The following is a 72,089-nucleotide window of genomic DNA, read 5'->3' as shown; positions in this document are numbered from 1 at the left end:
ACTCCCCCCCCCCCTCCCCTGCCACCTGCTATTTTGTGGGACACAGAGTGTTTCAGCTGCCCAGTGATCTATCCTTCACCATATCCCTGGGCTAGCTGAACAGAGACCCTGGGGTTGTGACGTTGACATCATGGAGCAGGAATGTACTGGCTTCTCTCTGGATTCCAGTGTTGCTACTCCCTCCACCACTACTGCACCATTGTCCTTGGAGTTGCCTGTCAACCAGGTGGTCCAGACTGCAGAAGCCCATGCTGAGTTGATGCATTCTAAAGCAAGATCACCACAGCCCACAACCTCTCAAGGACATCCCAGAAGGACATCTGAACTGCCCTTTTCAGGTTCTCAGCAGCCATCAGCCTTACCTATTCAAGGAATACCAGGATGAATAGTTTAATTTTTGTAAGTCATGCTGGCTTTGTCATATTTGTGTAGTTTTTGATGTATATAAACAGCGATTATGGTTAATTGGGTGGTGGTGGAATCAGTGGTCTTTTTTGTAAAGTTCTTTTTTTATTGTGATCTTCTTGGAGAAGGGGTTGAAAGGATTGAGTGCAGCTGATGAACTGCCTGGTGTATCCTATGTCATGAAAGATGCATCATGTGACAACAGTGTGCCAGAGTCTGATGGTGGAGACAGCTCTCAAAAGCACTCTTCAATTAGATGGCAGCAAGCATCCCTCCCAGGTGTGGCTTGTCTACCTGGAAGCCTCTAGTGCTCTCCCTGATCCCCCATGTCTTCTTCCACCTCCTCAACTTTCTCCTCCTCCCCCTGTGGCTCTTCCCTCTGGCACAAGGGCTGGTGGTAATGGCTGGTCTCTCACAATCACCAGATGGTGTAACATGCAGAAAATTACCACAAATGTGAAAACCTTCTTGGCCGAACACAGCAGGGCATCTCCTGACTGGTCAAGGCTTCTGAATCTCTGCTTGAAGACGCCAATGGTTTCCTCGATGATTTTTCTGGTGGTTGAGTGGCTCTCATTGTATGAGTGCTCAGCTGGTATCTGGGGATTTCTTACAGGAGTCATGAGATATGGCATCAGAGAGTATCCCTGTTACCTAGTACCCATCCATACACATTGCATTGGAGTTCAAAGATTGGTGGGACTGATGACTGTCTCATTATAAATGCATCGTGGCAGCTCCCTGGTTAGCAGGTCTTCACCTGGATAATGCACTGCTGGTGGTCCCAGACAAGCTGCACAAAGAAGTAATGAAATTCCTTCCTTTTCCATATTTACTCTGAGTTTAAATGAGAGACTCGCATGGCCACATATGTATAGTCAATGGCCCCTATGGAACTGTGGGGAATCATGCAATCCTGTCAAATCTGAAAGTTGTCTGCCTCTGGTCTTTTCTGGCAATAAGGGAATGAGTCATTCATCAGCGTGTATAGAACTGCAGTTAACTCCCTTATGCAGAAGTGCACCAAGGATTGTAAGGTGTGATTTATATATCCTGTGGTAACCTAGAAGATTCTAGTAGTATAACAGTTAAGTACTACTGTGACTTTGACTGTCACAATGCAGTCATTGCTGTGCTGTGACATCTGAGTCTTCATTCTACAAATCCACAGATCTCTGTAATGATCTCCTTGGTAAAGCACAGTCTCCTCATGCATTGGTCTTGGGCCATGTGAATGTAGGAATATTTCTCTCTGAAGACCCAGGTGGGTAGGATCTCCTGCTTAGAGTCCTCTTCACCCTCCTGTCCCTCTCTCATGGAGCAGCTCGTGTTGCGCTGCCTAACCTTATCTCCTCCAATTCATCACGCAGAACAAGAACGACCCCTAACAAGATGCCCATTACCAACCACTCCCTTACTCCTGGTGACTCCTGTAAGGTACAGTAGCACAGCACTCAATCTTTTTAGGTGAAGGATTGAGAGAACATTCCAGAAAATTGTTGATAGAGTGTTGGTGAAATCTTGACAAAGTGTCCCAGAATGTATCCTAATGCATCTCAAAATCCTCTTCAAATGCAGTGCAGTGAGTCGATCTTAATCAGCAAGTGAACATTGAAAGCTGAGCAAAATACTCAGCAAAGACTTGTTTACTCCTATTCAGCTGGTCACTGTTAGGAAAGATCATGAAATGAAGCATTATCCACAAAATGGCATGCAGCCTCTTTAATGAGGGCTAGCAGGCAATTTAATTTGCGATCAGGCACTTAATCCCATTCCTGATCCACACTTCAAATCCTTTACCAATATGATGTCTTGCGCTAAACATGGGGTAAACCCGTGTTGCAGCTTACGACCTCACATTGGCAACTTCTTTACCGCCTTGGTACCTAAAGTATTTGGCCAAAATGTCCCCTAAGCTTTCGGTCTCTGGCAATTTCTAGATTTTATAACTCTTTTGGCCATGTTAGAAGTGTATTTTCTTGTGCTAAAAATAAAAATGATTGCACATTGTAGTCATTTAAAAAAATGCTCAAAACTGATTTGCAGGAACAAATTGGCTTGTATTCCCTTGTGTATAGAAGATTGAGGGGTGATCTGATCGAAGTATTTAAAATGTTAAAAGGATTCAATGGGGTAGATAAGAAGAAATTATTTCCTTTGGTGGGGGAATCAAGAACAAGGAAATTAAATCTTAAAATTAGAGCTAGCCCATTCAGGAGAGTAAACAGGAAGCACTTCTTCACACAAAGGGTAAGAGAAATCAGGAACTCTCTCCCCAAAAGGCTGTAGATTCTGAGACAATTGGAGCTTTCAAGGCTGCAATAGATACTGGGAACAGTAGCATAGTGGTTATGTTACTGGACTAACGAGCTAGAGACATGAGTTGAAATTCTACCATGGACACTGTAAAATTTAAACTCAGTTAATTAAACGAATCTAGAATAGATACTAGTGTGGTGACAATGAAACTACTAGTTGTCATAAAAATCCACCTGGTTCACTAAGGAAAGGAAATCTGCCATCCTCACCTGATCTGACCTATTTGTGACCCCAGAACCACAGCAATGTAGTTGACTCTTAACTACCCTCTGAAACACCACGAAGTATAATAAGAATAAAACCAGACTGATAATCCAGTATCGACCTAGGAAACAGATTCAGACATGACAAAGACACAACCAGCCCAGTCAACCCCTGCAAAGTCCTCCTCACTAACATTTGAGGACTTGTGCCAAAATTGGCAGAGCTGTCCCACAGACAAGTCAAGCAACAGCTTGACATATTCATACTTAAAGAATCATACCATTCAGGCAATGTCTCAGACTCCACCATCACTATCCCTGGATATGTTCTGTACAACCGGCAGGAAAGACCCACAAGAGGTGGCAGCACAGTGGTATACAGTCAGGAAGCAGTGGCCCTGGGAGTCCTCAACATTAATTAAGGACTCCATAAAGTCTCATGACATCAGGTCAAACATGTGCAAGGAAACCTCCTGCTGATTACCACCTACCACCCTCCCTCAGCTGATGAATCGGTACTCCATGTTGGACAACACTTGGAAGAAACACTGAGAGTAGCAAGGGCACAGAATGCACTCTGGATGGAGGACTTCAATGTCCATCACTAAGAGTGGCTCGGTAGCACCACTACTGTCTGAGCTCGCTGAGTCCTGAAGGACATATCTGCCAGGCTGTGTCAGTAGCAGGTGGTAAGAGAGCCAAAAAAAAACAACCTACTTGACCTCGTCCTCACCAATCTACCTGTCGTTGGTGCATCTGTCCAAGACAGTATTGGTAGGAATGTCCAGCGCACAGTCCCTGTGGAGACTGAGTCCTATCTTCACACTGAAGACACCTCCATCATGTTGTGTGGCACTGCCACTGTGCTAATTGGGATAGATTAAGAGCATATCTAGCAGCTTAAAATTGTGCATGCTCGAGGCAGCAGCAGAATTGTATTCCACCACAATCTGTAACTTCATGGCCCGGCATATCGCCCACTCTACTGTTGCCATAAAATAAGGGGAGCAATTCAGAATCAATGAGAAGTGTAGGCGAGCATGCCAGGAGCAGCAGCAGCCATACCTAACATGAGGTGGCAACCTGTTGAAGCTACAACATATGACCACATGCATGCAACATGGCAGAAGCAGCATGCTATAGATAGAACTGAGTGACCCCACAACAAACAGATCAGATCAAAGCTCTGCAGTCCTGCTACATCCAGTTGTTAATGGTGGTGGGCAATTAAACAACTAACTGGAGGAGGCTTCATAAACATCTCCATCTGCTAAGGTGGCAGAGCCCAGCACATCAGTGCAAAAGACGAAGCTGAAGTGTTTGCAACTATCTTCAACCAGAAGGGCCGAGTGGATAATCCATCTAGGCCTCCTGCTGAGAACCCCAACATCACAGAAGCCAGACTTCAAAGCATTTGATTCACTCCACATGATAGCAAGAAACAGCAGAGCACACTTAATACAGCAAAAGCTATGGGCCCTGACAAGATTCCAGCTGCAGTGCTGAAGGTGTGCTCCAGAACTGGCCACACCTCCAGCCAAGTTATTCCAGTACAACTACAAAACTAACATCTACCCAACAAATTGAAAAATTGCCCAGGTATGTCCTGTCCACAAATCCAATATGGCTAATTAACACCCCATCAGCCCACTGTCAATCATCAGCAAAGTGATAGAATGTGTCATCTAAAGTGATATCAAGGACATTTGTTCACCAATAACCAGTTCATTAATGCTCAATTTGGATTCCATCAGGACTTGGCTCCAAACCTCGTGCCTTGGTCCAAAAAGCTGAGTTCCACAGGTGAGGTAGAGGTGACTGTTCTTGACACCAAGAAAGCATTTGACCGAGTGTGGTACCAAGGAACCCTAATAAAATTAAAGTCAATGGGAATCAGGCTGGCTAGAGTCATGCCTAGAACAAAGGAAGGTAGTTGCAGTTGCAGTTGTTGGAGGCCAATGATCTCAGCCCCAGGACATTGCTGCACGTGTTTATTTGGGTAATGTTCTAAGTCAGCTGTTTCATCTATAACCTATCCTCTATCATAAAGTCAGAACTGCACAGTGTTCAGTACCATTTGTAACTCAAGAACAGAAACATAAGAAACAGGAGTAAGATTAGACCAAACGACCCTCAAGTCTGCCCTGCCATTCAATGATTATGGCTAATATTCTACTTAAACTTTACTTTCCTACCTAATTCCAATAGCCCTTAATTCTCTTAGATTTCAAGAATCTATTGATCTCAGTCTTGAATATACTCAATAACAGAGAATTCACAGCCCACTGCAGTACAGAATTCCAAACATTCACAACTCTCTGAAGGAATAAATTTCACTTCATCTCAGTCCTAAATGGCCAACCCCTTATCCTGAGACTGTGCCCCCATGTTCTAGACTCTCCAGCCAGGGGTAACAACCTCCCAGCACCCACCCTGTCAAGCCCTCTCAGAATCTTGTAAATTTCAATGAGATCACTTCTTATTCTTCTAAACTCTGGAGAGTATAAACCCATTCTGCTCAATCTCTGTTCCGTAGGACAACACTCTCATCCTAGGATTCAACCTAGTGAGCCTTTGTTGCACCGCCTCTAAGGCAAATATATCCTTCCTTAGGTATGGAGGCCAAAAATGTACACAGAACTCCAGGTCTGGTCTCACTAAAGCCCTGTACAATTGCAGCAAGACTTCCTTACTCTTGTACCCTACCCCCTTTAATAAAGATAAACAAGCCTTCCTAATTGCTTGCTGTACCTGTATATTAACTTTTGGTGTTTCATGTACAAAGACACCCAAATCCCTCTGAACGCCAACATTTAGTAGTTTCTCGCCATTTAAAAAATATTCAGTTTTTCTATTCTTCCTCCCAAAGTGAATAACTTCACATTTCCCCATTTTATACCGCCAACTTACTGGTCTCTCACTTAACCTGTTTATACCCCTTTGCAAACTCCTTGTGCCTTCCTCACAGCTTACTTTCCCACCTAGCTTTATATTGTAAGAAAACTTGGATACATTGCACTTGGTCCCTTCATTTAAATTGTTAATATAGATTGTAAATAGCTGATGCCACAGCACTGATCCTTGGTGCACTCCACTAGTAGCAGCCTGCGTAACTGAAAATGGCCAGTTTATTTCTACTTTCTGTTTTCTGTCATTTAACCAATCCTCAATCCAAGTTATATATATTAACCCTGATCCCATGAGCCCTTATTTTGTGTATCAACTTTCATGTGGCACTTTACCGAATGCCTTTTGAAAATTCAAATATGTTACATCAACTGGTTCCCCTTTAGATACCCTTCTAGTTACATCCTCAAAACACTCTAATAGATTTGTCAAACATGATTCCTCTTTCTTAAAACCATGTTGATTCTGCCTAATCATGTTATGATTTTCTAAGTGTTCTGCTACCATTTCCTTAATAATGGATTCCAGCATTTTCCTGATGGCTGATATCAGGTTAACTGGCTGTAGTTACTTGCTTTCTCTGTACCTCCTTTCTTGAATAGCTGTGTTACACTTGCTACCTTCCAATCCATTGGGACCATTCCAGAATCTTGGAAATCTTGGAAGACCACAGCCAATGCATCCATCATCTCTGCAGCTAGCTCTTTTAGATCCCTAGGATGTAGACCATCAGGCCCAGGGTCAGCCTTTCGTCCCATTAATTTCTCCAGTACCTTGTCTTTACCAATCTTAATTAATCTAAATTCCTCAATCTCATTAGACCCTTGGTTCCACACTATTTCTGGAATAGTTTTTACTGTGAAGACAGATACAATTTTTTTTTTAATCTCTGCTATTTCCTTATAGTTTCTCCTGTCTCAGTTTTTAAGGCAGTGGTTCTCAAACTGTGGGGATCTGCAGAGACCTTCCAGGGGTTCCATGAAGTAGGGCTGCTCCATGGATGGGTGGCATGGGCAACCATCCAAGGCACTGTCATTGAGTAAATGAGTGGGCGGCGACCAGAGGCATGCTTGGCTCCTCCTAAGCACCTGCTCTACTCCTGCTCCTGCTTCCCCTCCCCACCCCATGATGTTCTCCTGCTCTCTCCGTGCTCCTACTCCCCTCATGCTCCTGCTCTCTTGTGCTCCTACTCTCTCTAGGATTCTGATTTCTCCACACTCCTACTTTCCCCATTCTCCTGCTTTCTCAGTGCTCTCTCTCACATGCTTCTGCTCTCACCAGAGTGTGCTTCTCCATTGCTCATGCTCTCCCTGCTTCCTTTGTGCTTTCTCTGTGTTCTGCTCATCTTGTGCTCCTGCTCTCTCCAGGCTCCTGCCAAGGATAGACAGACCCCGTAGTGAGAAGCAGGCACCCCCATCTCACTGATATCTGTAAATAAATACGTTTTCTTAAATGCATTTTTAAACCACTCATTATGTGCAGCATATTTTGTGTATTATATAGCATTATCACTTAGATGGGGTTCCATGATTACTAATCGATATGAAAAGGGGGACTTCAACCAAAAAGTTTAAGAACCACTGATCTAAAAGATAACACGGCATTATTTGAAGAACAGAGAATTCTCCCTCGTGTCCTGACCAACACTCATTCCTCAACCAACATCACCAAAACCTATTCATTGGGCATTTATCTTACTTGTTGTTTGTGGGATCTTACAGTGTGAAAAATTGACTCCTGTATTTGCATAAAAGACAACAGTCATTACATTATAAAAATAATTCATTGGCGGTGAAGCACTTTGGGGCATCCTGAATACTTGAAAGGCACTATGTAAATGCAAATTTTCCTACTTTAAATCCAGCACTCTTACCCCAGCAGCTCAGTTTTTTGTATATCCGAAATTCTGCAGCTGGATAAAGAGTTAGATTTAGAAGTGTAAACACGGTGAGCTGACTCATTTGAGGAGCTGACTCATGGACATCAGTTTCCTGGACTCTGAGCCAAACAAGCACCAATATAAAAGTATTTTCGTGACTCTTCAGATACTGAAGCAGTCCGTGTAGACATGCAGCAAGACCAGGACAATATCTAGGCTTGGGCTGATAAGTGGTAAGTAACATTCGCGCCACACAAGTGCCAGGCAATGACCATCTCGAACAAGAGAGAATCTAACCATCTCCCCTTGACATTCGATGGCATTACCATCGCTGAATCCCCCACTATCACATCCTAGGGGCTACCATTGACCAAAAGCTGGACAAGAGTAGCCATATAAATTCCGTGGCTACAAGAGCAGGTCAGAGGCTAGGAATCCTGTGGCGACTAACTCGTCTCCTGACTCCCCAAAGCCTGTCCAGCATCTACAAGGCACAAGTCAGGTGTGTGATGGAATACTCTCCACTTGCCTGGATAGGTGCAACTCTAACAACACTCAAGAAGCTCAGCACCATCCAGAACAAAGCATCCCGCTTGATTGGCACCCCATCTACAAACATTCATTCCCTCCACCACTGACGCACAGTGGCAGAAGTGTGTACCATCTACAAAATGCACAGCAGCACAGCACCAAGGCTTCTCAGACAGCACCTTCCAAACCCGCGACCTCTACCAACTAGAAAGACAAGGGCAGCAAATACATGGGAACACCACCACCTGCCAGTTCCCCTCCAGCTCACACACCATCCTGACTTGGAACTATATCGCCGTTCTTTCACTGTCGCTGGGTCAAAATCCTGGAATTCCCTTCCTAACAACACTGTGGGTGTACCTACCTCACATGGACTGCATCGGTTCAAGAAGGCAGCTCAGCATCACCTTCTCAAGGGCAATTAGGGATGGGCAATAAATGCTGGCCTAGCCAGCAATGCCCACATCCCATGAAAGAATTTTTAAAAATTTTAAAAGACATTCAGCAGGTTCAGTGCTGTAAGTCACCTCCTGTGGGCATCAGGCTTACAGCATAAGCTTCTCTTCTGCAACCTCCCCAAACCTAGTGTTTTAAGCATAATCTCTTGACATTGTTGAATTATTTTGGGCAACCCTGCTAAGTTTTTTTTTATTGCAAGCAATAATATTCAACAGTTCACTCACTTTGGGCTGAATTCTATGGGTCCCCTTGGGAAAGGAATGGGGTGTGCATAAAATTGCGTTGAAATCCAGGGGGCGGAGTATCCGTCACCTTCCAGATGCCTTCCAATTTAGTCCAGGGCGGGGAAGGCTGAGGACGCCCTTCCTGTCCCAGGCCAATTGAGGCCCTTAGGTGGTCAATGAATGGTCACTTGGGCCTCTTCCGGCCTCTGTCTCAATTTAATTAAAGGCGGAGGAACCTGCCGCCATGGGGAGGCACCACAAGGTAAAACCTGGTGCCTCCTGATAGGATTGTGGAGGGCTCCCTCCTTTGGGGGAAATCCAGCCCCCCTGGTGGCAATTACCACCCACCTGGCAAGACCCTCCTCCCCCACCCTCACTAACCCCACACCCCCATCCCGTCGCCAGGACCTGCCTGAATGGACCTGGCAAACCCAATTCCACTTAGCTCTCCTGGGGTCTCTGGAATCTTTGGTACTGCAGGGCTCTTGGAGGTGGGAGCTCGTCTCTTAAAGAGATGGCGCCCCAACACCGGGCAGTAAATTGCCTACCTGCCGTGTAATTGCAATAGGGATTCAATGGAGTCATTGAGTCATAGAGTGATACAGCACAGAAGCAAGCCCTTCGGCCCATCGTGTCTGTGCCGGCCATCAAGTACCTACCTATTCTAATCCTATTTTCCAGCACTTGGCCCGTAGCCTTGTATGCTGTGGCGTTTCAAGTGCTCATCTAAATACTTCTTAAATGTTGTGAGGGTTCCTGCCTCTACCACCTCTTCAGGCAGTGCGTTCCAGATTCCAACCACCATCTGAGTAAAAATTTGTTTCCTCAAATCCCCTCTAAACCTCCTGCCCCTTACTTTAAATCTATGCCGCCTGGTTATTGACCCCTCTGCTAAGGGAAAACTTTTCTTCCTGTCTAACCTATCAATGCCTCTCATAATTTTGTACACCTCAATCAGGTGCACCCCCTCAGCCTTCTCTGCTCTAAGGAAAACAACCCTAGCCTTTTCAGTCTCTCTTCATAGCTGAAATGCTCCAGCCCAGGCAACATCCTGGGGAATCTCCTCTGCAACCCACTCCCGTGCAATCACATCCTTCCTATAGAGTGGTGACCAGAACTGTACACAGTAATCCAGCTGAGGCCTAATTAGCGTTTTATACAGCTCCATCATAACCTCCCTGCTCTTATATTCTATGCCTTGGCTAATAAAGGCAAGTATCCCATATGCCTTCCTTACCACCTTATCTACCTGTACTGTTGCCTTCAGTGATCTATGGACAAGTACACCAAGGTCCCTCTGACCCTCTGTACTTCCTAGGGTCCTACCATCCATTGTATATTCCCTTGCCTTGTTAGTCCTCCCAAAATGCATCACCTCACACTTCTCAAGATTAAATTCCATTTGCCTCTGCTCCGCCGATTTTACCAGCCTATCTATATTGTCCTGTAATCTAAGGCTTTTCTCCTCACTATTTACGACACCACCAATTTTTGTATCATCTGCAAACTTACTGATCATACCTCCTATATTCACATCTAAATCATTAATGTACAAACTACAAACAGCAAGGGTCCCAGCACTGATCCCTGTGGTACACCACTGGTCACAGGCTTCCACTTGCAAAAACAACCCTCGACCATTACCCTCTGTCTCCTGCCACTAAGCCAATTTTGGATCCAATTTGCCAAATTGCCCTGGATCCCATGGGCTCTTACCTTCTCAACCAATCTTCCATGAGGGACCTTATCAAAAGCCTTACTGAAGTCCATGTAGACTACATCAACTGCTTTACCCTCATCTACACATCTTGTCACCTCCTCGAAAAATTCAATCAAGTTAGTTAGACATGATCTCCCCCTGACAAAGCCATGCTGACAATCCCTGATTAATCCCTGCCTCTCCAAGTGGAGATTAATCCTGTCCCTCAGAATTTTTTCAAATAGTTTCTCAACCACTGATGTTAGACTCACTGGCCTGTAATTACATGGTTTATCCCTGCTACTCTTCTTGAATAATGGTACCACATTCGCTATCCTCCAATCCTCTGGTACCTCTCTTGTGACCAGAGAGGATTTGAAAATTTGTGTCAGAGCCCCTGCTATCTCCTCCCTTGCCTCAGATAACAGCCTGGGATACATCTCATCTGGGCCTGGGGATTTATCGACTTTTAAGCCCACTAAAACAGCTAATACTTCCTCCCTTACAATGCTAATATGTTCAAATATATCACAATCCCCCTCCTTGATCTCTACACCTACATTGTCCTTCTCCATAGTGAACACAGATGAAAAGTAATCATTTAAAACCTCACCTATGTCCTTCGGCTCCACACACAGATTGTCACTTTGATCCCTACTGGGCCCTACTCTTTCCCTGGTTATCCACTTGCCCTTAATATATTTATAATATGCCTTAGGATTTTCCTTTATCTTTCCTGCCAGTGTTTTTTCATGTCCCCTCTTCGCTCTCCTAATCACTTTTTAAAGTGCCCTCCTACACTTTCTATACACCTCTAGTGCCTGCGCTGTTTTCAGTTCTCTGAATCTGCCATAAGCCTCCTTTTTTTTCCTGATCCAATCCTCTATATCCCTTGACATCCAGGGTTCTCTGGACTTGTTGGTCCTACCCTTCACCTTAACGGGTACATGTTGGCTCTGAATTCTCACTGTTTCCTCTTTGAATGACTCCCACTGGTCTGATGTAGACTTTCCTACAAGCAGCTGCTCCCAGTCCACTTTGGCCAGATCCTGTTTTATCAAATTGAAATCAGCCTTCCTCCAATTCAGTACCTTTATTTCTGGTCCATCTTTGTCTTTTTCCATAACTACCTTAAATCTTATGGAGTTATGGTCACAATCCCCGAAATGCTCCCCCACTGACACTTCTACCACTTGTCCGGCTTCACTCCCTAGGATTAGGTCCAGTACCGCCCCTTTTCTTGTAGGACTTTCTACGTGCTGGCTAAAAAAGCTCTCCTGTATGCATTTTAAGAATTCTGCCCCCTTTAAGCCTTTTGCACTAAGACTATCCCAGTTGTTATTGGGGAAGTTGAAATCCTCTACTATTATTACCCTATTATCCCACCTCTCTGAGATTTGCCTATATATCTGCTCCTCTATCTCTTCCTGACTGTTTGAAGGTCTGTAGTACACTCCCATCCAAGTGATTGCCCCTTTTTAGTTTTTAAGTTCTACCCAAATGGCCTCATTTGAGGAACCTTCTAAGATATCATCTTAGATCTTAGGTCTCCCCCTACCTTCCAGCATGCCACCAGGAACCCCATCATCAGAACAAAATTCAGCCCTTTTCAGGCAATTCTGTATTGAAATTGGATTGAGTGGGTTTATGGTAACCCCAAAGAGAGATGCCCACCTTCTGGGCTCTTCTCCAATGTCTAATATCATTTTTTGCTTGGTAATTCCTGGCCCTTTAGCTCACTTGGTAATGGAATTTTAAACAATTTTATAACTGGTATTATTTATGGGGGCCAATGGCTGATTTTGATAAATTAAGCTATATAAAACAATTACTCAAAAGTACTTTTTCATTTCCTGGCTTGATTTACAAAAGATGGTAGATCTGAAGTAATAAATCTACTAAATTAAATGTCATCAGTTGCGTACTAGATGTGTACAACTGCCACATATTTAACACTCAGACATGACAAAAAGAGAATGATCTTTCTGTATATAATTAATTCGCAAAGCTTATCATTGTGACTCGGTTTCAAGCTTACACCTCTAGCTTTTCCTGTTCAACCAAGAGAACTTTGTTTTTTTTTGTAGAGCGCATGCACACACAGAAAAGTATCTCTACTTTTCTGGAGAAGTGATGGGTCAACCACAGAGATGCCATTCATTTCCTAAAAGATTGAAAAAATCTTTGAACAATTCAGTAACATCATGATCTACCAATGCAAAACTGGGCATCCATGAGATGTTGTGGGCCATCAGCAGCAGTAGAATTGTACTCAACCACAATCTGTAACCTCATGGCCCGCCATATCCCCCACTCTACCATTACCATCAAGCTGGAGGAACAACCCTGGTTCAATGAAGAGTGCAGGAGGGCATGCCAGGAGCAGCACCAAACATACCTAAAAAAGAGGTGTCAGCCTGGTGAAGCTACAACCCAGGACTACTTGCATGCCAAACAGTGTAAGCAGCATGCAACAGACAGAGCTAAGCGATCTCACATCCAACTGATCAGATCTAAGCTCTACACTCCTGCCACAACCAGTCATGAATGGTGGTGGACAATTAAACAACTAACAGGATGAGGCGTCTCCACAAAATCCCCATCCTCAATGCTGGGGGAGCCCAGCACATCCGTGCGAAAGATAAGGCTGAAGAATTTGCAACAATCTTCAGCCAGAAGTACCAAGTAGATGATTCATCTCGGCCTCCTCCTGAAGTCCCCAGTATTACAGACGCCAGTATTCAGCCAATTCGATTCTCTCCACATAATATCAAGAAATGACTGAAGGCACTGGATACTGCAAAGGCTATGGGCCCTAACAACATTCCGGCAATAGTACTGAAGACCTGTGCTCCAGAACTTGCCACATTCCTAGCCAAGCTGTTCCAGTACAAGTACAATACTGGCATCTACCCGGAAATGTGGAAAATTGCCCAGTTATCTTCTGTTCACAAAAAGCAGGACAAATCCAACCCGGCCAATTACTGTCACATCAATCTACTCTCGATCATCAGTAAAGTGACGGAAGGTGTCATCAACAGTGCTATCAAGCGGCACTTGCTTAACAATAACCTGCTCAGTGATAATCAATTTGGGTTCTGCCAGGGCCACTCAGCTCCTGACCTCATTACAGCTTTGGTTCAAACATGGACAAAAGAGCTGAATGCCAGAGGTGAAGTGAGAATGAGTGCCCTTGACATCAAGGCAGCATTTAACCGAATATGGCATCAAGGAGCCCTCGCAAAACTGGAGTCAATGGGAATCAGGGGAAAAACTCTCCGCTAATTGGAATCATACCGAGCGCAAAGGAAGATGGTTGTGGTTGTTGGAAGACAATCATCTGGGCTCCAGGACATCACTGCAGGAGTTCCTCAGGGTAGTGTCCTAGGCCCAACCATCTTCAGCTGCTTCATCAATGACCTTCCTTCAATCATAAAGTCAGAAGTGGGGATGTTCGCTGATGATTGCACAATGTTCAGCACCATTCACGACTCCTCAGATACTGAAGCAGTCTGTGTAGAAATGCAGCAAGATCTGGACAATATCCAGGCTTGGGCTGATAAGTGGCAAGTAACATTCATGCCACACAAGTGCCAGGCAATGACTATCTCCAGCAAGAGAGAATCTAACCATCTCCCCTTGACATTCAATGGCATTATGATCACTGAATTCCCCAATATCAACATCCTGGGGATTACCATTGACGAGAAAATGAACTGGACCAGCCATATAGGTACGGTGGCTACAAGAGCAGGTCAGAGGCTTGGAATCCTGCAGCGAGTAACTCACCTCCTGACTCCCCAAAGCCTGTCCACCATCTACAAGGCACAAGTCAGGAGTGTGCTGGAATATTCTCCACTTGCCTGGATGGGTGCAGCTCCAACAACACTCAAGAAGCTCGACACCATCCAAGACAAAACAACCTACTTGATTGGCACCCCATCCACAAACATTCACTCCCTCCACCGCTGACGTACAGTGGCAGCAGTGTGTACCATCTACAAGATGCACAGCAGCAATGCACAAAGGCTACTCAAGCAGCACTTTTCAAGCCCATGACCTCTACCCCCTGGAAGGACAAGGGCAGCAGTTGTGTGGGAACACCATCACTTGCACATTCCCCTCCAAGTCACACACCATCCTGTCTTGGAACTGTATTTCCATTCCTTCAGTGTTGCTGGGTCAAAATCCTGGAACTCCCTTCCTAATATCAGTGTGGGTGTACCTACCCCACATGGACTGCAGCGGTTCAAGAAGGCAGCTCACCACCACCTTCTCATGGGCAATTAGGGATGGGCAATAAATGCTGACCTAGCCAGCGACGCCCACTTCCCATGAAATGAATTTTTAAAAATGATGATCTAAGAATGAACCATTCATACATTATATTCAGAGCTTCTGGAGGAGAGGAATAATTTTCCAATATCCAGTTTTTTTTCTTCTGATGTCGGTACAGCATTGGACTAGTTTAGATTCATAGTGAAAACCAAAAGTTAATTTAGCTAAGGGTAGGTGCTTTTGCCCAGTTATACACATCTTTGACCACACATCCACAACTGAATCTCCCAGTACAATCTCCCAATTTCTTAGGACAGCCTATTGGTTCTCCAAATTACAAATGGGAACAGTTTAAATTTAGAGGGTTAATTTTAACTGCTTTAAACTGGTGTTAATGGGACAGTAAAGGCCAGCAAATGGGGTCAGTAGACTTGCCATTCTGTTAAGGCGAACACTGCAGCTACTGTCATATTGAAAGGGGCCTACCCCTGGACAGCTGCAGTGTCTGCCTTACCCATGCAAATTGGTATCATATGACATACTTAGGACCCCAGTTACCATTTCAAGATACACATGAGCAAAGTGTGTGCTGAGCACACTTAGCCCATGTGTATTGACATTGTTCAGCCTAAGTAGCAACCTTTAACAAGCACAGGGAACAATCACAAAATCATTTTATGTTTGTATTTTTATGGAGCTTGTTCTTTGCCTGATTCCACATAAATACTGCTGTCTACTACTGGTCTGTGCTCACCATTCTCAGCCTCGTCACCCCTCCTCCACCCACCTGGCCCTATCTGCAGCCGGACAACCCAGCCAGCTGGCGTTCCTGTGGCCCAAAATTAGCAAGCTGCCTCAAGATGCCCATCTGATGTCTGCGCTCACCAGCTGAATTCAAATGAGACCTTGGCCTTTAAATTGTGGGGTCCTCTCTGTTGCCGGCATGGACAGCCAGCTGTGTGCACCACAGTTTAAGGTGACCTCCTCCCCGAAAGGATCTCCATCATTCGAGGTAAGCTGATCTCCTGGGTGTGATAATTATTCAACAATAGGAAAGGGCAATTTTTATAAATTGAAATAGTTAGATCTCTTTAAGAAGATTATATTATGAACAGATTTCAAATTTGAAACACTCTTTGATAAAGTTCCCCCAAAAAGCAATTTGATACTTGTCATGATAAATTTTTATTAATATTTTCTTTTAGCATTAACATGTTATTAGTACTCCTCCACTTAAATAACATTTTTCACTGCTGGGCTTCAATTCAATGTATTTCATGGTGAGAAGCATTCTAGTATTTGACTTCCATTGCTGTTTATGCAGTGCATGGTAACCGCTTTGGAATATTACCCATAAATCTTAATGTAATAAAACCTCTTTGTTTTGACCAGTTCTACAAAGGTGTTCTCTTCCTGACCATGCAGGTTTAATAAAGGATCTCACCAGAAATGTTAAGCTGTCTTTCTCTTTGAAATGATGACTGACCAGAACATTATTTTTTGTTATAAAAACAAGAAATGCTGGAAATACTCAGCAGGTCTGGCAGCATCTGTGGAGAGAGAAGCAGAGTTAATGTTTCAGGTCAGTGACCCGTCTTCAGAACTGGCAAATATTAGAAATGTAAAAGGTTATAAGCAAGTAAAGCAGGGGTGGGGCAAGAGATAACAAAGGAGAAGGTGTAGATAGGACAAGGTCACAGAATAGCTGACCAGAAGGTCATGGAGCAAAGGCAAACAATATGTTAATGGTGTGTTGAAAGACAAAGCATTAGTACAGAAAGGGTGTTAACGGACTGAAAATTGAACAGCTGCAAGTACAAACATGAAAAAAAAATATAGTGGGTATGCAAACTGAACAAACTAAGATGAAATAAAATAAAATAAACACAAAAAATATTTTAAAATAGGAAAAAGAAAAAATAACTAAAAATAAAAATAAAATGGGGGGCCCGTCATGCTCTGAAATTATTGAACTCATTGTTCAGTCCGGCAGGCTATAGTGTGCCATTATTTTTTGTTGGTTTTTTTTACTGCAATAAAACTGTTTAATCCTGGTACATGTGTCAACTCCAGCATGGTAAATAATTCATAATAACATAAAAACATAAATGTGGCAGCAAGAGACTCATATTTCCTGCAGATATTTATTTTAACTTGGATACTGTACAAAGGGTGAACAGGCAGCAGGACTTCTGGCCTTTCATACTCATTGGGCTCAGTTGGCTCAAATGAAGCTCCCCTCCTCATCACTTTAATGTTTCAACAAATCAGCTCTAATAAAATCTCTCCAAATGGTGCGTAAACTATGTTCATACTTAGCACTGGAAGATATACCTCATTTTTTCCACAGCTTCTAATTGTTCCATCTATTTGAAATGTTCTTTTAATCTTTTTTCCTTTTACTACTCCAACATTTCTCCATTCGTTTGTTCTCCTCCCACTCTTTTGTTTTTCTTTTTATCCTTTTTTCTCAATAATGTCTTCTTCTTTCCTCTATCAATTTTCACCCTTGAGTTAGCCTGTAATTGTTTAAGCCAATAATGGATGTCATTTGCCAATTTCAGTACCAGCCCTCAGACAGTAGTCTTCATTCAAATCCATCATCATAGACACTGTTCTGATTTTACTATTTACCTCTAACTCATAGTCAGTGGCAACAAAATTGAGATTTGGTTCCTTGCTCCTTCTTCCTTTGTATCGGTGGGGTGTCTTTGTTGACATCTCTGTGCACTGGTGATTAATACTTCCATATTTATCAGTGACGAGTAGACAAACATTTACAATAGCAATATTAAGCCAGAATATATTACCAAGAAATATGCATCTATATTTATATATCATGCTTTTTCATTTTTTTTTCCATTTGCTATCTGATTTATCCATAAACTAAAACTCACTTCCAAAATAAAGCTCTCTATTTCCAGTTTCTAACTGAAAATTAGATCTGGACTTCACAGTAACCAGCACAATAATCAAAGTTTGAAAAGATAACCAAAATCACATCATAGGAAAGCATATGCAACCATCTGTCCTCTACAACTGTAAGTTGCTCCTCAGAAACTTCCGGCAAAAAAACAGCAAAAATGATAAAATGTTCTATGGCGTTATACTACAAATTGAACAGTGCATTAGAATCCATTAAATATGAAAACATACTCTATATATGCCACTCCCTTGTTAAATACTTTCCATATTTTATAAACTCCAATGCTCTAGACTCAATTTACTTAATAATTGTCTTTAAATAGCTGCTTCCAAAGCCATTAGCTCTATTTAATAATAATGTGTCTAACAATTAAACCATTCTCAAAGTTCATTCGTAACTCTGTTTTTTTGCCTCTTCAAGGGGATTGAATGATGGTGGGTGGGGAATAGATGGGTGTGATGGTGTGTAGAAGTCACATCATAACAGCATAGCTAAGGCTCTGAACAGTTGCCCTTTCCCATCTGTTTTTGTATATTCATATGTAGCCATTCAGTGAATTGAAACAAAAAACTGAAATGATCCAAAATTGTTTTTGGCAATGTTCATTTGGAAACGATAGAACCTGAACCTTGATGCAGCTTCATGGAACCCGTTGAAAATGTTTTCTTACAAAGTCCTATTAACAAGCCTCTGTGAATGAGCATACAATTCCTGCACCAGATTATAAGTGCCTGAACAGCTAAGATATGCTATGTGTCAAGCATCATATTTATGACCAAAAAAGACTGTTCGTACTAGCCTGTTTTGCTTCGCTGGTGTATATTCTTACTGTGTAAGAGGTTATACATTGCAAGTAGGGCCCTACCAAATTTACAGCTGTGAAAAATGTGTCACAGACCGTGAAATCTCAGGTCCTATGTGAAATCTCAGGTACTCTGTGAAATCAGCCATTTTCCGAACTTCATTGACACAAGGCTCACCTTGCTGATTGCTGGGCATGTTGTGAACTTCGTGCATTTTAGTGATGGACACAAGGCTCAACTCACTGATTGGTAGATGAGGGAGGGCTTCCAGTGCAGTTTTGAGAGCAGCAGTCTCAATATTAGCAGACAAGTGAGAATGCCAGAATGAATAATTCAAGAACGCCACATCCATTACTGCAACACATGGAGTGAATGAATTTGGAAGTCAAATTCTGCAAGCTGATTGTGGAATACTGTTTTGTACAAGCTGCAATGTTTGTTGAATCACACACAACAGCAATGGTTCAGCGCTACTTAAAGCCATCACAGCAGAAAAAGAGCATCCGACGCCGCACTGCTGGAAAATGAATGCGTAATAAAACAAGCAATGATTTTATCTCCCTTTAATAGCTTGATAGAGAGCTCAGAAAATCGTCAGTTAGTTACAATGGAACTCGTGGATGCTTTTGCAGGCACCAACATACCATTGGAAAAACCTGATCACCTAAAGCTGCAGGTATTCATTCAACATAATATGCAAAATGTGGTTGCTTGCCAAGTGCAAATAAACTACAGCAGGACTATCTAAATGAAGGTTTTTGCTAGAAATTGTGAGGAGATGAAGTCTCAGATTAATGCAAGTGAATCGTTTGCATTATTTGTGATGAGTCCACCGATGAGCAAGACAACTATGACAAGTATGAGAAACATATTAATTTTGTCATATGGAACACTACTTGAACCTTTTTTACTGGACATTGAACGTAACTTGTTTAAAATGGCCACAGAGTTGAACAGCTAAAAACATGGTTGCACATTTACATTCTGAGAGACAGTTGAATAGAGAGACAATGGGAATGCTCCCTGATTCAATTAACAAGATGGGTTTTGTCAATAGTGATGATAAAAAGATATTGAGAGCCATTGACTTTGTAAGAGGCAATACGGCAATACTCCCCTCCCCCCATCCCCCACACCGAGTGTCTGGGAGACTCTGACATCCAGCAACCCTCTAAGAGGTTGCTACTTCAAACAAACAGATGGTCACATGACTTACCTGCTGGCCAAACTGGGGACTGTTTGAATTGTGCCACACAGAAAGGTAACAGACTGCAATTTGAAGACCAAAGAGAAGGAAGCTCTCTCTCCCTGTCTCTCCCTCCAGCAAAGTCCCAGGAACGGGACCCACGGCAGTAGTTTAAGCCTCAAGGCAGAGCACCTCTTCAGCTTTCTGGTACCAGAGAAGCAAGTTGGAAATTGTGCACTGGGCCCCAGCCAGAACTCCAAGACTTCAACTTTTGTCAAGGATATTTCTACCCAGTAACTGAATTACAAACTCTACTTCAACCACCACCCCACCTCCACCACCCCTCTATCCCCCTGCGATTCTTCATCCCCTCTGTATCTATTTGTGTGTGTGTTTCTCACGTAGCATGCTAGCATGGTTGCATCACATATTTTAGTAATTTGAACTGAGTTAGAGTGTTAAGGCTAATAAACTTGCATCTTTCTTATTTAAACCTAAGAAAACCTGCTTGATTGGTTCATTTGCAATTACAATTAGAGTGCAGTAAGCAAAGGGCTCACTGAAGGGGTAAGCTAAAATCACTGTGTTTTAAAAGATAAACCCTGTTACGGCCAAACCAGGAAAGGGGCAAGAGGGGAGCCTGAGACCTCTTCCTCACCTGGTCATAACAGAAATTTGGGGGCGAGCATCCGAGATTGGACCCACAGACAAACGAGAAATTGGAAGTGGGAAATCAAATTGATCCCAATCGAAAAGTGAAAAGACTTCAATGCAGGTTTTTTTGTGGTTGTGTGTGCTAGAATGCGACCAAAGCCAGTACACTCCCAAGCCAGGGTGAAGTAACTTGGGATAAGTTAAAGGCACTATCTAGGGAGGAGTTGAGGAATATGGCTATGCAGTGTGGGATCACTGTCCATGCCAAAGCTAGGAAATCGAACTCCTAAGTATAGTGGCCAACCAATTTTCCCTCGAACCCGAAGAAGCAGAGACAGGGTTAGAAATAGACTCTGACCGGGTAATGTGAGCAAAGATACAATTGGAGGAGAGGAAGCTTGAATTAGAAGACAGGGAACAAGAGAGAGAAAGAAAGACAGGAGAGAGAAAGAAAGAAATTTCCAGAAGGAACAGGAGGAAAGGGAGCTGAAGCAGCTTGAGTTAGCTAGGGGGGAGACAGGGTAACCCCAGTGAAAGCCTGGACAATATGGAGAATACAAGCAATGCAGGGCTGTGTGCTGAATTTTAAAAATTTTCCCAATTGTTTCCAAAATTGAATGAGGGAGATGTAGAAGCATTTTTTCTAACTTTTGAAAAACTTGCTAGACAGTTAAAATGGCCAACGGAGACCTGGACACTACTGTTACAAAGCAAGCTAACAGGGAGAGCCCATGAGGTTTGTTCCCTGTTGCCAGATGAGAGTTCATCAAATTATGAACTGACTAAAAATGCTATCCTCGGGGCATATGAGCTCGCACCAGAAGCCAGAAGTTCCGAATCCTCTGGAAACAAGCTGATCAAACTTACTTGGAGTTTGAGAGAAGTAAGCAGCCAGCTTTTGACCAGTGGTTGAAGGCTCTTAAAGTGCAGCCCAGCTATGAAAACCTCAGAGAGGTAATTCTCCTCGAGGAATTTAAAAACTCTTTTCCCCTTTCCATAAAGACCCATGTGGAGGAATAAAAAGTACAAAGAGCAAGGCAAGCTGCAGTTCTGGCTGATGAATTTGCTCTAATATACAAGTCAGTTCCCCAGGGGAAAACCTTTCCGAGTCACCCCTACAAATCCAAAAAGGACAAAGGGTGGGAAGGTGATAGGAGCCCAAGCAGTAATGGGAGTGAAAGAAAATTTGGACACACAGGGGGCCCTTCTCAAGCCAAAAAAGATGGTGCTGAAAGTAGAAGTGAGACCCAGAGGCCTGTGTGCTTCCATTGTAATAAGGCAGGTCATCTAAGAGCTGACAGCTGGAAACTAAGGGGAAAGCCTGTCGGGTTAATCAGGGTACACCCACTCAGTGAAGGAGAAGAAACCCTGATGGAAAGCACAGCCAAGTAAGCTGTGGCTTTAACTGCAGCAGCAGTAAGACCCTGAAAAAATACCACTGCAGGTGCAGGAAAATTTAAAAGTATCCCTGAAGGTTATCAGGATTTTTTATCTGAAGGGAGAGTGATCCCATACCCCTCGAGTGGAGCAAACAATTCCATAGTAATACTCAGGGATACAGGGGCCACCAGATCCCTTTTTTGTTTTTAGAGATACAGCACAAAAACAGGCCCTTCGGCCCACCGAGTCTGTGCCGACCAACAACCACCCATTTATACTAATCCTACATTAATCCCATATTCCCTACCACATCCCCACCATTCTCCTACCACCTACCTACAATAGGGGCATTTTACAATGGCCAATTTACCTATCAACCTGCAAGTGTTGGCTGTGGGAGGAAACCGGAGCACCCGGCGGAAACCCATGCGGTCACAGGGAGAACTTACAAACTCTGCACAGGCAGTACCCAGAACCGAACCCGGGTTGCTAGAGCTGTGAGGCTGCGGTGCTAACCACTGTGCCACTGTGCCACCCACTTTTGCTGGGAAAAGGCAGAGACCTTTCCCCCAGTAAATACCAGAATGGTGGTGAATGGTATTGGAGGGCAGTGTACACCCATACCTTTACATCAAGTGCACTTGGAGTGTGACCTAGTTTCAGGACCGGTGACCGTAGGGATTGTCCCTAGTTTGTCTGTGGACGGGGTTGACCTGCTCCTAGGTAATGATCTGGCGGGGGCGAAGGTGGTACCTTCCCCAGTATTGATAGAGAGACCGAAGGAGGTCCAGGAGACAGGGCAGTGGCAGGAGACGGTTCCCTGCAGTTCCCCTGAATGTGTAGTTAATTGGGTATGACCAAACCAGCTCCCCCAGAGGAGCCTGAATTGGCACTGTAGACAGATAACCATGAGGTCTGTCTGTCTGGAACTTTCTTTGGAAAGTTAGAAGACCCAGGAAATGGATTAAATGGATCTTTCCTGGCTGAGGCTCAGTGAGCCAACCCGGTATTGAGAGAGTTAGCACAGGCTGCCCAGACTGAAATTGAAGCAGACGGAGTGCCTGATTGCTCCTAGCTAAAGAATGAGGTACTGATGAGGAAGTGGAGTTCTCCTTACAGACCTGAGGACAAAGAGTGGTGGTGCCGCAGAGGTACCGGAGGGAAATATTAAGAATGGCTCGCGACATTACAATGGCTGTACACGTCGGTATATGCAAAACCAAAGCCCGCATAAGACGGCAGTTTGACTGGCCAAAACTCCACAAAGATGTAGTGGAGTACTGTAGGAGTTGCCGCATGTGTCAGGTTGTGGGGAAACCCCAACCTGTAGTGAAATCTGCACCCCTAATTCCTGTATCGGCTTTTGGGAAACCCTCCAGCAGAGGGCTGGTGAACTGTAAGGGACCCCTGCTGATAACAAAAGGGAACAGACAAGCACAGGTCTGGCAAAAGGTCAGAGAGGAAAGGGGAAAAAGGGGCAAAGAGGACAGGTTAAGGGAGGTCCGGGAGGATTCCCAAATGAAATCCCCTACTGTACGGTCGGCCAACCCCGAAATGCTGGAAAAATTAGTCCCCACATCCTCCTATGTAAATACAGACACCAGAAGCACCCCGCCAGGGTTGCTAACAGCATTTGCAGAAACCTACAGGGACAAAGAAAGCCCTCAAGAGGACAGAGAAACAGTGAAGGTGATATCTTACCTAGTCAAAGTGCCGCAGGGGAATGCAGTAGAATCTGGACAAATACCTGCAAGCAGGAATGTCCCAGAGCACAAAGGGAAGATTAGCAAAGAATACCTCTCCCCCGCCCCCCTGCCCCCCCATCACAGTCAGGAGAAAAGGGCACCAACAATACCCCGAAGTGAACAGCACTTGCATGACTCATGAGAGCACTGAAAGTGAGGTCAGAGTGGATCCACTCACTGCCGACTCCCATGATCAGAGCTTCAAACCAGGGCTAATTAAATCCAACCCTCCCCCTGCAGACCTCAACAGGAACAAAGGCACCCTAGACAATCATAGAAATGTGCAAACCTCAAACCTCCCCAAAAACCACATGTTTATTGGGATGCCCATTCCCAACGTATTTCAGACTGTTAGTAACGAAACTTTGAACCCCTTGGGTAACAGATAGCTATCTCAGACCCCCTCAGAAAAGGGACAGTTTGAAGCAGCACTGTTAAAAAGGAAAGACAGGCTATAACAATTTTAAGATTTATGAATGAATGAGAATGAATGAGAGAAAAGCATGTTTGCTTTCCTGTTCTTTCTATCCCTTCTAATTTATACTGAAATGCTCCCCTAATGTCGCATTTCATTTAGCAAGAGGTGGAGGTGTGATGGAAATCACACCTGCCAAATGGAAACATTTTAATTTTGTCATATGGAACACTACTTGAACCTTTTTTACTGGACATTGAGCATAACTTGTTTAAAAGGACCACAGAGTTGAACAGCTAATAACATGGTTGCACATTTGCATTCTGAGATGCAGTTTGATAGAGAGATCATTTGAATGCTCCCTGATTCAGTTAATGAGTTGGGTTTTGTCAATAGTGATAATCAAAAAGCATTGAGAGCCGTTGACTTGTGACAAAACTCCACCCCCCCAAACCACCCCACCCCCCACCACCCCCACCACTGAGTGTCTAGGAGACTCTGACATCCAGCATCCCTGTAATACATTTCTATTTCAAACAAACAAATGGTCACATAACTTACCTGCTGGCCAAACTGGGGACTGTTTGAATTGTGCCACACAGAAAGGTAACAGACTGCAATTTGAAGATCAAAGCGAAGGAAGCTCTCTCTCCCTGTCTCTCCCTCCAGCAAAGTCCCAGGAACCCACAGCAGCAGCGTAAGCTTCAAGACAGAGCACCTCTTCAGCTTCTGGTACCAGAGAAGCAAGTTGGAAATTGTGCACTGGGCCCCAGCCAGAACTCCAAGACTTCAACTTTTATCAAGGACATTTCTGACATTTCCACCCAGTAACTGAACTTCCCCTATTACAAACTCTACTTCAACCACCTAATTCTTTTTCCTTCTGTATCTATTTGTGTGCGTGTTTCTCTCATATGCATGCTTGCATGGTTGTGCCACATATTTTAATCGAGTTAGAGTGATAAGGCTAATAAACTTACATCTTTTTTGTTTAAACCTAAGAAAATCTATCTGATTGGTTAATTTGCAATTACAATTAGAGTGCAATGAGAAAAGGGCTCATTAAGGGTTAAGCTAAAATCACTGTGTTTTAAAAGATAAACACTGTTACAGCCAAACCAGGAAAGGGGCAAAAGGGGAGCCTGAAACCCCTTCCTTACCCAGTCATAACACTGTCCATATTACCTGTAATGCGCATATAATTTCTCATATAATTTCTCTTGTCGGAGAGCTCTGGAAAAGCGAGATTGGTAATGTTGACAAACTGGCCAGCTACATAAAAAAGATCTTCAAATGCCGCCCTAGCTGCAAACTTCAATACATGCAATACATTGCAAATGCATTGAAATGGCTGAAATTGGGGAACAAAACATTATCTTTCCTCCAGAACCAGTAATTAAACTTTGGGATTCTTTGTTTCAGGCAGTATCGTGCAGCTCATCTGAAATACTACTCAGACTTCATCTCAGAGGAGCTCACACTGATGCCAAAAACACAGGTTTTAACAGACATTGTAACCCATCTAAATGATGTACAGCTTAATGAGGAAGTTCGTTTGTTGCCAATAATGCTACACGACTGATGTATTTAATCACTTGGTTTGAATCTTGCCATGTCACAATCCACAAAGCCTACAATAAAGTAATGGATGTACTGTTCTGGGCTGAAGCACAGTCAAATAAACAGCATTCTAGTGGCATTGAATTAAATGCCTGTGCTCAACAGTTGTTTTCTTGCATGGCATAGAAGCTCAAACAATATTAATGCTACGGGAAGAGTCAAGTGAAGAAAAACTGGCTCAGAGGTTTCAACAACCTTCTGCAGTGTTCCTGAAAGCTGTGCATATCTTTGACCCTGCACAAACACACCTGTTAATGGTAGATTTACACTCATTTGATGTGATTCCTGGTTTTGACAAGAACTGTAAGCTGGAGATTCCTGCTTATAAAAGCATTGCAAAAGAAACAGATTGTACTTTGCCTGTGCTGCAGTTTTGGAACTCTATGGAATGCAGAATCCCCCACCTTGCAAGCCTAGCACAGCACTGTCTGACAATCCCAACAAACATTGTGGATTTGGAGAGAGCTGTGTCTAAACACAGGCAGGTGTTCACAGCACAGAGACAGGGAATGAAGAAAGAGACAGTTGCAGGTTGTTCCATGCTTACATTCAATCACTGACTTCGGTGAGTAAAGAATGTGACCTGTTTTGGTCAACTTTTTACAAGTTTTTGAGTATACAATAGTGTCATTTAAAACCAGAAACCTCCCTTGTCTTTTTTATTTTATTTAGATCATTTTCATGGATTGTTGCAACACCTTGAAATTTATGATTTAAACATGTGAAGTCATGAAATTCATGATTCTTAAAATGCTGTGACCATGAAATTTGCAAATTTTGACTGAGAATTTGGTAGGTACCTAATTGCAGGTAATAACATCTTCAGTAAGTTCAGTTTCACATGTTCATATTCACAGACTATAATGTATCTCTTATATATAACAGTTCATACAGTGAAAAGGGATGACCACGCTACAGAATTTTGATGTAGCCTTACTCTTTTCATAGATCAGTATCTGTTGAAACATCATACAAGATTATTTACTTACAAAATGTGATGAATTAAATGGTTTGTAAAATAGGTAATAAATACAAATTAACATATGCCATTAGCGTGTCTATGGTGCCCCTATGTATAGCCCCAAGAGGGTATTGCAAATTTCAGTTTTGCATAATTGAATTATTCAAATATTATTTTAAGATTTAAAGAAACTATGCAAATATAAAAATCAGCATTTTTGATTGCCTCAACCTGATTTTATGTGAGTCCATAGCTCAAAATTACCCCTATCTTGGTACTGATTGAGCATTTTAACTGGGAAGAGTTAAAGGATGGCAGGTATCAGAAATAAAAAGAGGAATTGATTCCTTGGCACGCTAGTAGCTGTTTTTTTTTGAAAGCTAGGATTAAAAAGGAATACATCCATATATGTATTATTTTAAAAATATACTGTAAATCGTAGTGATTTACTCATACGCAACCCTCTGCTATTCTAAACTGCGGCTGAAAAATTTTATTTTCAGCAACTTGACAATTTCATTTTGTCTTGTCTGCTGACTTCACTATGGACAGGTTTATAAGTAAAAATGGTCCCAGGTGGCGCATGTTATTCCAAGTACTTTGCCACTGTATTTTGCAATCCAATATTCTGGATAATGTATCCCACCTAGGATCATTTTTACTGAAAACCATAAGAGGTCAGCAACTGAAAAAAATACAAAGTGTTCATGTCTACTAAGTACTTTCTTTGGAAGATTATCCTTTAAAAATGCTTTTGTTCAGCCCTCAAGTGAGCATCTAAAAAAAAAAGCAAAATCTGTTAACTGCGAGTGAATATGTATTCACTAAGTCAGGCCTGCATGTAGTGAAATATCTAGTAACCATTTATTTGTCTTGAAAGCAATAAAATATATTGTAGATGTCATAATAAATGGGAACTAGTTGCTCTGTTACAGGGACAATACATTCATTAGTACAAATTCTATTATGCCCATTTAAAAATATTATTGTGTGAAATTTATATGTATGAATTTAGCTTATCGAGCACTGCAAACACCTTCATTCGGTGCCTTTGGGATCTTTATTTGCTGTAAGTACAGTAATATCATAAAAACTTCCATCCCGTAAAAATGTAAATGTTGTTATTCAATCACATCTATTGAGCAGTTAAGGTGGAATATCTTGATATGCCCAGAAAAACATGACATGTTGGTTGTGTCCCAATTACATTAACAGATGTTTAGGTTTTTCCTTCTCGCTGTGACTGTACGTTTTGATTTGTAACAGTTTTTGTTACGAAAATCAGATTTGACTTTCTAAAACTATGATGAATACCACTTCTTGGCCACCAGTCTTTTCATGTAATGGGACTTAGAGTCAACAGAGTGTTTTGAGTTTTCATTTTTAGTGTGAGATAAACGATGAACTAACCGAAGAGGTTGAAAGAATCTTATCTCATTAAAACATTTTGTTTTTTTTTATATTTAAACCATTACCCTAAAATAGACATACAGCTAGGTGCCAGAGAACTCTTGAAATCACAACGAAATCTCTAATGAATCTCTAATCTCTAACAAAAACAAAATACTGCCGATGCTGGAAATCTGAAATAAATACGGGAAATATTCAGCAGTTCTGGCAGCATCTGTGAAGAGAGAAACGAAGTTAAAGTTTCCGGTCGATGAACTTTCATCAGAACAAATAGCCCTAATTGGGTGCTCAATAAATTATCCTTATGACGACTATATTTGTACATAGTGAACGGGGCTTGACAAAGCTTAAATTACTACAGAAGCAGTTAACCGACAATTTATTTTTTAATTAATTGGGAAACTATTTGAGGTAAGGCATTTTATTTGGTCCTGTGTGTTTCCATTTTGTTCTATAATAAGAATAACAATTTTGTCGCGATAAATTTGTTTTAGAATACGCACTAGCAATTTGAAAGTTGTAAGCAAGTTTGTCATTTAAATTATCTTCTGTGGGTAGAACAGGATACATGCATACATACATGTCTAAATATATGTCAAAATAACCCAAATTGCCATATGTGTTACTACTGAGTAAATTTTGCTAGAAAGTAACTCTGAAAGGCTTCATAACTTGTTACAGCTGCTTTCTCCATGTGCTGTGAAAAATACATTTCGATGCGCTGCGTGTTTTTGAGATTATTTGAATCTTTCGTGTATCTGAATTTCATCTTTATCATGTTGAATTCACAAGTCACCTGATAGTTTAGTAAACGCGTGTGTGCAATGGATGTGTTGAATTTAACTCCTCGAAATAATTTTCTGAAGTATTTAACAATTGTGATCTGCGTAGTTAACGGTCATGGTGAATTAGAAAATTAAAAAGTTACAATTTTTGATTATATTTGTTTCTTTAACTTTTGGGACATATTACAAATTAAGTTTATATTATGTGTGTATTTAGAGTACTCGGTTTGTACACAATAGGGTAGTTTTTTTTTTAAAGGCTGACTAGTTCGGCCAGCTTTATGAAAAGCCGATACATTGCCATCTGTTACTTTGGAGCCAGAAACGGACTAAAATCGCGGTGTTCTGGCCGTAAATGACCCTATACAGGCCAATTAGCCTGATGTTGGGAAATGTTAGGTTGGTTTTGAATGTTAAAACACAATCTTCTTTTGTTAGTTTAAGGTGAAATTCAAAGAAACAGCCAGAATTAAATATCATTTCAAATACTGGAGTGCTGTCAAAAGTTCAATGTTAATTACGAAATAATTCCCTCAAATTTACGATTGAATAAGGTCAGGGAGAAATGTTGAAATGTGACTTGCTGTGTTGCATTAAAATAGGCAGTCTTGAACTACTCAGCTTTTCAAAATGCCCAGATGATGGGACATGTATGCATCAACGTGCATAGTATTATTGGTTTTAAGGACACAGCACTGTTAACACTAAAAGCCATCCCCTGGGTTCCCCATTCAACATATCGCATTGCCCAGTCTATTTCATAACCTGATTTCCTTTTCTTTAAATTTCTACAGCGCAAGTCATGGCACTGAAATTGCTGGAAACATTATTACTATTCTAAAGTAGGTACTAAAATATAGCATAGGTGCAGCCTTCTTTTTAGAAAAAAACAACTAAATTAACAATGTGATAGCTATCATTAGATAGATAGATAGATAGAGTTGAAAATGTAAATAAGCAGTTCGAAATAGCGACTATTAGTATTATTTAGTATGGTTTATTTAGTCATAGAGTCATAGAGTTATACAGCACAGAAACAGGCCCTTCGGCCCATCGTGTCTGTGCCGGCCATCAAGCACCTATCTATTCCAATCCCATTTTCTAGCACTTGGCCCGTAGCCTTGTATGCTATGGCATTTCAAGTGCACATCTAAATACTTCTTAAATGTTGTGATGGTTCCTGCCTCTACCACCTCTTCAGGTAGTGTGTTCCAGATTCCAACCACCCTCTGAGTGAATTTTTTTCCCCTCAAATCCCCTCTAAACCTCCTGCCCTTTAAATCTATGCCCCCTGGTTATTGACGCCTCCGCTAAGGGAAAAAGTTTCTTCCTATCTAACCTATTAATGCCCCTCATAATTTTGTATACCTCAATCAGGTCCCCCCTCAGCCTTCTCTGCTCTAAGGAAAACAACCCTAGCCTATCCAGTCTCTCTTCACAGCTAAAATGCTCCAGCCCAGGCAACATCCTGGTGAATCTCCTCTGCACCCTCTCCCGTGCATCCTTCCTATAGTGTGGTGACCAGAACTGTACACAGTACTCCAGCTATGGCCTAACTAGCGTTTTATACAGCTCCATCATAACCTCCCTGCTCTTATACTAAAATAGTCAACCTCCCAGTTTTCTTAGTCAAAGAAGATCGTCAGATTTGTACTTCAATAGCTTTGGGAGAAAATAACGTTAATGGTCAAATGTATTCTCCACTATCATAAGGTTCTTGTTACTCATGAAAATGACTACACGCTGTTCCATTGGCACTGTTTCGTATTTTCAACGGCAGTAAACTTTCAGGTTATAACATATCGAAGTAAGTGAAATACTAGTAAACAGATCTCTTTTGTTAGGTGTATTAACGGATATATGAATTTATGCCACTAGACTGTTTAGGTTAACTCAGTAAACTTTCTTCCACATAAATATTGTAAAATAATTCCCACCTTTTGCCACAAACTGTTACATTACATTTGGTTAGCAACATGCATTTTGATTAATACCAATTTAGTTTTGGATTTATTCAAATGGACTTTGTCCCTTTCTATGTAACCCAATCGAGTTAGTAAGAAATCCACGAATTTCAGGTCTGGAGTCAGACAGAATATTGACAACAATACAATCAACGATATGTGAGAAACAAACACAGATTAGAACCTACCTATTAAAAATCACAGAATCACATATAGAGAAATGCATTCTCATTTGAGTTTTACTATTTGTTTTTAAAAAGCGCAATATTTGATTCTGTTACATTTCCCTTCTTAAGTGGGAAGAAACCCGCAAACAAATCAATTAGGCTGCGATATGACAGAATGGAAGGGAAAATATCCTGCTAAATATGTAAGTTATTTTAAAATTGGATGTTTTGGCGTAAAATATTTCAAGAAGAACGAAAAAGATCATTTTAATATGTTGTTTGAATGGCATTTACAAAGCAATACATTGGGAAGTCAAAATATAATGATTAATGAAATAAAAAAAACATAGACATGGGCTAGATGTCAAAAAGCTAGCTTTGGCGAGCTGGTAATTTGAGTTCATTAAGTGTGAAACTGGATATGGAACAACAAATGGAACATGTCTGTGCAATTGAGAATAATTTTAATGATTAAGTGCTATTATGCCTGTCAAGTACATTCGCTTTAGTTGTACAACATGCTTGCTTTGAACATTTAAAAACTTTCCCAGATTCTGCAGGAATTTACAATTCACAATAAAGTTATTAAAATTGTTGCTGTATTTTTATATAAAGGAGCAAAAAGAAAATTCTCTATCAAAAACACAGGCACACAAACGGGCAAAGAAATGACCCGAATCATGACGCGAATGCTCCCATTCCAACAATTTTCTTGTCAACTTCACATGTTTATAACAGCCTATGGATTGCGAGACTCGGAAAGAAACAGTGCTTCTGGCTTACTGTCATACAATTTATTTATATTTGAAACGAAAAAAGTTACCGAGACGAAATAATTATGGAACTTAAAATGAACAATGCACTTTTGCATTTTACAAATCTCCGTGTAGGCCTCTGGAAGACCCAAAATAAAGGAATACTGTAACTTTGGGTTTATGAATAGGCTGCATTTATACCAAACAGTACTGCAGCTCATTGGACAGATTCCATTCAAATAAGAAATATTTACAGAGGCGTTGGAAATTAATATGCAACTGGGACAAGATAATTAACTTTTTGGAATGAATACACTCATAATCAGTTCAATGTTGGAGGTGGTTCTTTAAACACCAAGTAAATACAATAAAACACAAACGTTTTCACTGTAGCTGGGAAACAATGCAATTTTTGCCATGAAGCAGTACGGAGTGAAAGCCTATCTCCGTCCGGTTTCTAGTTCGTCGCATTAAAGAAGGATTTAATACCACCTGTTGACTTCGGCGCTGTCGGGTGGACTGTCTGCTGCTTTCAGACTTGCTGCCTCCTTGATTTTTCCCCATGATTAATGACAACAACAGGGCACTGACCGCAATTAATATTCTTTCATTTCAACAGACACCAACCAGGAATAGCTCCATGCAGCATTTGCTAAAGGCAAATCCAAATATCAGTGATCCCATCCTGCCTTTAGTAGATTAATCTAAATACAGCGAAAAAACATAAATTACCTTTGGCAACGTGCCGCATTAACGGAAACAAATCTTCGACTGAGCTGCGGACTGTCATTTTTAAAATAAATTCACTGCCAGTCCCTTTTCTGTTACTAATTTCAGTCACCTGATCACCAAGCACTATTTAATGTCTGTTGATTTCAGGAGTACTTGTGTACATAGATATGGGAATGAAATCTGCACCATGAAATCCATTATTCTTGAATCTATGATATATTAAAATAATAACACAAAAAGCTGCTTTCAAAAGATTGACTGTTTAAATATGAACTTGATTTAAAAAACTAATTTCCATTAGATACATAGAGGCAAAAACTTCGAATGCCGAAACTCTGAAGCGAAAGGAGAAAATAGCGGGAAATTTGGAACAGCTCCGTCAACATCTAAAAATAGAAAAGAGTTAGAGTGTAAAATCTTAGAACAAGTATTGCAAACGTTACCTCTATTCCGTTTAGCTCGTTTGTAATTAATCGATTTTCTAAGCCCCTTTGTGCTCAGCATATTCAGAAATCTACCCAACACATTGCTGTCTGCACGGTTATAAAATGTGAAAAATGAACTGTTTTGAATGCACCTTCGGCGTGTATCTGTTTTAACAACGACAACATTGTTGTTATGATAAATGACTGACTTATTATTGCGTCTGATATATTATGTACTTTTAAACTGGAAAGACGTCTGTGTGCATTTTGAATTTAAATACGTTTCATTGGACACATTAATAATCGTTTTATAACAATCATATGATTTTCAGAAGAAAGTAGAAAATAGTCGATTGGGGAAATAATTTATAAGAACTAGTGTTGTAATTTGTAAAAATAGAATTCAGTGTTACCTCGAGAATCTATTGCATCCCAAATTAAATTGTTAAATTGTGAAAATGTATAATAATCCGTTACACTTGGATTCGTTTTTATGTGTTGTTTGTGAAGTAATAATTTTTGCTTTGTCATGCTGTATGCAAAGACTCGCAGGCTGCAATAAAGCTGTTGCAAAATTACCATTGCATTTATTTTAAATATCTTGTCTAATTTGCGAAGTTGTTCTTCAGACCAACAGCGAGAAAATGAAAAGGACTGATCTATAAAATGTATACTTGCCTAAAGGGATTGTTCAAACAATAACAAACGAATTATTAGAACTGACTGCAATTTATAACTAATAGTCCCTTGCAACATTTACTGTGTAGATATATCTGGAGCGCCGCTGCAATTATTTGGAACTTTACTATCCACTGGAGTGTATTGTATCAAATTTTGTGTGATTTAAAATTCTAAATAATAGCTAAAATAATGTACATTAAAGCAGATAGAAAAACAATTTGTCGAACATGTTTACGTCAACGTATAAAATGCTGAATTTCGATGTAGTGCGGGTTATAATTTAAATCGTGCAGTTCCTACCTTGCACTAAAATTAGTTTCAAATCCCACACGCTTAACTTGACAAATGACCTTTTCTCCCAAATGATCTGGATGTGAAGCTTCGTGGGAAGGGATATACTTCATGTAGAGATTGCTTTTCATATCATTCAAATAATATAAATTATTTTCATCACTAAGTACAATTTCTGAACCAAAACTAAAATATATTAACACTATAATCTTTGAGTTGATTGTAAATAAATAAATCACAATTTGGAGCATGCATTTTTCTAAAAGATATGTTGTCAGTCCTATAATACGGTACTCATCTGCAGAAATTTGCAACGCTGTTTTTTTAATGGTCTGACGTGTGAAATAAAAGGTGCTTATTTTGTAAGCTAAAAAATCTCTCGAAATCCCCAAAGCGTAGCCTCCCGTACCATACACAGGAGAATAGTTTCTAGTTCAGACAGGGCTACTCTTTCATTGGTGAGTTGTGGACTCCCCTCTGGGTCCCCCTATACATTACAATTTTGAAATTTTTAAAAGTTAACTGCAACGGCATATATTGAGATGCAGATAACATCTCAAAGATGATTTTTCATCATTGATTATAATTCTGTCCCCATTGTAAACCAGAGGAGTGTCCTAGTCTTCTGGGATGAACATAATGATCCCTAAAAAGAAGCGTTTGATTTCCGTTGACCCATATAACCTAGTCAATAACAAAACTTAATATTCTGAAGCATGGACCCAAGTGGAACATCAATTAATATTGAATACTATTGTTTTCCTAAAATACTCTCTTAGATACTCTTAGATACGGATTTATTGCCTATATCTGTAGTCCTAATCTTTTTCCATTCATTTGCTGAAAGAGGTTTTTTTTTCCAATTAAATCACAACCAGGAACATATAAAGTTGCAGAACCTAAGTGTCTCATTTGGGACGGCATCTGGAATGCATAAATTAGCACAGATATTAACTGCCAGGCATATTAACAGAATTATCTAATAACTTACAGTGAATGTTGTTAGTTTCTCTCCGATTTGCGTTCCTTTAAAAGAAATGGGAATGTAGCAGATGTTAATTTAACTGAATTTCATCCTGATTTTCCTGAGTGCCATTAATCTACTGCATAGCACTGAAGTTCTAATCAAAGATTCTAATGAAAAAATCATTTCTCCAAACAACATGTTGCTTTTAACAAAAGTTTAATGCAATACGGTATAGTAATGCATGAAACAAATTTAACCTAGATATCCACAGACTTGATATTACTTGGAATTTTATGGTATTCTATTCTAATTGATCTTAAATGGATTATGTTGTATTTTGAATAAATTATTATTTGGGCATTATCATTTGCATGGGTTTATATCTGAGGCTCGCAAATCACTATGGATATAGAAAATGAAAAATTAAAAAGGTATACCAGATTGTAAACATCCTTCAAGCAGGAACTGGCCGACTTAAAAAGGAATGTAACTCCTGTTTGGCTGTATTATATTTCTTTGCTATAGATAACATGAAAGCAAAAAAAGAACTCAATATAATAAAGTTGAACTCCGGGCTTCGGCTTGTTTTATTAGGGGAAGTATTTTGAATATTATTTTTATTCAATGCAAAGATTACTTCCTCTGTGATCACAAGCGATTTGTAGAGATACAATTAGATCTATGTATCTTAACTTCTCTAACAAAAAGGCTAAATATGGTTTGGTGGGTTTTTTTTGAATACACATTCAAGTGCCTGATAGGGGTTAAATAATATTCCAAATAACGCACAGCTGCACATGTACACATTATACGTTTTTGCTCATCGGTGATTTTTTAAAGTGATGTCCCCTCACTCATTTACCGTTACAATTTACCAACATCATCAGGAGTTGAGACTGTTAGAGCAAAGGTATCATTCTCACTTCAGTAACACACGGGTAAAGTTCGATTTTTCTCTTTGTTTTTGTAAATACATGCATATATCAATGCTTTTGGCTTTGACATTGATTACTATGCCATTGAAAACATTTCCAATGATGGCACAATAGCTTCTGTAAGCAGTTAAAGCACAACATGCTACAAAATCTACATTTAGGCAGACTTAAATACCCTTTCGTAAAGGCATTTACAACGGTAATGTTTTATTATAAAACATTATCCTGACATTAGAAGTCGTATTTTTCTGTGAATGTTAATGGATACTAAAACGACCGACTAGATTCATATAAACGGCAGGTAAACAGCAAACAAATTACAAGTCCTTGGCAATTTCGCTGCAAACGCGAGGTCAACTTCCTGCAGGCGGCGCCGTATCTATCCCGACAACATTCAAAACAGTAATGGTACTTGAGCTCCCAGGTAACTTTCTGAGGCTTTACATCCAGGCTACCTCTGAACACGCCACCGTTTTCTGTGGAACTTCAATGAAAAATAGCGTCATTTTTCGACCTTGTAACTGCATCATATATACAATTTTACATTACAATTATAAAAAGTCAACTAATAAGGTTTTTTTTAGCATTCAAATACAAGTGTGAGTTGGTGTATTTCGGTTGGAAGATTAAAGAGGCCACATATTGCTTGGACAATAAGACTCTGGTTGGGGTGAAATAAAAGGATCTAGGGATACAGACATCACTAAAAGTAACAAGGCACGTTAAGAGAGCCATAAAAAGGCAAGCCGAGCACTGGGGTTCATTTCTAAAGAGATAAAATTGAAATGCAGAGAAGTTATTTTAAATTTGTATCCAATCTTGGTTACACCATACTTGGAGTACCGCGCACAATACTGATCTCCTTATAAAAAGGATAAAGAGACGTTGGAGAAGCTACAAAAAAGATTCACAAGGGAACTGAAAGGATATACTTCGCAAGAAAGGTTGAACAGGCTGGGGTTCTTTTCTGCAGAAAAGAGTAAGCTGAGGGGTGACCTGATAGAAGTCTTTAAGAAAATGAAAGGGTTTGATAGGGTTGACGTGGAGAAGATGTTTCTACTGCTCTGGGAATCCAAAATTAGAGGTTATAATTATCAGGCAATGACTAATAAATCCAATGGGGGATTCAGGAGAAACGAGTTTACACAAAGATTGGTTTGGATGTGGAACACGCTACCATAACGAGTAGCTATGGCAAACAACATAGTTACTATTTTAAAGGGAAGCTAGATAAGCAGATAAGTAAGAAGGAATAGAAGAATAGAGTTAGATGAAGTAGGGTGAAAGGAGGCTGGTGTAAAGCGTAAACGCCGGCGTAGACCAGTTGGGCCGAATGGCCTGTTTCTGTTCTGTACACTCGATAGAACACGATTTTTTTTTAAATTGATGGCTTCAGTTGATAGCTTTTAAAGTAAAAGCTGGTGCCTTACTTTAGATTCAGCGCCATCAAGTGCAATTGCATTTTAATGCAATGAGAGTTTATTTTTTTTATATTAGAGGTGCAATTAAATCACAATAAAGGCTCATCTATTTTGCCAAGAAATTGACTGTCAGGATTATATTGAGATCAGGATTTGTGTAAACTGAAAAAAGAATTAGCTAACTCGGTGTGACAAATCCATTTAACCGTTGGTTCAGCAAACCCATATTTTAAAACCAAAAAGTCACCAAAGTTGCAAAGTTGTTTTGAGTGAACTTTACCGTATGGCGAAGAATAAACAGCAAAGGATTGGGAACATATGCCTGGGTCGGGATAAATTTTGTGCCTAGAAAACTATGTCTTTGTTACATTAGCAATCTATGCTTGGATCACGATTCGCCATGGAGCAAGTAATGTATTTATCTGCAATTTAAATTCTTAATATAATCTAATATTGAATGCCTGCATCCAACGATGAGCAACCTGGTCAAAGCTTTTGGCAACAAGTTTTTAAATAGTGTTTAATCACACGTCTTCTGGCGTTACATGGTTAATTATAGTTCTGTAATAACCACTGACCACCTCCAGGCGCTTACCCATTGTCTCTCGAGATAAGGAGGCCAAAGAAGAAATAAGCACGCAAAAAGAGAAATAACTTGCATTTATATAACACATTTTTTCAAGACCTCAGGATCCCCAAAAGCGCTTTATACCCAATGAAGTATTTTGAATTGAAGTGGCTGTTGTAGTGTAGGAGTTGCAGAAAAAAGTAAACATTTACTTTGTAGAGCGATCCTACGTTTTGCACCATGACATTGTTTGAAAGGATTCGGCTAGTTGCCCAGTGTATTTGGGGCTAAATGTCCAAATATTCTTATTAACGATAATGAATGATTAGATGGAACGCGCACTCTTCTCTCCAGATATTGATTGGATCAGTTAATCAAACATTTGATGGCATTTAAATTTCCGTCAGCGAGGCAGCAGCCGCAGCGATTGATTTAGGGTACCCCCAGATTCAGTCAGTGAGAAAGCTCTCACTCTTCTCACAATTGGCTGTTTGTCTACAAACGTTCTCAAAACAAACCTAGAAACCCATCAGCTCGTTCTAGTTGACCGCAAAAAGCAGACAGAAAGTGTTAGAGAGGCAAATTTCCGAAAAGGGAAGGAAGAAGGACTTTTGCTTGTTTGGATACCAGCAACGCTTCCTGTTTTTGTGTATCACCAACTGTTACAGATGTCATGTCTTAAAGATGAAGTTCTAAATCCAATAGTGCAAGAGTGACAACAATAAAGAACGTGGTCGACCAGACATAGATAGTTAAGGCAGAACGCAACGAGAGACGATAACAAAAGGGGCAAATGTAAAACAAAACAGTGCAATATGAAGTGGAGGAGTAATTCAGACAAAAAAAGTGCTGTGAAAAAAAACTAAAGACTGATTATATTGTGAAGAGCGCTACGGTTGGCATACAACATCCATATGCGATATATGTATTTACAAAAGCAACCAATTCACATTTACAAATGTTACAAATCAAATAATTTTCAGTTTGCAGTAAATTATGTTATTGCTGTCGTGGATTGCTCCCAAAAGCCCCGGTGTTAACAGGCCCGTTGTATCAAGCGCCAGTGATAAGATTAATAACTGCTGTCATAGTTTGTTACTATCCAAATGCCTTCTCAGCCATTTTACAATGGGGCAAACGTAACAAATTTAAGTTTTCTTAATAAGAGCAAACAGATTTGTGATAACAATATGTCCTTGTATAGGCATCAACACAATTCACTCTGAAAAAAGTCCATACCTGCAGGATAAATTCGTAAATAAATGAATATAATGACTAGTTGTTTTATCAGTTCTTATAAAAGCAAGAAAATTGTCGCGACTAAAGGCTCAGCAATCACGCAAGTTATGCTATGTTAGTATTTCCAGCGAATGTAGCCGCCCTTACAATAGCTTTGCAGGTTGGATAATTTTTGTGACTTCCTTTGTACATCTTGAGCATTTGAGCGCGGTTTAATACCTCCATTAACACGTAATGCTAAACATGGTTTACTTAGAATTGAAATTTTATCCTGGACAAAATTGCATTCCAAGAATTTTCTCACTTGATATGAAGCCAGTAGAACAATGTTTTCGAATTCCATACTACATAAAGCAATTGTCTTTGCCCACCTTTTCCCACAAACGGGGCACAAACATACTTAAACCGATGTAGCCACGTTGCCAGCATAACTAAACAATCGGTAAAAGAGAAATGCAGGTGCACGGCTCACATTGTTTCCAAATACAATGGTAAGCCTTTCCACACGTTGACATTTGCATCTCTCAGCATTGAGTTAAGTGCTATAGTGGGAGAGCCAAGGGCTGCCACTAGGTTTAGGTGCGATGAGCAAAATTACAAGTTTACATTATTGAGTAGCACGCGCCCTCACAATAGGTCAGGTGAAGCCCTGTTATTACATCAACCGCATCTAGTTTGCAATTATTACGGATGTTGCAGGAATCAAGTTTGAAATTAACATAATATTTACAATTTTGGGGGGTCGTGACTGAAAATAATGTAGTTAGATCAGCTAAAATGCTAGCCTGTAGTTGAAAGTCTCAGAATCATTCCATATGGCGTTATTAATGAATTAAGTATGTTGCTAGTATTGGTCATTCTTGTTTGACTATTTTTGAAATTGACCACTTTAAAAATTCTATGCTCGATTATAATAGACATTTTGAAATGGTTGCGATTACAGAAACCGGGCGAAGGTATTAGCTGACGTATTTATACCCCAATGAGGAACAGAATCTTCGTTAATAATAATGGATATTTTCCTAATATCCCGTACTTGAATGTAATTAAACGAGATTACGCATGATATTTGACTAGCTAGATAACATTCAATGTACTAATTAAGAGTTAGTTATTGATACAATGTTGTATAACATATGTAATTTAAAATGTCATAATACTGCATGATTTTATACAGGTCAGATGTACGGACTCACTAATGTTCAATAGACTTGTGTCACTGTGATATCTCGATTATTACAGTTTATCAAATATACATTACAAAATATACTTCAGTGTCTCCATGAGGTGAAATGTACATGGAAGATTTTTTAAAAGGAAGAATATAGCAGGGAATCGGAGATGGAACCCCAGAGATTGCTGTATTGCATTATACTAAACAATTGTACCTAAATATGTATCAAAAAGAAACAGAACCCTCTGGAATTATTCAACAGGTCAGGCGGCATATGTTAGAAAACTGTATAGGGTATAGGATACAGACCCTTCTCTTCACAGATGCTGCCTGACCTGCGGAGTGGTTCCAACGCTTTCTGTTTTGGTTTCCGACTACCAGCCTCTGCAGTAATTATTTTGTGCAGAAATAAAATGCCGCGACACTGACAATAGATGCAATTCTTCACCAAAAAGTAGCATAATAATGAGTGTTTTAGCAACAACAAAATACTTGCATCGATTTGGTAATGAAGAAAGATGTGTACAATATTTCAGGTCGCTGATGGTATCACAATCCGCTCCTCATATTGGACAACCCAGGTCATGACTACCCATAGCAGTCATCCATTGATTGTCTACATCAGTCTCTATTTTACCGGATATATATATACATGTATACACACATAATGGCATTGGAGATTGCTTTCTAACACAGATAAAGGATTAGTCTATCAGTCCATTTATCTTTTTTCAGTGCACTGATCCTTCACAAAAGGTATTTGTTTCCCATCCCCCGTAACATTAATCAAGCAGGGACCACATCAGTGTTATCTCTGAAAACAATTCACTGGAGACACGTCAACTTTATTCATTAATTTAGGGAGTATGTCAGCAAAAGCCAACAAGCTGCGTAAATGCGGCGTGGACTGCGTCTGATTGCCTTAACCCACATTATTATATTGCGCATTCTTATCATTGTACTCTTTACAGTTCGCAAACAACGGCTATAATAATTCAGTCGCTTATTTCTCCAGGGCAACATGCTGAAGCAATTTCCTTCGAAATAACATGAAGTAACTTTACCTCCCTCGTGATTGCTAGATGTAACTTTGTCTAATCATGCCGACAAAGAAGAATTCGCATTTTTGCCAGGGATAGTGACATCTTTGCTTGTTGCTATGAAAGCAACTCTCATCGCATAACTTTGCAAATCCATCATTAAAGGTGGGAAGAGTGAGTGTTCGTTCAATGTCTATGACGCTATGACTCTTCACATGTACAGCGTTCTTATTTCATATACTTTACGGGTCTGTTATTTCCAACTGCACATGTTGCCTGCAAAACGTCCAGCAGTAAAAGGACCAGACTTATTAATATGATGTTGCGTCAGGCTCACAGTGTCCTACAATCTACACTAGTAGGTCCCATCACTATATACGCTCTGATGTGCCATAACATTGGACAGGAAGTCTGATTTCGGAGATAAACAGCCACTTCTACACATGAGATTTTGTTTTTAGAAATTTACAGAAATAACAATTCAAATTACATTTGCAATGGTTATCCTAAAAAGATTCTTGGAAATAAATGTTGCGAATGAAAGCACAATATTACTTAAATGATAGATCTCAGAAGGACTGTATCATTAGTAACTCATGAACCCAATGTTTCGTGTTCGCTATTACAAGAGTAGGGAAGGGTTCTAGTTAAAAATAAAAAAAAAAGAAACGACAATCAAAAATAAGCTCTTTGAATTGTATTAAGCGTTAAAAGTTCTAATAGCTATTGATATATAAAACCGAAAGAATGAGTCAGCCGAATGTGGACGTTAACGAAGTTTCTTTCCGCTTCGTCTACAACGTCGCCTATTCAATTTGTTTGACGGCACCTATGAGTTAACGTTCAAAATTATTTCCTTTCAAAAAGAGGAACCGCGCCTTCTGAATAACAGCTTCTAATGTACACGTTTTTCCAGTCCACGGTGGAAACCAATCCGGCTTATTTTAAATAGAATTGACTGGCCTGGTAAACATTCTGTCAAGCAATTAATATGAGATCGCTGTAATTCTGAGCATTTAAAGCACGACTATCGGGCTGTCGCTGCATATCAAATATGTTTTAATCTTATAAACTGAGTAATCGATTAATGAAATCAGTATATTATAATTTTAAAACTGTTCCTTAACATAGCAATGGAGATTGATTATTGTAAATGGTTAGCTGGAAAACATATCCTCATGCGTCTGTCGATTGGTTTGCAGGCAATGGAAAACTTGATTACTTGAATACTGGGAAAGTTCAGTATGGAGAAATGCGTTTAAAGACTGTTCAATACAATGCAGATGGTTTACATATTTTGACATCTAATCCTTAATGTTATCAAATTTCATGCGATCATTAATGGCCTGATTCAATGAGCGTTAGGAAATATGAATGTTATGAAATAAAGAAATGGCACTTGCGGAAATAAATATTTTAAAGGCATTACCTCAACGGGGTACCTTTATGAATTAAATTTAAAATAACTGCATATAAAGTGTAATTTGTTCTTTTTACCGAATCGCTGTCATATAGTTCCGCAAACCTTGAGTATAATTGTTCTGTCAAAGAAGATTGCGTGTTAAAGATATAAGACACTCCCTTGTGGGCCCACCTAACGTTACGAAGCACTGCATTCAACTTTCAAGAAACTTTAGTTATCGTTAACATTTTTAATGCTGGATTGGTTTGAAAGTTTCTAATTGTAATGCAGATGTCAAGGAACAGAATAAAGTATTTTTTAAACCTAAATAACCCTGGCTATCTTAGACTTTTCATGCATGCGAAGCACGAAGCCTAAGATTGTTTACATAATAGGTTGATGACGTGTGCAACATGGAATTATAATTTAGCATTTAACAAGATATGACCGCTATTAATTAATTTGGATATTTACAGAGAACAAAAGGCACATTCTTCAATCATAGTAAATTTTATTATTTTAAGACTGGAAATAATGAAGAGCGCACGGTTCATACGAGGGATACAAGGCCAGATGCACTATCCTGAAACGAGCCATCCTTAATCGCTGTAATGTTTTTGCTGCAAGTGTTTAAACATTCATTCCTATTCTTTTTAATCCTGGATCCATTCAGGTAAAACTATTAACCAGTTATAATTTTACATGCTGCTATTACAAAAAAGCTTGCAATAAGATCGCTCACACTAACCACTACTAAATATCAAAAAGAACGGAAAGTGCTAAATTCTTACCCCTATACTGCTCGGATATAATCACATATCGAAATGTTTTGGGGTTGGGACAAACATCTTCACAACATCACCCAAAGCAGTTTGCGAGAAAAATGTTAAATGTTCTGCTCTTTCCTCTGCTGTTCTTAACCAGGAAGTATAATAAAACAATATATATATATATCTATAGATATTTGCACTTAAGAGACACCCCGCAGTTTCTCTATGGTTCATACATTCAGCACACATTGCTTCGCAAAAATAGAAAATAATGTCCAACCAACGCAAAACTTTGAGATTCTCTTCAGTGAAATTTAGACAAGAGTACGTCCGCAGCATTTTTTGTCTGTTCCTCTCCGGCAGTCTTTCATTATTTGAAGCTAGATTCGAATTAAATATCAAGGACATGGATACCATGGAAACTTCGTCTGCTGAGTCCAGTCTGCAGCTTATATTTGAGACCATCGCAAATAAATACTGTAGTTCTAAGGGCGTGGATTTGAAATGTTGTTCTTTAAAAAATCTATTGAGTCCCTGTGCAAGCGGCTACTGTCCATGCAGGCAGGCAATAGGTGAATGGATAGTACTGGTATGACGGCTGAAGTGAAAGCAGTGAAGGTCGAAGCAATTCTCCCGGGCTATACTGTCTTTGATCGTCCCGGATTAACACTTTCACCGCCACTTTCTTTGCTGCTGGGGCCGAAGCCATCATGTCAGCGGCAAGCTGCCGGCGTTTGGTTTTGTACCTGCGGTTCTGGAACCAAATTTTGACCTGAGTTTCAGTGAGTTTGAGAGAGGCGGCCAGATCCGCGCGCTCGGGACCAGACAGATATCTCTGGTGATTGAAACGGCGTTCGAGCTCGAATACCTGAGCGTGAGAGAAGGCGGCCCGGGAGCGTTTCTTCCTCTGCTTGGGCTGATCCGGGCTTTGCTCAGATTTACAATCTTCCTCAACGGGGCTGGGAGCTACGGAGCGAAGAATAATATCTTAAATGAATAGCATCAAGAGGCCATTTATCTCTGTACATTACTGTGGGCGACTTCTTAAACAAAACGCTTGAGAATAATTGATAAATCGGGAGTTTAAACCAAAGCGAAAACGTGAAATTCTAGAGCGACATTTTCTAAAAAAAATAGCACTTGGCAATATACGAAATGTTTAATGGTCAGAGAAGCGTAAATGCGGATGAAATAGGTACTGACATAAATTGCAAACTTATTACCGAAATATATATATTTTATGCTACCTGATAAATGTTTTGATATTCCCCCGTTACACAGATAGTCCTTATTATCATCCTTCTCAGTCTCTTCGCTGAGACTCGATCCTGCTTCTTTCATTGGTTTCGACTGTAAGGAACATGTTGCAGAAATCTCCAGCTCCTTTTCCGAGTTGCAAATGGAATGATTTTTACTGTCAGTTTCATCACTGACGCCTGAATCTGAGTCACAACAGTGTTGTTCATTCGGCAGCTCCCTCCATGCCTCGCTCTTCCCAGAAGAGGGACTCATCTTTGGACAGGAATCCAAACTGTCCAGCATCTTCCAGCAGGTAGCAGGCGAAAAGCAGGACACGTCCAAACTTTTCGAGTGTCGATTCTCATCCTTTCTAGTTAAAATAGCTTGGATGGAGAACGGGGTCAAGGTGTTACCACGAACAGCCATTTTAGCAAATGCTGTTCTCCTCTAACTTTTATAAACTTTTTTTTTCTATGGAGTTATCGGTAGTATCCGTCCTTTCCCGGCGTGATGAGTTCGAAAGTCATCGCTGCTGCTTGGGTGAGTGTTAGAGAAGGTTAACACTAAAGCTCTCACTCTGCTCTTTCGCTCGTCTTTCGTGTCATTGCTCCTCCGATGATTGACAGCTGCACCACCAACACGTACACTCCTATTGGGCCGCCACAAAGAGGCTCGTTGGTTTCGCGTGTCCTCATTGGTTGCTCGGTTTCATCCTTTGCGACGCTGGACAGTGGTGTACAGAAAGGGGATTTGAAGAAACTGCTGCACCTTGGGCTTGTAGTTTTAAAATGCTCTGGAAAACTGTATATAGTAAAATCCAACAGTGATATTAATATCATTAATAGTCATATTCATTCCTCATTACTGCAATAAATTATCACCAGTCACAAGGATCGTACTTGCTTCATATATTGCATATCTCAACATACGTTTAAAACATTCTCCAAGTTTCTAAGAATTCCCTGGTAATCATTGATGTGTATTCAATAATGATAGAGATTTATCAAAATGCATTTCAGTTATAATGACAGTCGGCTATGTGCAATACGCACGAGTGCTCCCCTGTATATTATATACATACATATTAGATCAATATATTGGATGAGTGTATTAGACTGATATCCATATATTAGGCACACAATAGATATATACACATATTAGACATACCATTTAGATAGCTGTACGTTGGCTTGATAGACATATATCTCACATACATATATAGATCGACATCAGATTTTAATAGACATTTTGGAGATACAAAGATAGATAGACAAACAGGCAGCTAGACAATTATTTAACCACAATAATATCGTTAGGTAAATACGGAGAAGGAAAAACGTTGGTGTAAACAAAGTCTTCTGATGTTTGAAGACTGAATTCCAAAAGCACTTAATAAACGATGTTGTTCGATAAAAAATACAATTGACTTAATCACATAATTTAATGTCGGCGTATGCAAGCTAATGTATAAACATGTCGATGTTTTTGACAAGAGTGTCAAGCATAAAGAACTAAAAAAAACTCAGTAACCTATACCACCCCGCCCCCCCAACCCCGTAAGAATCCTTCAGGAGCTAGGATATTCAAGGCATTTGGATTTGTATTATTGCAGGAAAGGGGGTTAAAACAGAACAACGTACACATTTCAACGTAAGCTAAACCGTTTTAGGCACAGCTTTGCTTCCTGAGTTTTAGCTGTCGAACTGGGTGGTCCGTGTTCATTTCAGCAGCTTCGCAAGCTCCAAATGCCTTCCTCTGGTGCGGCTCACAGCTCCTAACCAATAGGGAGTGGGCGGCCTGTGAAACGATATAAATTATAACGTGTTCGTTTGTTTGCACAGCAATCATGTCGCTAATTTATACGCAGCAGAGTGTCAAATTGCGGAGTGCCCCAGCTCCGCAACGCTGCTTCTCTAAACTCTTCCCAAGATCTCTTAACCGTTTCACAGAAAGCTGTCCAAAACCCAAGACGCACACACGCTTGCACTGGTTATATATAAAAAAGAGCTACCTAGAAGCATTAGATATATCAAGCATTTTCAGTTCTTCACTGAATATGAAACAATATTTCTTGATAACGTTAAGATTGCCATCAACATGAAAGGATTGGATAAAAAAAGAGTAAAGTGGTTCATTAGAATCATGTGTAAATTGTGACCGAAACTGCTGTTAATCCTTTATCGAATGGAACTCGACATTAGACAAAAAGAGGTCGGGGAGGCTTTGTCAGACCGGCTCTCATCACCTGTTACATCTGCAAACATCTAAATTGATTTGGCGTAAAAAGAAAGTGCGAGGATGAAACGAAAGACGGAAGCACGCAGCTTGCTTAAGTGCTGAGCGCTCCGGTTTCTGACATGCAAAAGTAAAAAGGCGTGACAGAAGTCCTCCTTGAGTGAGTGGATTGTGTGTCTGCGCCACGGTCAGAATCTCCCATTATTGCAAACCAAGAGAGCCACGGGCTCAAGGTGAGGAGACATTTACTGTAGGACAGTTGGAAGGTAGCCGATCACCAAGAAAACACTGTAGAACATGTCTCAACAGTTTTTCCTATGATTATAAAATATATAACAGTTGTGCCTAAGCCCTTAACTCTACACTGTACAGATACCAGTAATATATTGTAACGAATAGCAACCAGGCCAGCGATAATAAAATACAGGAACTGGAAAACCAACTTTCTCGATACGAACAGGACCGTATCCCTTAATGAAGTTCTAATGTTGTACTCTCAGTATGTTCAATGCGAAGTGTAACTGCACTACGAGATGAACGGGAAGATTATTTCAGCACATTTGGGCCACAACTCGTAAAGCGAAGCGGGTTGTCTTTGAACCGCAGCTTCGCCGTTTACATTCGGCGGCACCTCTAAACTGGGCGAGGTTGGCAAATCCCGTTTCTCGTCACATGGCGGCAGACTGCTCCTCAGGGCAACCTTGTCCTCACACAACCTGGAAACTTAAATTGACAAGACACCCCTTGCACCTCCCATACAGAGATAGATAACATGGTCAATGGACGTTTTGTAAACAGAAGGTCGATTTCGAAGTTTCAAGCAACAGCCCAAGTCAACACACATTATGATGCAACCAGAACTCTATTTCCAACTTTGTTCAGCGCAAAGCAGCATAACTTTCACCATCTTATTTACTTTAAAAGAAGTGAATGAAGTGCCGGCTGGACACACCAGTCACATGATTGCAGATAGCTGGTGATAATGCTTTGGTTCCTGCCAATCGCCCAGCCCAGAAGCTCCAAGTTTAACTTTGAGCTGCTTTCGCGCGCCATCTAGAGTCTTTAACTTGGCATGCTCGCATCGGAAACTACACATCAACATATTTTTGAGGCAATTTTAATCATTCATTCATGAGAATTAAAAAAGTTCTGATTTTAATTTGATAAACAGCATTCCAACGCTTAAAGTTTATAATCTAAGCCAGTCCACAAGAGGGTTTTAAAAAACTAAATGATCCGAAAAGAAGGAGCGTTTCCCTGTCTGAAAGACAAACACATTTAGTCACGGGGGAGGCATTCTGCTGAACTGCCTCATAATCCTAATTTCATCAAACAGACATTTTAATACATACTTATTAAGGGTTTCTGTCAATTATCTAGTTGCCCTGCTTTATGCTTTAGACTCACTGACTATAGACCATCTGGAAACAGGTATTTTATGTAGAACTTTACCCTAATGTAACAGTGAAGTTGTCAACCAGTGACATCATAAATAGGGACAATGAGCTTTGGGACTCGCCATTGATGATAACATTGGAACAGAATTTCACCATGTCTGCATAAGGGAGGAATTCTGCACAGAATGTCCAGGTTGCCTCTATCCAGCAGTTCTAAAGCTAAAGGATAACGAGGGATGACCTACAGCATTCCAGATAATGTTACAACATGGTAAACTGCACTTTAAATAAATGCTGGCATTTTATGTCGAGAATAATAAGTATATGGGTGTGGTCACAATCTCATCTGGTTTTCATTGCAGAAATTTAATGAAAAATAACGTTCAGATCTTTAAAAGACATAGGCCGCAAAAGTCGGTTGTGTAGTGCCTGTGTTTTCAGCGCTATGGATGTCACTTCAAGTGCAAAATGGTGTCCGCACGATGTGTGCACACTTGTGCTGGCTTAGCTGGACACCATTTTGGTGAGGTTGTTAGTGTGGGCATTGGGAGTGTGCACTGGAAGTTTGCAGAGTAGGCAAATCGTAACGTCAGTCAGCGTGTTAACATTGACTTGACACCAACGGGGTCATTTTCAACCACAATGCTCCAGCTGGAAAAGCACAGCTGAAAATGCCTTCAGCAGTAGGAAGGATGTGATATTTAAAGGAATCATCAACCACTTTCAGGCTAGTTGCTGATTGATATCTACTTGCTGTTGCTGAGTTAATAGAAGTGTTTGGAGGTTTGCACAGCTACTTATTCCACTATGAGGGCACAGCACTTGCCACCAGGTAACAATGAGCAGTTGAGGAAGAAGAGGAGGAGACAGAAGAGGAGAAGAAGGAAGGAGTCAACTGACACAGCCGCTTTCTGACTGGGTTGGTCCTAATGAGCTCATCTGTCTGTGGTGCCAGTAACGCAACCCCAATTCCCCATTTAACAACAGTTCCACACCTTACTGTCTCTCTGTTACTGACCATCACAGTGTCCTCTCGGCCACAATGCTGAAATAAAAGCCACCACAAAACAAACATTCCAAACCAACTTTATCAATCAAAGTATTTTTTCTCTCAGAGGGTTGTGAGTCTTTGGAATTCTCTTCCTCAAAAGGAGGTGGAAGCAGAGTCTTTGAATATTTTTAAGTCAGAGGTAGATAGATTCTTGATAAGCAAGGGGGTGAAAGATTATTGGGAGTAGGTGGGAATGTGGAGTTGAGGTTAGAATCAGATCAGCCAACATCTTGTTGAATGGCAGAGCAGGCTCGAGGGGCGTGTGGCCTACTCCTCCTCCTAATTCATATGTTTGTATATTCATATATATCCAATATTCCATACAAAAGTCAATTAATCACCTATTTTTTTTCTTTCAGAGCCTGCATTTTATTCTGAAAGCAGAAAACCAGCTGTCCGACTTATAATACAGGAAAGGTGTTGCTATTCTTTGTAATCAGGATCACTGTTTGATGGTGAGGGAATAGCTTGAAATATGTTACATCAGATCCTAGGATTTTTACCAGTTTTCTCGTGCATTCTCTTAGTGCCTATCTTCCAAGTGCCTTTGCCTGTTCCAGTGCTCCTATGCAGTGCTATTCCAGTGACTACAGCATGGCTAGTGGAAAACTGCTGAGATTCAGTGGGGGGAGACTGCAGAGAGCATTGCAGGATGACCTTGTGCAGCTCTGACCCTAGAAGGCCTCTCTTTGGACTGCACCACCTTGGCATGGGTAGAAGCAGTCTGGGCTGGCCGGCTGAAAGGCAACAGCAAAGGCACTGGGGGAGTTGCTGTGGTGGGAGGACGAATACTATCATTCTGAGAGAGGACAGCAGGTTGGTGCTCCACAGTGCCACTGCTGCTTACCTGGGGCAACACCTGAGTAATCCTAGCAATGTGTTGGAGGACAGATTGCTGGACTGCTGTGTGAGCCTGAAAGATCCTTTGAAAACTGGAATCTGCAACCATGATGGCAGCAGTCTAGCAGTCTGAGCATTTGTGGCAGCAAGCTGAGCTTGCATGACTTCAGTCTGAGCTTCCATTGCAACACTCAAGACACTGCATCACTTCAGCTTGTGCTGCAACGGAAGCTGAGACGTTGGTCATCAGACACTGCTGGCTCCACAAGTGTGTTAATGGAGTTGGCCACCAATTTCACACTGGAAATGAAGGGCTCTAAGCTCTGTGCAAAACCCTTGCCAAATTGGTGCCGGATTCCTCCATGTTCCTTGATAGTGATCACAGGTTTTCTGGCAGCCTGCCAATGCACCAAGCATTTCTGTGTGAACACCCATAAGCCTTTTTCTCTATACAGCCCCATCAAAGCCCTCATCTGAATCTCAGGAGTGAACTGGCACCAATGCTACCCTTTCCCCTGCCCTAGCTGCAGGCCACTCATGCCCATTGTCTCACTGTGTGCGGATCCTGCCTCTAAGCTAGCTCTAAAGTACGTGCAGTATCTGAGCTGGTGGCTGCGACTGTGGGAGTGAGTGGCAGTGTTTCATCTCCATCACTATCTTGCTGCTCTTTCACCTCTTTCTCTTCCACCACTGCCTGCCTGGGTGGCAGTTCTTGGGTATCTGAAAGCAGAAAGGCACAAGGGTAAGGTTGTGGTGAACGGATGGTAGGAAAACAAGAGGCACATACGTAGAGCATCTACAACTTGTATATCAGAAGAGACTGTGGGATGAGGGGGAAGTGGAATGTGAGAAGGAGGATTAGGTATGGGCATACTGTCATCTTCAATGCTTTCAGCCCTGCCACTGGTCATGGCCTCAGTTATGGCTGCTCCAGTGATGGTGAGTATCATCTTTCCATTGAAGTGAGGACATGCAGCTGTGCCTATTCCCCTACAGTGAATTCCTGCTGCCTATGCCACCTTGTCCCACAAGAGAGAGAGAAGTGTGTCAGGGAATGTGGTGCAATGTGTTTGGTTTATCTGACTCCCATGGTTGCAGTGTGAGCAAGCTGTGAGATGTGGGTGTGAAGCTTGCAGCAATGTTAAGTGTGTAAGGGTGAGTTGAAGCTACGAATGTCAGGTATAAGTAATGGTAGAGATTGTTGGTAGGTTTGTGATGGAGCTGTGGTGCATTGAGCAGAGTGTGAGGCTAGTGGTGCAGTTAGTGGAATATGGCATTTGAAGATGCACTTACTGACCTTGACCACCTGTGCAATGTCATTGAACTTCTTGCGGCACTACATCCAGGCCCTTGGAGTCAGACTGCTATGTTGGAGTCCATTCTCTCCCCTGGTGTCATAATCACTTTTCATGTATGTCAGACATTCTTCCCCAGCCACTTTCAGCACCTGCTCCAATCAAAGTTTGTAAGTAGTGTAGGCTAGCTTGAACTTGTGCTAACCTGTCCTGAATTGTGCCTCCTGCTCAGGGATGCAGCCACTCACTCAACTGTGCACAAAACAAATGAGCAGGCAGCAAAAAGTTTGCATGCTGCCTGCATCAGAAGTAACGGAAGTGGGGTAATCGCGTTTCGTGATTCCCGTTTCTATTTTTGGGCCTTATTGAATTTTGCAGCCTTAAAGTCACAGTTGAGGTAGGTGTAATCAGATTATTTAATTTAAGATCTGATCATAGAATTAGAAAGTGAATGCACAGGTAACAAGTCTCAAGCAAAACTAGAGATTGGAAGAACTTTTCCCCTTTCACACTCCCAGACTAATAGGCCCGCAGAACAAATTCTCGACAAAAGCAATTAATACTGGCCATTAATAACTTTTAAAAATAATCAGACAAAAGATTGTATATCAATATGTATAGATCTAAATGACCAAATGCTTTGCAGAACAAGTGAGTCTCTGTGTACTGAGATCAATGAAACGTCAGCTGTGGAATGCACCAGTCAGAGTTGAATAATGCAGATTGTAATGTTAGATGATAAACTGAAGTTTGGCTAGATTATATTTAGAAGGTAGATAGAGCTGTCACAGAGATTTATCTTTTTATAAACCTGGCTGGGGGTTATTCATCTCTTTCAAGAGATTGGATAGGCTTAATAGGGTCCATGAGTGCAAATTATTGACACCAAATTATTGACACCATTTATCAGCCAATGAGTTTCACTGTGTCAGCCAATTAGTTGTAAGTGGTGCAAAACTTACAGCAGGACTCACAGCAAACTGTGTATCTTACAGAAAACAAACGCGCTTTGACTCAGCAAACAGAGTCTGTTTCAATAGCACACTACAGCAAACAGCCTACACGGTCTTTTTGTGAAAGGAACAGGCATTATGGACTGAATGGTCTTGTTTCATTCCGTATTTTCTTAATTTCTTTCTTGGATCTCAGGTAATGAAAATGAAATATATTTCCATTTAAATTTTAACATTAGATTATTTTATTGTAACTGCTGCCATATCCTCAATTTATTGTACTATATTGCAATATATTTTAAGCAGTAATGCTACTCTGATGTACTTTTAGTTTAGTTTAGAGATACAGCACTGAAACAGGCCCTTCGGCCCACTGAGTCTGTGCCGACCATCAGCCACCCATTTATACTAATCCTACACTAATTCCATATTCCTACCACATCCCCACCTGTCCCTATATTTCCCTACCTATACTAGGGGCAATTGCTAATGGCCAATTTACCTATCAACCTGCAAGTCTTTGGCATATGGGAAGAAACCGGAGCACCTGGAGGAAACCCACACAGACACAGGGAGAACTTGCAAACTCCACACAGGCAGTACCTAGAATTGAACCCGGGTTGCTGGAGCTGTGAGGCTACGGTGCTAACCACTGCGCCACTGTGCCGCTCTAAAGAATACTGTGAAAGGCCTGTTGTGTTTTTCTTTCAAAAGTGGTGTGTTTAATTTCTAACATAATTATTGCAAGATCACCAGTGCAAGGATATCAAAGCCTTGGATTCAGAAAAGATTTATTAGAATTATACCAAAGAAGAGAGACTTCAGTTATGCGGAGAGACTGAAGAAGCTGAGATTGTTCTTCTGTCAGCAGAGAAGGTGAAGGGGAGATTCAGTAGAGATGTTCAAAATGATGAGGGGTTTTGATAACGTAGATAAGGAGGGTCAGTAATCAAATGGCACAGATTTGAGATAATTGGCAAAAGAAACAGGGGGCTGACGTGAAGATTTTTTTTCCACAATGAGTTGTTATAATCTGGAATGCATTGCCAGAAAGGGTGGTGAAACCAAATTCAATAGCAACATTCAAAAGGTAATTAGATATATACTTGAAAGGGAAATAGCTCAAGAACTGTGGGGAAAGAGCAGGACTACTTGGTTCGGTCTTACATAGAGCTGCCACAAGCACAATGGGCCAAATGGCCTCCTTCTGTGCTGTATGATTCTATGATTCTACTTAATTTGTCAGTGGATTACTGGGGAATAACACTGCTGTACCTTTACAAGACAATTTGATTGAATTCCATAGCATTCATCTTGAATTGTCTTATAATAGTATTATACACCTTGGAGTAAGTTGCAGGGCTGTAATCAAATAGTAGATTTCAGCTAATGCCATAAATAATTAAAATTAAGGTTGAACAGGAATAATATCACTTGAATCTACTGCCCTAACTCCCTCCTTGATGTGTTATTTTCTTTATCAAGCTGAGAGATAGCATCAGCTCTGTCTCTAATCTTTGTTGGTATAAAAAGTTAAGGGAAACAATCCTGAAAAATAAATTACTGCAGATAAACAGAGGGAAATGGAATTGACCCTCCAGCAGCCAGCCAAACCATAGCAGGCATCATTGGAGTCAGAGGCTCAGCTTGGATGAATGTCACTGGAGTCGAATTGGCAACATAGGAACACGAGGTAGGGGATGATGCAAAAGTGGGCCTGATGGACCACAAAATGTATTTCATAATACAGAAAAGGAGGACGAGTTTCAGCAGGGCATATTCTTTTGGTTATGGGGGAGCTGCAGCCAGAGCAAGACCTTGACTGGGTGTTGATCTTCATGGTGGTTGGAGAAAATAAAATCTGGAGAGAAGAAATATATTAATGCATAAAATCAAAAGTGTACGAAAAACTTGTAGAAAATTAATTTTAAAATCACGTATCCATGAAAAGTCAGTTGATTTGGCAAAAATCAAGAAGATAACGTTGGAGCTGGATAGAAAGTTCAATTTAGTAAATATATTTTTCAAAAATACTTATGGGGAGAAGGTTCAAAACATTAGAAATGTTGAAACAAATATTTTAAAAGAACATTCTGAGGAAAAAAAGGCCATATATCTTTACAGACAGCATGTACTATGTATGAGACCAATGGTTGTGAATCTGTGACAGGCAAGGTGTGACATCCTTAACATTGAAGACTCCCATCTCAGTATGACCTACACGTATAACTGCTAATACAATACAGTACAATAATGGGGTTGCCCTTACTGACAAGAAAGTTTTCAATGGAACTTGCCCCACATATTGAAATTATTAAATTATACATGATTCATATTTTCCTGGATTTCAGATCATAATTACATAATGAGGGAACTATTCTACTGGTTTCCTATTTCTTACAAGAAAATCCCATCCCTCAGCATTCTACAAACTACTACAATGGGGCCAATGAATTTCATGCATAACTGCATTTATGAATGAGTCACTGAGCTAGAATTATTATTTTTAATCTCAATGATATAAATACAAAATGTTGAATGCTGCATGAATTTTTAGTCTATTACTGTAAGGAAATAAAACTTGCCCTTTGCCACCAACTGTTCAGAATTCAGTCCAGAAACCCACATTTTATCTCCACACAGTGGGCAGTAGACAATTTGAAGCTTTTTTTATTATGTATACAGTCACACCATTGAAAATTCATACCAACTGCATGAGTCACTGTTGAAATTAGCGATGTCTGTTGCTGAGGTAATACACACAAAGTACTAGCTTACTGGACTGAGGACAGACTTGGCTCATATGTAAAAATGGAGGATAGTAAACCTCATCCATGTTCAGAATCATGGCTATTTCTATTTAAAAAGTAAAAAGTTAATTAAAATTATATTTTATGTATACACCATAAAAATAAAAATGATTGAACAATATGATTTATATCTTACCCTATGAGATGATCAGAAATGTCCTTTGTGACTTTCTGATCTCCTATGCTAAATGGAGATTAAAGAACAAAGAACAGTACAGAACAGGAACAGGCCATTCGGCCCTCCAAGCCTGCGCCGATCTTGATGCCTGCCTAAACTAACACCTTCTGCACTTCCGGGGCCCATATCCCTCTATTCCCTTCCTATTCATGTATTTGTCAAGATGTCTCTTAAACGTCGCTATCGTATCTGCTTCCACCACCTCCCCTGGCAGCAAGTTCCAGGCACTCACCACCCTCTGTGTAAAAAACTTGCCTCGCACATCCCCTCTAAACTTTGCCCTTCTCACCTTAAACCTATATCCCCTAGTAACTGCTTCTTCCACCCTGGGAAAAAGCTTCTGACTATCCACTCTGTCCATGCCGCTCATAACTTTGTAAACCTCTATCATATCGCCCCTCCACCTCCGTCGTTCCAGTGAAAACAATCCGAGTTTTTCCAACCTCTCCTCATAGCTAATGCCCTCCAGACCAGGCAACATCCTGGTAAACCTCCTCTGTACCCTCTCCAAAGCCTCCACGTCCTTCTGGTAGTGTGGTGACCAGAATTGCACGCAATATTCTAAGTGTGGCCTAACTAAGGTTCTGTACAGCTGCAACATGACTTGCCATTTTTTATACTCTATGCCCCGACCGATGAAGGCAAGCATGCCGTATGCCTTCTTGACTATCTTATCCACCTGCGTTGCCACTTTCAGTGACCTGTGGACCTGTACGCCCAGATCTCTCTGCCTGTCAATACTCCTAAGGGTTCTGCCATTTACTGTATACCTCCCACCTGCATTAGACCTTCCAAAATGCATTACCTCACATTTGTCTGGATTAAACTCCATCTGCCATTTCTCCGCCCAAGTCTCCAACCGATCTATATCCTGCTGTATACTCTGACAATCCTCATCACTATCCGCAACTCCACCACCCTTTGTGTCGTCTGCAAACTTACTAATCAGACCAGCTACATTTTCCTCCAAATCATTTATATATACTACAAAGAGCAAAGGTCCCAGCATTGATCCCTGCGGAACACCACTAGTCACATTCCTCCATTCAGAAAAACACCCATCCACTGATACCCTCTGTTTTCTATGACCGAGCCAGTTCTATATCCATCTTGCCAGCTCACCTCTGATCCCGTGTGACTTCACCTTTTGTAACAATCTGCCATGAGGGATCTTGTCAAAGGCTTTACTGAAGTCCATATAGATAACATCCGCTGCCCTTCCTTCATCAATCATCTTCGTCACTTCCTCAAAAAACTCAATCAAATTAGTAAGACACGACCTCCCCTTCACAAAACCATGCTGTCTCTTGCTAATAAGTTCGTTTGTTTCCAAATGGGAGTAAATCCTGTCCCGAATAATCCTCTCTAATAGTTTCCCTACCACTGATGTAAGGCTCACCTGCCTATAATTTCCTGGATTATCCTTGCTACCCTTCTTAAACAAAGGCACAACATTGGCTATTCTCCAGTCCTCTGGGACCTCACCTGTAGCCAATGAGGATGCAAAGATTTCTGTCAAGGCCCCAGCAATTTCTTCCCTTGCCTCCCTCAGTATTCTAGGGTAGATCCCATCAGGCCCTGGGGACTTATCTACCTTAATGCTTTGCAAGACACCCAACACCTCCTCCTTTTTGATAATGAGATGACTGAGGTATCTGCACTCTCTGCAGATAGTTCCCATTCTGCATCTTTCCCTGATAGCAGAGTAGGTAAATGGTTCTTGTGGTGTGGTTTTACACCACACAGACAAGGAAGGTCTTAGGATTGATTCCTGGTATGTCCTGAGCTAGTAGCTCTCAATCAGGATAGCATAGGATACTACAGTTTGTCTTAGACTACAGAGAGGAAATTTGTCCAGGGTTCTCATTCCCGATCATTAGAAAGAAAGAAAAAATTGCATTTATATAATGCATTTTGCGACCACTGGACGTCTCAAAATGCTCTGCAGCCAATTAAGTACTTTTTTAATGAAGTACATTTTTTTTGAAGTGTATTCATTGTTCTAATGCAGGAAACGCGGCAGCCAGTGCATGTACATAGGAAACTCCCACAGACAGCAATGTGATAATGACCAGATAATCTGTTTTTAGTTATGTTGATTGAGGGATAAATATTGGCCAGGACACCAAGGATAACTCCTCTGCTCTTCTTTGAAATAGTGCCATGGGATCTTTTACATCCACCTGAGCAGGCAGATGGGGCCTCAGTTTAACATCTCGTCCGAAAGACAGCACCTTCAACAGTGCAGCACTCCCTGAGTACTCATATACTCATTGCCCAGGCACACAGATGAACAATGGTCAATTGAATGAATTATCACCTTTAAAAGAGGTCTGGGGGTGGGGAGGGGGTGTGGTGGTGGGGAAATATTGGAAGGAAGACTAAGGAGAAGGAATATGTCTTTTATTATCCACCCTCTCTTTGGGCCCAACTCCACATCTACCTCGGCTCATCTGCTGCTGAAACCATCATCCATGCCTTTGTTACCTCTGGACTTGACTATTCCAATGAACTCTTGGCCACCCTCCACATTCTACCCTCTGTAAATGTTGTCATCCAAAACTTTGCTGACTGTGTCCTTAATTGTGCCAAGTCCCATTCATCCATCAACTCTGTGCTCGCTGACCTACATTGGCTCCCAGTCAAGAAACGCCTCAATTGCAAAATTCTCACCTTTGTTTTCAAGTCCCTCCATGGCCTCACCTCTCCCTATCTTTGTAATCTCCTCCACCCCCACAACCCTCAGATATCTCCACTCATCTAATTGTGGACGCTTGAATATCCACGATTTTAATCGTTCCACAAATGGTGGCTGTGCCTTCAGCTGCCTAGGTCCTAAGCTGTGGAATTCCCTCCCTGAACCACTCCACTTCATTACCTCTCTTACCTCCTTTAAGACACTCCTTAAAACCTATCTCTTTGACCAAGCTTTTGGCCATCTGCCCTAATATCATCTTATGCAGTTCGGTGGCAAATCCTGCTGTAAAGCACCTTGGGGTATTTTATTATGTTAAAAGTACTATATAAATACAAGTTGTTGTATTGAACAGTTAAAGTGTGAACATTTGTACACATGGTGAAAGCTTTAGGAGTTCCTGACATATTGAGGAATAGTGAAGCAAGTAGTTATAATGCCAAATTTTCAAAATGTAGTTTTATCTTTGTAAAAGCCTGCAAACATATCAACAAATAATTTGAATTGATTATAAGGCAAATGTTACACAAATCATGTTATGCAAACATATAATAGCACAGGGTTTCAGCTGAATTAGAAAGAGCAGACATTATATCAAGGCCATGTAATACTGATGAATAATATATATCTGGAATTTATCACAAGTACAAGAGAACAATTGGTGTCTGATAGATGTGCAATATTGAGAGATATATCACCTAACATTCTGACATGCACCGTGCAGTTTACAGGATATCACTGTCAGAAGATCAGATATATTAAGTACTTTCAAAATGTTATATTTGTACTCACTTCATCAATCACTCAAGTTCAACCATGTAGGTGAAATGGAAGAATTGTTCAATAATGGTACAGTTACACAGGGATCAACAGGTGGGTGGCATTATTGCGGTGTGACTTCAAGAAATCCTACTAAATATAGCTTTTATATATTCATTTTAAGAGCTCTTTGAAGAAATAGTGGGGCTGGATTTTCCTGCAGGCTCCGGGACCCCAATGTTGGGACCAAATGGGGGTCAGGCGCCCTCCAGCACAATCTTCCCAAAGGCGGCCTCCTAATTAGCCCCCTCCTCATTTACTTATTGAGGATGGCAGGCAAGCTCTCGATGCTGCAGGCCCAAACTGAGAGCTGGCAACTTTGGAGCCTTGGCAGCCCCATTGGGAGAGGTGGGCGTTGCTGAGGCAGGTTGGGGGCCGTGAGGAAACCTCAACATGAAGGCTCCCTCCCTGAGCTGCAGAGAAGTAAATAAACAAGATCTGGGTGGGTAGGTACATAGTGATGGAGGGGAACCCCTCTGCAGGATCGGGTTTAGCCATGGTTGAGGCCTTTCCTGCCTGCGGCCCTGTCATTGGTGAATGGAGCCTCTGGCTCCGAAGACCCCCCAGCCTGCCACAGGAAGGCCACCTCCACTGAGCTGGTGGTTTCTGCATGTGTAGCAATATGCCGGCAAGGCAGCAAAATCACCCTTAAATGGGGCCTTAATTGCCTTAATTGCCTTACCACCTTTGTGGTGCAGGGCAACCGATCTGGTTCAACGCCTGCCCCTGGGAAACTTACCCAGTGACGGAAATGTGCCGGGGAACCATCCCAGTGTGGCCCCCTTCTATTTTCCTGGATCCCTCACTTTCAATCCCGTCTCCATGGGGCTGGGAAAATACAGCCCATAGATTCTAAACTGTAGTTATATTAATACCCGTAAAAATGATTCCACTTAATATTAGAGGTAACAGCTTTTTGAATTGCAATACACAGTCAATTTTAATCTGGAATAGAAACATATTTAAACATTTCTAAAAACAATAGATCATTTTCAGTATTTGGGCAACACAGGATTAACATCCTCATGTTCTTACAAGAAAATGGGTATTGATTCACTTAAACATCACATTTAACAGTAGGTTTTTGAGCATGGGACCAGTAATTTTGTGAAAAAATGGCTACTTTAGACAATTAATCCAACTCTACTGCTGGTCAATTATTGATTTGTTCCAGAGAACTTCACTGAGTGGTCAATAAATAAACAAAGTGGCTGGTGTGTAAGGATTGCTGTTAACTTATTGGACTGCATTTAATCACATTGACTCCATTGCAGTCATGAGATAAGTTAAAAAAGAAGCAGATGTTGTTCCTGTTTCCACATGGTCTCACAAAAAGACGAAACAAGTTGCTACATGTTGAATCATTTTTGCAAAAGAAAAGACAAGCAACATTAATAGTTAATTATAAATATAGATAAGTGGATTAACACAAAAAGGAAAGCAAGGGGAATGTTGGTTAACTTCTTCAATTCTAGTAGAAATATTGCCATCTTGTGGCTACTTTATTTTGAACAACTGCTGTTTCAAAATCATTGCAGTTTCTAGAAAGCAACTTTACAGAACATTTAACAGAGCATCAACAAATAATTCAATGCTCTCCTTGACAGTCACACTTCCTCCAGACTCAACAAACTTAAACTCATTCAAATCTCCGTGGCCCATTCCTCTCGCACATAGCCCTGCAGTCCCATCTTTCCCATCTTTCCCATCCTTGCCAAACATCACGTGCTCTGTGAGTTATTGAATTGATTTTGAAATTCTCAGCAACATTGCAGGAAATTGGGCAAGAATAGAAGATCATTCATAATATTAAAAGCATTCCACACAAAGTTTTTTTCAAAACTGTTCTCCAACCTGTTCTGGATTGAAATATTAGTTTTGTCATGAACTTTAAGTTGTTTTGAAAGTTATTTATAAAGCCTCATCAGCGTGTTTGTAATGGTGGACTGAATATATTGTTATGGCCGCATGCTGAGATTTGGGTGGTTCCCACTGTTCAACTCCTACCTGACCGCAGCAAATGTGTTTTGTTATTTGGGTTATTATGACCGACTGCTCCTGTCAAAGCCCCCAATCAAAATATACGATTCTGATTGTGGAGGGACCAACGCACTGTTAATTCAATCCCGTTGTTCCACAGATCAGCTAACAAATCATTTAAAAACTTTCCAAATTAAAGAAAGACCCACCAAATTGTACCATCTATTAACCCCGAATGAGGCTAACCAAACCAGGAGTTTTTAAATCAACAAATTAACACTTTAATTAAAAGAGCTAAATTCTTAAACACGATGAAGATATAAACAACATTTAAAATAGAAAAAGTTAGAGTCCTTGCAAATATACAGTCCGATGTTGCTCGAAGTCCTTGAAGTCCAATGCGGGAAAAAAGGTTCTTCCGCAGTAGAATAGTCCGTAGTCTAATTCCAGCAGTAAGTGATGCTTTCCCTCTCCAGCGAAATTCTACAATTAACAACTTGCAAACACTTTCAATGGAATCAATCTGACTTAAGAGTTTTTGAGGGATAAAAGATTGTCACAGTCTAACTTCCCCTTCTTCAATTTAAATTACCAGAGATCTCTGTCTTTTCTTGATGTTTTTAGAACTTTGAGAGATAATAATAATCAGACTAAAATCCTCTTCCTTCAGTTTAAATGGTAGAGAGCTCTTTTTCAGGTGTGCTCATCACAGCTGTGTCCTCTGTGTCTCCTGTCTGTGTGTTCAAACTGTCTTACCAACTGTCAGTTCAAACTGAATTGTAACAAATGTATCGCATCAGGCTCACTCCCAGTGGCTGTTTCCATGGTATTGAGAATGCACCCTTTGAATCGCAGTCTTCAAATGGCTGTTTCTAAGGCAACGAAAATGCACCTTCCTATAACTCCTAGGGCTTGGCAGCTCTTAAAGCAATACTGATCCCTTGCAAGCCTTAAATGCAAGCCGCATATTCCGAAAAAAAAACTACAGTACCATGACAGGATTTAACCCCTTGGTGTTTTATTTGTCAAATAAACAGACAGCGACAGGTTTTCTAGTAGGTTTAAAGCTGAAACTCAATTGATTTTTGATCAATAAGCCTTATCCTGAAATTGTCAGAAACGCATCCACGCATGTATTCATTGCATGCACGCGCGCGCACATGCACGCACGCACACACACACACATGCATGACAGATAGAGAGGAAAAAGGGGTAAGCAATTATAAGTGGGGGGTAGGTTTTGGGAAGATCATGGTAAACCTGTTGAATTCTCTTGGAAATCAAGTTTTCGTTGGTTGCAGGCCTGAGGTGATTGTAGATTTCTCAGTTGAATGTTCAGTTGAAGTCAGTGGATCACTTCTAGTTCACTGCTGTATATCTGTATAGTATGGATGTAGGATTCTACAGCAGGGCATGTGCCTTCTGGTTTGCTGGAGACAAGCTGCTTGGATGCTGTTTTCTGGGTGTCCCTTTCCAAGCTGCTTTTTAAAGGTAAAGCTGTGTTACATCTTCCCTCTGGGTAGGAGACGGTTTGGTGTCTGCCCCATGGTGATCGCACAATGGCCCAGGATGTGGCTACTTCACATCTTCTTTGTTTCAGAAGAAGAAGCCATTCAGTTCTGCAATATTTTAGGATGGGTGTAGGATGGGTGGAATTGACACCTCTTAGATTTGAAGATTTTTCCTTTGTCCCTGTCAGACAGTTTGAATATACAAAACCTACCCCTTGCCTTTGGTGGCCATTTTTAGCACATTGTTCCCTTTTTAAAAAGACAAAGTAAATTTTTATAACTCTTCAGATTTTGTCCATACTTTTTGTATTGTCGCACTTCTTGTATGCGTGACACCTCCCCATAAGGGAAAAAAAATGTTTGTTTTTTGGATTTAGAAAGAAAGAAGATATAGAGTCACACTGCTGCACTTTCATTTCATTAACTGCTCAATCTTACAACTGCCTCAGCTGGCATTGCATGCAACAGCCATTTCATGTTCATGTTTAAGTTTTTTCATGATCCTTCCTTTGGATGAGGTACCATTTCTTTTGGTTACGTGTTGTCAAGTGGGGTTGTACTTTATTTCACATCAATTTGTACTACTTTCGGAATATTAATCTCCACAAGCATGTGCTTGTTGGTGAAGCTTGTAGTATGTAAATAACTGTTACTGATGGTTGCAGGTATTCCTGTCTGTACAAGCTTTAACCCCTTAACTATTGCTTCCACAATAAATGGCTTTAACCATTTAGGTTCTGGTACATTGATAGTTCTTATTTCTCGGGTGATAGTGGGTGATATATTTTTTTAACCCCTGTGAGGCATCTGGGATTTCCTCCTGCCCCCTGTTCTTGCTGAGTTCTGAATCTAAATTGTTAGGTTTGATTTGTTCTGGATTTGGAACCTGATCGTTTGATTCTTCAGTGGATAGATTCACACTGATCTCACTTTTAGTTTTCTTGTGATTTTCACAAGTGTGGTTTACTTTAGGATATGTTACCTTCCCTTTTCCTTTTACTTCCCTAATTTAGGTTTCCCTAATCTGCCCCATGTCATCTGAGACACTACTGCTCACAGGTGTTGTCTAGCTTCCACTGTACTTCCCTGTGGTACTTCAACTAGATGGGGCACCTCCCTCACTCTTGGCTTTCTTGTTTGGGTATTTTCCTTGTCCCTATTTAAATCTATAATATAGGTTTCAGGTAACCGTATCTCTGGTGCTTTTCTTTCTACTTTTGCCACCTTTATCTTAGCTCCTTTAATCTTTTTGGCTCTATCTGGACCTTTCTAAATTCTTCTGGCTCTATCATCCCCTGTTGGATTTTTGGGAGTTCTCCAGCCCTTTGCAGCTGTACAGAGTTCTGCTTGTTCCCCCAGTTTCTTTAGTCTCTATGGACTGTTCTGGAACCTCTGGGTACAATACTCTGCTTCCTGCCAAATCATTACTCAACAATAGGTCTACCCACTGCATGGGTAAGCTCAGAATGATTCTGACTGTCGCTATCCCAGTGACCAACTTACTCTGTATGTAAACTTTAACTAAGTTTACCTTCAAGATTTTGCCAGTAAGCCCTTTTACCAATACCATGGTATTTGTTCTGCTTTTGGGTGGCAATTCTGTAAATTTGTCTTCCAGTAGGATTTGCCTGGATATGCACTGATTTGCCACACTGGAAACATGTTGGGCAGACCCTGAATGGTTTATCACCTGACTTCCTGTTTTTAAAAGTTGGAGATTGATCTGGTTTTCCTTCCTGACTCTCCTTTCTCTTAAGCCCATTTCTGCTTCATTTGTATCCCTGCTATCTTTCCCTAGCTTGTAAGAGTCAATGGACCCAAATTTATTCTGAGTTAGGGATTTGTGAATTAATTCATAATCATCAGCCATTTTTCCTGCTTCCTTTACTCTTTTGGCTCTTTGTTCTTCAATATGGGTTCTTATACTACTTGGGATGCTATTTTTAAATTCTTCCAGCAACATCATTTCTCTCATATTTTCATATGAGGGTTCTAGCTTGAGACATCATATCCAGTGATCAAAAGCCACATATTTAATTCTTTTGAATTCAATGTAAGTCTGTGTGGGTATTTTCTGGGTGTGTTGGAATTTCTGTCTTTATGCTTCTGGTACCAGCTCATTGCAGTTTTAGTTCGTTCATAGTCAGAGGAACTTTCTTCTGATAACAGGGAAAAGCTTCACGAGCCCTACCTACGGATGTGCCTTGTAAGAGGAAAGTCCAAAATTCTTTTGGACATTTTAGCCTGGTAGCTATTTTCTCAAATGCGATAAAATGTGACTCAACGTCCTCCTCATTAAAATTTGGCACTAGTCTTGAGTGTCTCAGTGCATTAAATTTTTGCTCTGAATTGGGGATAAGGTTTGAGTGGCTGGTAGCATTCTCATTTTGGGTTTGCAGCCTTGTGAACTCAAACTGTTTTGCCTCTCTTTCTCCCTCTGAAACTCCCTTTCTTCTCTTTTAAACTGCAGCTCTCTTTCCTCTTTTTCCTTTCAAAACTGCAACTGTATTTCTTCCATTTCATCTGCAAGTGTATTCCAGCTGGAATTATTTTTTCAGACTCTGATTCCATGCTTTCTTCTTCTGGTTCAGGGGTAAGTTTAAAAGGGTTAGCTAGACTTTTCACCAGTTCAGGTTTCTTTGATTTTTGTCTGGAAGTGATTCCAACCTCTGTAACTAAGCTTTTAAAATCTTCAACACTTAATTTATTTAACTTATCATGGGCTATCTGTCCCTGCTGTACAAACCCCTTGGCATTAAATGTGCTCATCTCTTTTATTTCTAGAACCATAGAGGGGAAAAAAACAGAAGAATACAAGAAAACATGTTTATTTTTCCACAATTTCAGAGGTCAGTTTTCCTCCTGTTTTCCAAATCTTTCGTTTCTCTGGCAGTTCAAATCCTGGCTTTGAGTGCCCAATTTGTTATGGCCACGTGGTGAGGTTTGGGTGCTTCCCACTGTTCAACTCCCATCTGACCGCAGAAAATGTGTTTTGTTATTAGAGTTTGACCCCTTGGTATTTTATTTGTCAAATAAACAGACAGTGACAGGTTTTCTGGTATGTTTAAAACAGAAAATCAATTGTTTATTGATCAAGACGCCTTATCCAGAAATTGTCACAGTTGCATCCACTCACACATTTGTTCTCTCTCTCTCTCACACACAAGAGAGAGATAGACAGGAAAAAGCAGTAAGTGATTATAAGTGGGGGGTAGGTTTTGGGGAGGTCACGGTAAACCTGTTGAATTCTCGGTGGTTGCTGCCTGAGGTGATTGTAGATTTCTCAGTTGAATGTTCAGTTGAAGTCAGTGGATCACTTCTAGTTTGCTGCTGTATAGTGTGGATGTAGGATTCTACAGCAGGGCACATGCCTTCTGGTTTGCTGGAGACAAGCTTCTTGGATGCTGCTCTCTGGGTGTTCCTCTATAGGCTGATTTTTTAAGGTAAAGCTATGTTATCTCGCCTCCGGGTAGGAGACGCTCTGGTCTGTTACCCCATGGTGATCACACAATGGCCCAGGACATGACTACTTCACACCTTCTTTGTTTCAGAAGAAGAAGCCATTCAGTTCTGGAATATTTCAGGATGGGTGTAGGATGGATGGAATTGACACCTTTTAGCTTTGAATATTTGTCCTTTGTCCGTGTCAGACAGTTTGAATATAAAAAGGCCAAGCCGTTTCCTTTGGTGGCCATTTTTAGTGCATTGCTCACTTTTTGAAAGAAAGATGCATTTTTAAAAAAGACAAAGTCAGTTTTTATATCTCTTCAGATTTTGTCCATTCTTTTTGTGCATGTGACAATATACTTGCTTGAATTCCCATTTATGAAAATGTCTCAGCTGTTGTCCTATGTTAACTTCATAGCTGTCTCATATATGCTATGTTTAGTTATTTATTACTGTCCTTTTTCTGTCAGTTTTCCCTTCTCACCTCCCGAATGCATTGGCTATTTTGCAGGCTGCTGTCCCTGTGCCTCAGTCCATGTTCTCTGGTATTTTGTTTCATGTGTGGGCTGGTTTTGTGCCCTAGCCTAATCCTGTGCTCCTCAACCAACATTCAGTTACAGGAGGGGTCACTAGATGGCGATCATATTTGATTTTCTCTTCTATAACCAGGGACCATGGAGGGCATCTGTTCTGTCATATCACTGCTCAGGCTAAAACCAATTAACTCAGCATAAACTTGGGAAAGAATCTGACAGCTTCTTCACCTATATAGCTCAACTCCTCAGTGGAATAACCTGCTAAGGTACTGGGGACTCAATATTTACTTCTTAATGCAAATTGGATCCTGCAAATTCAAAGCTGTTCTGGCATCATCATAGAATCATAGAATGGTTACAGCATAGGAGGTCATTCGGCCCATCATGTCTGTGCCAGCTCTCGGCAAGAACAACTCACCTAGTCCCACTACCATTTCCCCATAGCCCTGCACAATTTTCTCTTCAGATAATTATCCAATTCTCCTTTGAAGGCCTCAATTGACTCTGCTTCCACCATGCTCTCAGGCAGTGCGTTCCAGATCCTAATTACCCGCAGCGTAAAACCATTTTTCCTCATGCTGCCTTTGCTTCTTTTGCCAATGGCCTTAAATCTGTGCCCTCTGGTTCTGTATCATTCCACAAATTGGATCCAGACTCCTCAACATTTTGAACACCTCTATAAAATTTCCTCTTAATTTTCTCTTCTTTAAGGAGAACAGATGCAGTTTCTCCAACCTATCCACATAACTGAAGTACACAACTTGAGTATTGCTGAAAATAGAGATAAGTTGTTGAAGCAATTTGTCTTGCATTCATCAGGATAATCCGCAAGAATGCCAATGCAAGGGAAAACAACAACTTTATACTGTATGAGAAGAGAGTGCTAATTGGTTGGCAAGTGAACTCTGATTGGTAGAGGCATTGCCATGGAGAATGCACCAGTTTATGGTGGCAGACAGTTAACTGCCAAGCTTTGTTTGAAATTTACGAACATACGAATGGCTCTGCCATTCAATAAGTTTATGGCTGAACTGATTACTTCACATTTCCATCAACCCCAATAACCTTCCACCCCCTTGCTTATCAAAAATCTATCTACCTCTGCCCTAAAAATATTCAAAGACTCTGCTTCCACCGTCTTTTGAGGAAGAGAATTCCAAAGACTCATGACCCTCTGAGAGAAAAAATGTCTCCTCATCTCTGTCTGAAATGGGCGACCCCTTATTTTTAAACAGTGACCCCTAGTTCTAGATTCTCCCACAAGGGAAAGCATCCTTTCCACATCCACCCTGTCAAGATCCCTCAGGATCTTATATGTTTCAATAAAGTTGTCTCTTACTCTTCTAAATTATAGTGGATACAAGCCTAGCCTGTCCAATCTTTCCTCGAAAGACAACCCACCCATTCCAGGTATTAGTCTAGTAAACCTTCTCTGTACTGCCTCCAACGCATTTACATCCTTCTTTAAATAAGGAGACCAGTACTGTACACAGTACTCCAGATGTGGTATCACCAATGACCTGTATAGCTGAAGCATAACCTCCCTACTTCTGTATTCAATTCCCCTCACGATAAACGATAACCATCTATTAGCTTTCCTATTTACGTGCTGTACCTGCATATTAACCTATTGCGATTCATGCACTAGGACACCCAGATCCCTCTGCATCTCAGAGCTCTGAAATCTCTCACTATTTAAATAATATGCTTCTTTGTTATTTTTCCTGCCAAAGTGGACAATTTCACACTTTCCCACATTATACTCCATTTGCCAGGTCTTTGCCCACTCACTTCACCTATCTATATCCCTTTGTAGCCCCCTTATGTCCTCTTCACAACTTACTTTCCTACATATCTTTGTGTCATCAGTAAATTTAGCAACCATACCTTTGGTCCCTTCATCTAAGTCATTTATATAAATTGTAAAAAGTTGGGGCCCCAGCACATATCCCTGTGGTACACCACTCGTTACATCTTGCCAACCAGAAAATGACTCATTTATGCATACTCTCTGTTTCCTGTTAGCTAGGCAATCTTCTATCCATGCCAATATGTTACCCTCTACACCATGAGCTTTTATTTTCTGCAATAACCTTTGATGTGGCACCTTATTAAATGCCTTCTGGAAATCTAAGTACAATCATCCACCGGTTCCCCTTTAACTGCATATGTAGCTCCCTCAAAGAACTCCAATAAATTGGTTAAACATGATTTCCCTTTCACAAACCCCTGTTGACTCTGCCTGATTACCTTGAATTTTTCTAAATGCCCTGCTATAACATCTTTAATAATAGCTTCTAACATTATCCCTAAGACAGATGTTCAGCTAACTGGCCTGTAGTTTCCTGCTTTCTGTCTCCCTCCCTTTTTGAATAAAATAGTTACATTCGCTATTTTCCAATCGAATGGAACCTTCCCTGAATCTAAGGAATTTTGGAAAATTAAAACCAACGCATCACCTGTCTCATGAGCCACTTCTTTAAACACCCTTGGATGAAGTCCATCAGGACCCAAGGACTTGACAGCCCGCAGCTCCAACAATTTGCTCAATACCACTTCCCTGGTGATTATAATTTTCTTGAGCTCCTCCCTCCCTTCCATCTTTTGTCCATGTTTGAACCAATCCTGCAGCCATATCTCTGTAATGGCTATCAAAGCTTACTTATTTATTTCTCTTTGCACTCTCAGTTCATTTGTTTTGTTTTGAATGCTGCGTGCATTCAGATACAGAGCTTTTAGTTTTGTCCTTTTATTATTTTTGTAACCTCTAGCCTTATTTGTTGATTTACTCTTAGATTTGTATGCTCTGTCCCTTCCTGTCACAGTCTGATTATCATTTCCCATATTAATACCTTTTTCTCTTGCCTTGTCTCTACTCCTTGATTTACCATATCTTCCCAAATTTGATCCCTTGCCCCCACTATTCAGTTTAAAACCCTCTCTACTTCCCTAGTTATGCGGCTCGCTAGAACACCAGCCCCAGTACAGTTCAGATGTAAACCGTCCCAATGGTGCAGCCACCATTTTCCCCAGTACTGGTGCCAGTGCCCCATGAACCAGAACCCACTTCTACCACACCAGTCTTTGAGCCACGTATTAATTTCTCTAATCTTATTTGCCCTATGCCAACTTGCATGTGGTTCCGGTAATAAACCAGAGATTATTATCTTTGAAGATCTGCTTCTTAATTTGGCGCCTAGTTCCTTATACTGACTATGCAGAAGCTCTTTCCTTGTCCTGCCTATGTCGTTGGTACCTACATGGACCACGACGACTGGATCCTCCCCCTCCCACTGTAAGTTCCTCTCCAGCCCTGAGCAGATGTTCCGAACCCTGGCATCAGGCAGACAACACAGCCATCTGGACTCTTGCTCTTTACGACAGAGAACAGTGTCAATCCCCCTAACTATATTGTCCCTTACTACCACTACATTCCTTTATGCTCCCCCCACCTGAATGGCTTCCTGTACCATGGTGCCATGGTCAGGTTGCTCATCCACCCTGCAGCCCCCACTCTCATCCAAACAAGCTGAAAAAACTTCAAACCTGTTGGACAATCACAAAGGCTGAGGCTCCTGCACTCCTGCGCTCAGGGTCCCCTTACCTGCCTCAGCTGCAGCCACACTCTCCTGTCTCTGACCACTGACCAAATCAGAAGACCCTATCCTAAGGTACCACCTCCTGGTACAAAATGTCCAGGGCAACTTTTCCCCTCCCTGATGTGTCGCAATGTCTGCAGCTCAGAGTCCAGTTCAATGACTTCGAGCCAAAGCTCTTCGAAGCGCAAACACTTACTGCAGACATGTTTGCCCTGGATCACACTGGCATTCAGGAGCTCACACATGCTGCAGCCATGACACATCACCTGTCCTGCCATCCTTGATGTGTTTTAATTAACTACTTAATTATTATTTTTTTATATATTCTATAAAGCTTATCACTAGTTCCTTCACTATTTTAAATGTTAGGATTAGAATGGACCTTAATCACTTACCAGATACTCACTAAACAGGTAGCTTCTTCCCAAACCAATCACCTGCCTGCTTGCCTGTGATGTTTGATGCCATGTTTGATTTAAGTTAAATTAAGTTAAAAGCTTACCGGCGGCTCTCTGTTTCCCTGCTCTCACTGTTGATTGTGATTGTGATTGTGATTTAAACCAGGCAGCTTGACTCTGATCGGTCAAGGCATTGCCCTTTAGCTGAAACAGGCACAATGTGTGTACATGTTCTTTCTGTTTGCAAAGTACAGGGCCCTGTGTATTAATATATGTAGCTTCCAATGTGCGCAAATGTGTCACACTGTGAGCCCTACTAACAATCTTAAATTGGTTGTCAGCGTAATTCTTAGCACACTGATGATTATTTAGCAAATGTTGTCCAATTGCGGAATCACATCTAATATTGGACACTGTGTTTTGAGTTTTGCAAGCACGGGCTGGTTGGCTACGGCCTATACCTTGCCCGTTGCGAACAGCGGAAGGGACATGTTGTTTGATATGATCTGCCAGTCGTTGGGGTGTGCGGCCTATATACCTAGCCTCACAGTGGCAATGTGTCAAGCTGCCTGGTTTAAATTTCAAGCAAAGCTTGGCAGTTAACTGTCAGTCAGAATAAACTGGTGCATTCTCCATGGCAACACTTCTACCAATCAGAGTTCACTTGGCAACCAATCAGCACTCTCTTCTCATACAGTATAAAGCTGTTGTTTTCCCTTACATTGGTATTCTTGTAGATTAGCCTGATGAGGGCAAGATGAGAAGTGTTGACAACATGTCTCTATTTTCAGCAATAATCAAATCACTGAAGTTCCTCATCCCTGCATCCATTCTCATGTATCTTTTCTGCCTCTCTCTAATGCCTTCACACCCTTCTTAAAGTGTGGTGCCCAGAACAGGACAGAATACTCTAGTTGAGGCAGAGCCAGTGTTTTATATAAGTTTATCATAATTTCCTTGTTCTTGTATTCTGCCCTTGCATATAAAGCCCAGCATCCCCAAATGCTTTATTAACCACTTTCTCAAGCTGCCCTGCAGCTTCAATGGTTTGTGCACTATTACGATCGGGTGAGGAAGGGGTATCAGGCTCCCCTCTTGACTCTTTCCTGGATTCACCATAACAGGGTTTAACTTTTGAAACATAATGATTTTAGCTTACCTCCTCAGTGAATCCTTTGCTTACTGCACTCTAATTGTAATTGCAAATGAACCAATCAGACAGACTTTCTTGGGTTTAAACAAGAAAGATGTAAATTTATTAGCCTTATCACTCTAACTTGGTTAAAAATTACTAAAATATGCAACGCAACCATGCTAGCATGGAAGGAAATCTGCCCTAGGTCATTGAAATATATCACTTACCCATCCCACACTGCACTCTCTCCTCCATCCTTTCCTCTGCCCCATCCCTCCTCTTCCTCTCTTCTCTCCTTTTCCTCGTCTCCTGTCCTAGTAACTTCTCCTTATTTCTATTCTTCACCTTTCCCCTTCTGTCCATCTCACTTTCTCTCCTTCTCATTCCCTGTCCCCTTTCTCTCTCCTTCCCTTCCTCCCTCTCCCATCTGCCTTCTCCAGCTTCCCTTTACTCCTCTTTGCCAACTGCGCTCAGTTATTCCCCATCTTCTAACTTTGCTTGACTTGAATTTGAAACTTAGTTTCACCCTCTTGGTCAGGATTCTGCTCTGTGATTTCTCTCTGAATGGGATGGGATTACAGCAAAGAATGAAGAGAATGAAAGAAGGAAGCCTACAGCTGCCTAACCACTTGAACTATAAATATAGTACTG

General features: G+C 40.9%; 1 protein-coding gene across 2 annotated transcripts; it reads right to left on the bottom strand.

The window, feature by feature from the left end:
* Window positions 1-35,986: 35,986 nt before the first annotated feature.
* nkx3-2 (NK3 homeobox 2) lies at window positions 35,987-46,363 on the bottom strand. 2 transcript variants are annotated; one of them, XR_010969044.1, is made up of 4 exons: window positions 46,200-46,363; window positions 44,568-45,360; window positions 43,342-44,286; window positions 35,987-36,190 (listed from the first exon to the last, which is right to left on the bottom strand). XR_010969044.1 is itself a non-coding variant. In XM_068012915.1 (3 exons), exons 2-3 carry the CDS (start codon window positions 44,983-44,985, stop codon window positions 43,844-43,846), a joined length of 861 nt encoding a protein of 286 aa, XP_067869016.1. In that variant the 5' UTR covers window positions 44,986-45,360; window positions 46,200-46,363; the 3' UTR covers window positions 43,081-43,843. The 2 variants fall into 2 exon arrangements, 1 of the variants encoding a protein (XP_067869016.1); XM_068012915.1 differs by lacking the exon at window positions 35,987-36,190 and having other exon boundaries at window positions 43,081-44,286.
* Window positions 46,364-72,089: the final 25,726 nt, after the last annotated feature.

The sequence above is a fragment of the Heterodontus francisci genome, chromosome 1 (assembly GCF_036365525.1).
Source record: "Heterodontus francisci isolate sHetFra1 chromosome 1, sHetFra1.hap1, whole genome shotgun sequence".
NCBI classification, from domain to species: Eukaryota; Metazoa; Chordata; class Chondrichthyes; order Heterodontiformes; family Heterodontidae; genus Heterodontus; species Heterodontus francisci.
Note: the sequence above shows the minus strand (reverse complement) of the source record. Positions and strands in the feature narration are given on the sequence as shown.

Bases quoted from the DNA above. Each gene is read 5' to 3' on its own strand.
- nkx3-2 (XM_068012915.1), bottom strand. From the start codon at position 44,985: ATGGCTGTTCGTGGTAACACCTTGACCCCGTTCTCCATCCAAGCTATT. The intron at 44,287-44,567 runs GTAGCATAAAAT...TTCGCTCCGTAG, and splicing joins AATATCAAAACATTTATCAG to CTCCCAGCCCCGTTGAGGAA.